This window comes from Triticum urartu, chromosome 6 (genome assembly GCF_003073215.2).
Source record: "Triticum urartu cultivar G1812 chromosome 6, Tu2.1, whole genome shotgun sequence".
NCBI lineage: Eukaryota > Viridiplantae > Streptophyta > Magnoliopsida > Poales > Poaceae > Triticum > Triticum urartu.
Genome location: NC_053027.1, coordinates 575340177 through 575412265, shown reverse-complemented (window position 1 = coordinate 575412265; position 72089 = coordinate 575340177). Strand labels below are relative to the sequence as shown.

Sequence of the window (72089 nt, the reverse complement as noted above, 5' to 3'; positions counted from 1 at the left end):
GACACGGACGTCCGTTTGGGTCGTCCCGTTGGGCCAAGTTTTATGTCCGAATGACCCAAACGGACAAAATGGGTCGGCCCCTTGGAGTTGCTCTTAAATCGAGACCCAAGCGGTTTTTTTCCGGTTTTTTCGACGTTTTGGTTTTCCCCCGGTCTTCCTTAGTTTTTTGATAAAAAAACAAATTCGTAAAAAAATTACGTGAAAAAATGTGTGTTCTTTTTTTTTCTTTCGTGAGAGTCATGGTTTTTCTTCCGTGAGAGGCGCGGTTGTGGTCTAGCGAGAGTCACGGCCGTGCCTTTTGGAAACGGAAAAAAACGCATTTTCTGTCTTTTTTTTCTTTCGTGAGAGTCACGGTTATGCTTCCGCGAGAGGAACATTTGTGTTTTCCCGAGAGTCACAGCCGTGCCTCTCAGAAAAGGAAAAACAAAATGCGTTTTCTGTTTTTTTTCTTTCTCGAGAGTCACGGTTTTGCTTCCGCGAGAGGCATGGTTATCCTTCCGTGAGAGTGACGGCCGTGCCTCTCCGAAAGGAAAAAAATATGTGTTTTCTGTTTTTTTCTTTTGCGAGAGTCACGGTTTTGCTTCCACCAGAGGCACGGTTGTGCTTTCGCGAGAGTCACGGCTGTGCCTCCCGGAAACGGAAAAAACGCGTTTTCTGTTTTTTTCCTTCCATGAGAGTCACGGGGTTGCTTCCACGAAAGGCACGATTGTGATTTCGTGAGAGGCATGGGCGTGCCTCTTTCGAAAAGGAAAAAACCCCGTGCTCCTGGTTCGGTTTTTCTCGTTTGGTTTTTTTCGTGAAAAAGAGTTTGTCAGAACCTATCAACATGGGATCTAGTTTTGAAAATCTTGAAGCGAGGAATCCAACGGTGAAAACGGTTCAAGATTTGGACGCACGGTTTAAGAGATAAAACGTTTTCAATAAACGGATCTACGAAAAAAGAGAAAACTCCCAGGTTGCGACAAGTGGCGCGCTGCATGTGCGCCACTTGCCGCAACTTGGGAAGGTGGTGTGTTCTTTGCAACGAGTCCTCCTTAATTAGTGATTTCGGCAAGTCAATCGTTTTTCTTTCCTCCCGGTGCTCCTGGGTTTTCTGGCCTGTTATTTTTTTCTTTCGGGTTTGCCGTTTTTCTTTCTATTCATTTTTCTTTTTGTTTCTTTTTCTTTCTTGTTTTTCTTTTTCTTTTTTCTTCTCCTTATTCAATTTTTTCTTTTTTCATGAATGTTTTCAAATTCATAAACTTTTTAAAAACCCATGAACAATTTTCATTTTTATGAAGTTTATTTCTCATATTTTCCAAATTTGTGAACTCTTTTCTCAAATTCATGATTTTTTTTCATTTCTTAAAATTTTGACTCTAAAAATACATGAACCATTTTATATTTTTCAACATATTTTCTCAAACTCATGAGATTTAAAAAAAACATGGAATCTATGAACTTCATTCAAAATCGTGAACTATTTTCGAGATACATGATTTTTATTCATGACTTTTTTGACTCACATTAACTTTTTCGTACGCATGAACTTTTTTGAAAAGGTCAACAGTCAAAGGTGAAAGTGAATAGTCAACATTCCTAGCGACTGGTCAACCTGTCATGTAAGTAGATACAATCTTCCCGAAAGAAAACATAAAACTATTTTTTACGATCGTCAACTAATCAGGGGCGAGCACCAGTTCACGTTAGTGGGCCAGCCCACATAAGACAATGCGTGAGCGCCAATGGCGATAATTTGGTGCCAAAGGCACTCAAGAAGCGTTCCATGGAACAAAGAACTGGAAAATTAATTCTGACTAATACTTATATCTTTTGCTAAAAAATATTGAGAGTTATCTAAATAAAACTCTGATTAAGACTGCTTAATTTTACAGCATCCGTATTGGCTACAAATCTATACCAAATTTATACTGTAATCGTTTTTCGGGGAAACAATCCTTTCCTCCCAACTCTCGTCAGCCGCCTCTTTCATACCGAAAAAAACCCGCCTCTTTCATCGTTGGGTCTGGTGCGATCGTGCGGCGCTGAACCAACCATGCAATGCACATCGTCCTCTGCTCCCTTCCATGTCACAACCTTATCTCAACCTACTCGTCTTCGATCTCACTGCAATGGATTCCAGTGATCAATTAACGGTGGGTCCCGAAAGGGAACCTGACAGTCCGCAATGAAATCGTGGGGTTTAGGGTTTAGCCCAACATGGAGAATCATTCACAGTGCTATTGACTTGACAAATTTTATATGCAACTTATACATTTTTGGACTATATTGCCACATTAATTCCTTATTCTCCAAGTTCCACCACCATTTACACGGAAGACTGGCATTGCATTTTTCCAGAATGTGAGTACCTAATACACCTTTTTTTTCTCCGGCGGCCTACACATTGCATGTCTTCTCACCAAATGGTACTTTCTCTTGTTGCCTTTCTCTTACATAGTTTTTTCCATTCCAACCACATTAGTCTTAGGTAATCTATACATGAAGATAGATTGGGATGTTAGTTAAACAAACTTTTATTTTAGTTACTCTACCACCAAGAAAAAGATTACCATCTTCCCAGCGACCCATCCTCTTATAGATCTTTTCTTTCACACTCAAATCTGCTCCAACAGGCAGGTACACGCAAATATTTAATAGGCCAAGCACCCAGCTGGCAGTAAAAGAGACCAGCATACCTCCGGCCGGGAGCAACTAGTATAGAATCTGAGCTTCATGTGAAAGAATAGAAAAATAAAATCTGGGCCATTGGATGGGAGATGAATGGCACAGATTATGGTGGAGGGGACTGCTCCCACTTAAGTGTACATTTCACGAATCACCCCTAGAAATGGATAGATATAAAACATCACTTTTATAGTAACAACCTCATGCCTCTCATTTATTTCCAAATCGGCAGAATGTTGATGAGAACTCTTTCAAGCATGTCAATATTTGATTATATGTGAAAATTAAGTCATCCCCTTGACGCACAACTAAATGTATATGTCAAACTGGATTATCCAAAACAGAACTAATATTTTATATGAATTATGCAACATAAAATTGAAGTTAACATTAAGCTTATCTCGCAATACACACCCACATCTGAATAGGCTGGTGAAAATGTTTGTGAGCAAGGTATTCCATTTCTGGGTCGACTTTGATCCACATACATGCATGTGAAGTGATCCATAACATGAGATGATTATTTTTATTACATGACCAGCAAAACTGAATATTAAGTACTAAAATGATCAACCGCTCAGCGAGCATTTGCTATCTTGATTGTACATGACATAATATTGTTCAGTTGACGTTTGCCTCCGGTTCGAATGCTTGTCGCTCGTCAAGCTTCATTTGCAGGGAGAGATAACACCAAACGAATATGATTCAGTTCAGCACAAGTCTGTGTTGGTGTACATTCAACAAAGGAACTAAAATTATCTCACACACAAATGAGTTTCGCCCTTGCAGTTGTACACTTCTTCTGTCCATATGTACTCGAGATGCTTCTGGTGTCAGAGCATCACCCATCTACAAATACATGGACAATTTTATAGTTTACATCACAAGGCGAGAAACTGGAAATAATTGTGTTCTTTCATGGACTAAAAGTCTGTAAGGTACACTCAGAGCTTACATATAAAAAAGACTGGTGGGCACACTCAGAGTGTACACAAGCATAAAAAATACAAATTTATAACACAACTTAGCCTGCAAATAGTCGTAGAAAAGAACTGAGATGAAAAATTATTTCCGGTGACAGAGAAACCTACCTTTGAGGCTTTGACCATGATTCAGCTTCAAAGTGTAGCATTGATGCTGCTCTTTGCTCCCTTAATTCACCATGCTTTTCATTCGACTTGGATTCCAGTATGCAAGGCGAAAGACTTCAACGAGCACCACTACTAGAGAGAAGAATGTAAAAGAACAATGCTGCACTCATTTAGTATTCATGTGTCCTGTGTATAGAATGGCATTTACAGCAGAATACTAGCAATGAGCAATTAAAACAGAATACTACAAAAATACAAACATTTCAGGACTGGATTGGGGCCAAAATTTGGCATGAGACCAAAACTTGGGACTTGATTGGTTGAACACCAAGCGTGAGCCCCTCTCTACAATTTTCCAAATATTGGCAACTTTTGATAGTGCCGAAATTGGCATAGATCTTAGTCTCAAACATTCATGCCATTTTAAGACTAGGGCCACAACTTGATTCAGCATGTAAAGAAAGCAGCTATGCAAAGCAGAAATGAAGCAAAAAATTTCTAAATCAACTTTGGAAATATGTTGCGATGCATATTATTTGCTATTTTCAGGAATGCGCAAGAATCCCAGGACCAAGTGAAATAACTTCCCAGGCCATACCTGTCGTGCTCCCCCCTTATATGTATTCAACCAAATTTCTGAATATTTGGTTCAAAATTAGCTGAATCTCCTGTTTGTGGACAAGAAGCTTTATAGCCATCAACTGAAACAAAAAAAAATTAGGAGATCTCCCCTTATCACATTACACTAACTAATCATGCGTCTTGTATGCACTAAATAAGTGAAGGGTTCACTCTCCCCACTAAACCAGTGAAACACCTTGCGATGCACTACTTTATAACAGAAATAACACACCCTTAGCATGTCTGAGAATCGATGTAACCAAAGCATCAACAGATTAACGATCTACAAGCTAAAACATGGCATCAATTTGACTTCAGGTTCAGATTTAATTGGTTCTCTTATTAATCTAGGAACTTTGTACATAGCACGAGTCATCCAAAGCACTCACATGCCCATATATAACCATAATATTGCATGTAATGGCCGTCATTGCGTAATCCCATTGTTATTTCAGTGATTTCGGATGGTACACATTGGTGCCCTGTGTACAATTGCTCTGATTTAATGTCTTCATCAGCCGCCTCATTAAGGCCCAACCTTCCTGAAGATCCCTCATCTACCCTAGCAGATCTTTGACGAATGTACACACAAAAATCTAGGTGAGAGAGGAGGAAGTGGGAGCATCGGAGTATACCTTGATCATGGGCGTGAGAAGCGAAGGAGGAGCCCACCACCGGCTTGCCGCCGGCGGTCTAGGATCTTGAGAGGGGGCAGAGGCACGGATCACGCCGACAAGCCGCTCCAAGGGCCTGAGAGGGGAAGGGGGTGAGTAGCCCACCATCTGCTTGCCTTAGGCGAGCTACTGTAGTTGCCGGAGATGGGGAGGATGCGGATCTCGGCCGCCGCTACTGTCCACAAGCGGGAGGGAGATGGGCGAGGGGGAGGGTGACTCGTGGTCGCGTTTGGAGGAGGATGTCGGGAGAAAATTAACAAGAATAGAGGGTCCTTTTTGCTAACTGTGCGCAAAGATCCCACCACCAAAATCTGTACCATCCATCTGAAGCTCATCTTCTATTCTAGTCATTCCCCCTCCGGCCTTTCTCATCATCCTGTAACACCACCAACACCTCATTATTGTCTCAGCATTGTCTCAAAGAGATATACAACAATATCTTAAGATTTCTAGAACTATCCACACACAAATTGTATAGTACTTCCATGTATAAACTCTCTCTCTCTCTCTCTCTCTCTCTCACACACACACACGCACACACACACCATCCAAAAATACACATACATAAAAATAAAAATAAACTAAAAATAGAGGGAAACACGAAAAAATAGGAATAATTTTACTGAACAATTATTTTGAGGCACCTATCAAATAGAAAAACCATAAACAAAATAATTTCAATCTAGAAATGAACAGAGAACAAAGAAGAAGAATGAATTTAAATCCAAGGTAGAAAAAAATTCGGGGACCCAAAAGAACAATATATATGAAGAACCGAAGAAAAGATAGTTTAGGGAAGAGTGAATTCTACAAGTCTGTTACGGCAAATAATATTTAAAGAATAAAAATCTACTGAAAAAGAAAGAATCATGTAAATGGTGTTACTCAAAATAAGAACATAAATAGAAATAAAAGGATAAAAAATCTAATAATAAATGAATTAGGGGCATAGGTATTACCTAAGGTAAGAAAGAAAATGAAAAATTTTATAACAAATAAGAAACTTGCACTACTCTGCAATATGCAAGAACACTCATGTAGTAGTGTAACTCACATATATACATTCATGTTATACTCAATGTTCAAATAATAAAATAATAATGTTGACGATTTAATCCTCTTTTAATACATAAAAATGGAAATACATCTCTTATCAATGTCGTCACTTCCCACGTCTCTCACCTGCACACAGGCACGCATGCACAATGATTGAAGATACGGGCGTTATGTTCTTTCCAAAGCATCCACCACACACTAACCAACGATTAATCTCTAGTTCTTCGCTACCTCCTTTGTTTGATAGGCAGAAGAGCGTATTATCCAAATCATCAAGGACCTGTTGGAAGCCAACTGCGACATGTTGTCCGGCAAAACCAACTTGCCAAGAACACACAACCAAAGCCCTGTGAAAATGGGCAAGAAGCTAGGATGTGCATTGACGTCTTCGAGTCTTGCTGACACAGCGGGCAAGTAGGGCTATGGGGCCGTCCATGCTTGCAAAGTTAACGTCCGCTAGACATCAGTCTTCGACCGCAAGCTAGATGAAGAACTGATAGTTTCGGGATCCTTTGAATTAAAGCCAGCTTGGCGGAATCCTGTTTGATGTTTCCGCTGAATAGGAGCCTGATCATTGAGGTAGTATTGTATGCACCATTTGTTTTCCATCTCGAGGCTATGGTGTCTTGATGATCCGAGCATATGTGCACATTCTGAAGATTATTCCATGGGTCAGTAAACTGCAGAATAGCAGCAATAGAAAGGTTGTCACTAAGGCGTCACATCCATTTGTTGCCTTCCATCGCTGCAACCATGGTGATTTGACGCAACTTGTAACAGCGCCATTGCAAATTGTGAAATTTACTAACATCTAAAACAATTCTTGCACAATGCGATCAACTGGCTTATAGTGGAATATGGGCCACAATGACTCGCAATCCATGGTCGGTATTGATCCATCCAAGTTAGCCACAACCACTTGCAACAATGGGTCATGATCTTGGACCCTAGGCGCCGAGGCCACCCATGGCGCATGGTAGGCAAACATGCTTCCAATTGACGAGACATTTCCCATCGATGGAATCATCCTTGTTTTCCTAGAAAAAACCTTGACAGAGCTTGTCAATCTTCTTCCCAACCGAGGAAGGGGGTGAATTGCTTAATTTATTGATTCTTATTTATTGTATACAATCATGATGATCCAATGGCTACAGACGCGTGAGATCGAGAGGAGCGTGAAAGAGTGGCACACCTTAGCCAACTGGGCGTGTGGAACTGGATGAGAGGGCAAACTAGACAGGCGGGTGGCTAGGCGCGTGGAGGAAACCGGCTACTGAGAAATCCCTGTCGACGCGGCTCATCAGGTGTTCTCTGACAGCTAGGACATGCTTGATAGAACGTGTAAAGATTTAACAAGGGTAAAATGTGGCAGAATTATCATGAATGGATCAAACCTATTAATAAGTAGGGTAACTTTCGTTGAAAGTATCAAAATAGGGGGCAAATAATGGAATTTACTCAAAAGTTAATATACACCCACCACGTGGGGGAAATGCCCTTTGATTCCTAGGTGTATATACATCTCATACGAGGGGAAAAATGGACAATTAAAAAAAAGTCAAAACAGTTTGGAAGTTTTGTACAATAAACTTGACTTTCTTTTGCACTACTAGTATATATTTTTTTCATGAATAGAAAACCAGCGTTGACTTTAGGGCAGAAAAAAAACTATTTGCTATTATACGTCACTATTCACATTATTTTGACCGATTTTTTTCCTTTTTGAAAAGAAGTCAACGAGAATTTTTCTTTCTATGACTTTTTTACGAGTACAATGGTAGGTCAAGTTTATTTCAAAAATATATTCAGAATTTATTGAATTTTTATTTAATTAGTAATGTTTTTCCCATATAGGATGTATATAAGCTCCACTAGACCAAAATTTCCCCTCCACGTGGATGTGGTGGGGTGTGTCGTGTGTGACCGTCGACTATATAAGCTCCACTAGTAGACACTAGAGAGATCAAGAGCAGCTCGTGGCACTTCACTCACTGCTTCGTCACTGACCGCCATGCGAACTCCAGCGAGCCTTGCCCACTCTAGCTCTAGCACCGCCGCCGCCGCCCCCAGCCCAGCTGCCTCCTCATCTTCACCGTCGGCACCGGCGGCCATGATCTCCATCGACCCCAACATGGTGGTCATCCTGGCCTCCCTCCTCTGCGCGCTCGTGTGCCTCGCCGGCCTCGCCCTCGTCGCGCGCTGCACCTGCCGCCGCGCCCGCCGCTCTTCACCGTTCGCCGGCAATAGCATCACCATGACCTTGCCTCTTCCTCCCCGAGGCCTGAAGAAGAAGGCCATCGACGCGCTCCCCGTCACCGCAGTGAAAGAAGGGCACCAGCTGGAGGAGCAGTGCGCCATCTGCCTGGCCGACCTGGCCGCCGGGGAGGAGCTCCGGGTGCTGCCGCGGTGCGGCCACTCCTTCCACGTGGCCTGCGTCGACGCCTGGCTCCGAACATGCGCCACCTGCCCCTCCTGCCGCGCCACCATCCACGACTCGTCAACCTCCTCGTCCTCACCGCCGCTCCCGGCGTCGGGCCGGTGCCGGAGGTGCGGAGCGGCCTGTGACGGCGACGGCGTGGCCGCTTCTGCTTCTGCTGATACGGACGGGAGCAGCTTCTTGCCGTAGCTTAACATCGATCCCAGTTGCAAACCTGCAATGGTTGTTAGTGCAATTCAGTTTAGCTTTGAATTGCCTATATATATATATATATATAGTGAAAGAAAGAAAATTAGTGTGCTTCAGTGGTAGAGCTATGAATTGTACGTATGTATTCGACAAAATATTTAAAATAGTATATTCTCCAGTTCGATCAGCTACTTACACATGCATGGTGCATTAAGATTGAATGGTACACTTTGTATCGAGTTACCACGCAGACCAGTGTTACATTGATTGATGATGTACCGTTGTACAACTACGAGCAACTGAGCTACTCACCTAGTAATAGGTCACGTAGTACAGCTACTACTACCTTCTTCCGGGTTTACCGGTCCCTCTTGCATTTTGGTTCGAAGTTTAATTATAGATTCTAGAAAAAAATATAATTTATATGTACACAATTAATATAATGAAAAACTTCTTTCAAATACAAATCTATCAATATAGTTTTTATTGCATACAACTTATATTTTGCGAACCAATTCTAAGGTCAAAATTTAGCATAAATTACTAAGGGAACTAATAAGCCAGGACGGAGATAGTAGTAATTATGCTGGTAGCTCTGCACGTTCTCTGGTCAAAAAAAAATGAAATCTTCAGCTTTAATTTTTGAATGGAGAGATGAGACGCATATATAATTGGATGGAATGTATGATTCGCGCTAGCTAAGCTAGTGGCTAGTTCACCGGGACCAGGAGGAGGAGGAGATTCTCTTTTGCTGCTGGCCGGTCCTTTACATTTGCTGAATCTTTTGCTGCTGGCTATTGGGTTTCAGTTGACCTCTGAAAGCAACAAAGAAAAAGAGACGGAGGCGACAGCAGTTCAGTTTTGAGCCGTTGCAAGTGCGACACCATCAATCCCATTACAGCACAGCACAGTGCCACAACATCTCCCAGCCCCTGGTTTCATCCACCACTTGAGAATATTAATCATACACCGCATCAAATTGACAAAGGTGTAACTTTTGTTTTACAGCACAGCCCAATACATATGTATATTTATTAATTGGAGAACATAACCCCTCAAAAAACATTTTGAGAGTTTATATACATAGCTCAAAGTTTATATTTTACAAGAAGTAATTCACATGCTTCCTCCGCGGCGGCTCCCCCGACTGCTAGCGCATATAGTGGGCAATAACTCGTTAATTGTTCATGTTTGCCATCCATGGTCTAGGGCCATTTTGTAAGATTGTATGTACAATTTTCTTCTTTTATTTGTTGTCCAATTTAATATTCTATTCTTACTTTTCTTTTTAATCCTTTTTGCTTTATTTTTCCTTTTTTCATCGATCCTTTTCCATCTTTTTGTTTTTCTGTTTTTCCTCTTTATGAATATAAATATTTTGGCAAAGAGATGAACATTTTGTAGTATGTGAACTCTTTTGAAAATTACACGAACATTTTCCTTAAAATGTGCAAATAATTTTCATAAAATTACATGAAAATTTCGTAATAATCCAAACATTTTAAAAAATTAACACTTATTTTATATGAAACTTCTCTAAAATTACACAAACATTCAGCTCCAAACAAATACAAAATATTTTTGAAGGTTGAATATTTTTTAAGTACCATGAACATTTCAGAAAATTCAATGATTTTTTAAACGCTAATCACATAAAAAATTAAAATATGCGTCGACACTTAAAAGAACTTTCACATTTTTCTGTCTTATTAGCTGATTATATAAGTACAAACAATAATTAATTTGGATATAAAATAATAAGTGAAAAAACATAAATATTTATGGGCCGCAACAAGTCCGCCCATTAACATCAGCTGTACACAGTTCTTTCGCTCGCCTGGTATGGTATCAGTTTGGAGGGCTCCTATCAGACGCATTACGCATCAAATTACCGGCCAATTTCTCAGGATAATGCATGACTGGGCTTGCCCATTGTGGTCCTATAGTAGAGCGGCTATTGTAGCATTTGATTATTTAAAATTTTCCAATTTAGTTTACCGAAGAACATCTACAAAAGAATCAATACTGTTTTTGAATTAGCATTTCTTTAAACAAGTACACTTTTCTTGAAAGCACGAACATTTTTAAAAATAAATAATTTTTAAATAATTGATTTTTTTAAATGTAATCATTTCTTCCAATTTGTACAATATATTAAAACATTCAATACTCCCTCTGATACATATTAATTGTCACACAGGGATATTCTTTCAAATTTGTGAACATTTTCGGAAACATGATTGTTTTTTGAAATATGTGAGAATATATTGATGATGGTTACAATTTTTGAAAATATGATTTATTTTTGTAATACATAAAGCTTTTATGAAATACGAACAACTTTGAAGTTGTGAATAAGTTTTGAAATGGGAATATTTTTTGAAATTTCGAAAAATATTTTAAACACAAAACATTTTTGAATTTTTTTTGAAATTCTAAAATTAATAATATTTAGGAACATTTTCTAGAATGGGAAGTTGTTTAAAAGAAAAAAATGAAACGGAAGAAAACCGGTAAAAGAAACAACAGGAAACAAAAAAACAGGACTTGAACCGGTCAAGAATATAGAAGGTTCCCAAAACCGGAATGATGGTCCAATTCTCCTAGCATTAAATGGTCGGCCCAGCTCGATAGCTTCTACACGACGCGCCGACTATTTTGTGCAATATGAGTCATATACTATTTGCCATCAGCTTGTTTGTTCGTTTGTTTCTGGGTTGAGTAGTGTTCTCTTGTCTGGCCTTGTTGTGGCGGTTGATTGAAATATGAATTGGGACACATGTGACCACGCAATGCAAACCAGATGGTCAACCACTGACAACCGAGGACAACTCTCTGAGCAGCTCATTTGTACCGAGCTTAGAAAGAACAAAGACCAAAAGACCGTGAGAGCACTGACCAAAGGACCCCCCCCCCCGGCCCTGCATGGATGAACCAGTCAAAATCATGAGTAGAATCAGAATAGACACCTCCATTAATTGTGAGAGCTCTAAAATTAGGAAGCATATTAAATGTAAAGATTACACATCTCTTTTGTTAGAAACCAGGTGGGCTCAAACTCCATTTTGTACTATCAATTTTGGGATGTTTACCGTTGGCCGGGTCACTCCCACTCAGGGTTCAAATGTTCCGAAATTTCAGTAATATAGGTGGTATCGAAATTTTTGTAACCTTGAAAGTACGTGCAACACTAAAACTTAGTTCAAGCCAACTTGAAGTTATGCTAAATTTCCTTTAAAATCCAAAAGAAAATTTGGAATTTTGATATTTTGAGAAGGTCCTAGATCTTCATGTTACCAAAATTGTCAACCTTGCCCCCACATGTAAATTGACCCGTACTCGGGCCATCTTAATTACGTTCAACATTCAATTTAAAGTCTAGTTTCTCCACAAACCGATCTTCTGGAGATCCATGACAGATATATATACATTTTACATCTTAAAATAAATAAACACATTTTTGGGGTTTCAGTTTTGATTATCCACATACTCCCGTATAGTGGTTAGTTCATGCAATCTACGTACAAACTGATATTACAAGAAGGTGAATAAATTACCTAAGTATGTGTTGTCTGAACGGTACTGTCCATTGGATCAACTTCGTAGTGCACCATTTTCTGCTACACCGTGTGCCTAGATGGTTTCTCTTCATATTAAAAAGTAAATCATGTTGTGCCCCCGAAAAAGGGACAAAACTATATATTGGGCCGCACCCAATGCACCATCATCTTAAAACAATCTCCAAGCATCATGAATGAATGAATTTCAATGCTATTTCAGCATATAGAGCGTGCAATTTTTTTGTAGACGTCAAACTTACACAAAATAGTACTCTTTCAAAAAAGAATGAAACATTATGTCATTTGTGTCTTGAGCAAACTTACAGAAAAAATCATGTACAAAACAATATACACATAGCAATCTTTTGTTTTGGTCGATTAAATTTTTGTTCAAACTTACAAAAAACATAGAACTCATTTTTTATACATATCAATTTTTTGTCTTCCAAACTTGAAAAATGTTTTCAAAGTTTCATTTGCAAACTTATACGAAACAATTTCATAGCAAGTGCATTTACTTTGTGACCATATATTGAGAAATGTTTTCAGAAGTTCCACTTGACAATTTTTTAGCACACATTTGTTTCATTCGATTAATATTTTGTTCAAAGTTACACACAAGATATCCATAGAGAGTGCATAATAAAGTATAAATAAGTACAATTAATCATCCATAAACAACTAATGTTTGACAATATTTACTGAACATGTTCAATCCCCTGTGGGTTTTGCTATTTTCCGATGAACAAACAATATGACAACTTTTGTAATACCAATCACACTTGATTGTTCTTGTCTAATCTCATTTTGTAAAAACCAATTTAATTGATCAGGCATCTTATTTTCAGTAACCCTCATGTAAAGGCGACATGTGTTTGAGCCATTTACCAAATGCATACGTTGAGTAGATTTTGTTTTACAACCGAATTGTTGGTTTTTGTTCAACTCAATACTATAGCATGCGTTGGCACACAAGTCTAAAAAAACCTAGAAAGTAACTTCGGTGCAAGCTTGCTAGGGACGCGGGGATTTGTGGCCTGGACTCCAAGATGCTCAGGTGCGCAATCAAAAACAAATCTGAAACTTTTTGGCATCCAAGATGCTCGGATGCGCAATGTGCGTGCAAATTTTGAGGGGGTCATGGAAACATAACCAAATTTGGGCCTTGCATGGCAGTCCTAATCCTACCATTGATTGCAAAAGGTGGGCCTCACCTATCTTCCACGTTGTTCACACGTGCGTGTGACTTGCAAAAAAGGGCGACCACGTTAGCTTGGATCTAGTTCCATGCGATGATCACAGGCTTTGTGTGGTGGTAGTCCCTCTTGATCACCCAAAACATCTTTAGTGAGCAAAAGCGTGATAGAAACCCGGACTGGAAACCCATCTTTATTATGGTGCTCAACATGGTAAACATTAACGACATGAGAGAGTGAGCCCTTCTTGTACAAGCTTAGCAGTTGCCGAAGCATGATCGCGCAGACCGACTGCGCCATCAAGCGTGAGGTGATGATGGGGTACTTGGCGGTCTTCAATCCACACTCATGCACCATCGAGAGGGGTTTGAAAGGGGAATTGACTGGTGAACAGGCGGAACATTAGGTAGTTGCACTCCTTTTAGCCGACGGAATTAATGCCATTAATTGCAAAAGGTGGCCTCGCATATCTTTGACTATGATCATGACGACCCTTGGAAGGATGCATGTCACAAGCAACAAAAAGAAGGGGGCGTAGGTCGTGTGAGATTGGATCCATTCCATTCCAGATCGCATCTCAACACAAAAAGAAGGAAGGACATTGAAACACAGACACGTGAGTCTTGCCGGAGTGGGCGGTGGAGGCGCTGAACTAGGCCGTGAGGCCATGGATGATGTTTCGGTGTGGGATGACGTTGTTGAGGTGACGCAGGTGCTCCTCTGTCTCCGCCACCTCCTCGGACGTGACGCAGAACGTGGTCCTCTTGTTGCTCCGGCGTTGCTGTTGTGCATACCACACGCGATGATATAAGAATATTTGACTGACAGAACGCCAGAGGATGACACTCACTGGAGATGGAGAGGTATGGGAGAGACGTACGTTACCAGTTCAGAGTCTCTATCGTTCTCCACATGATATGTTCACTCTATCTGTCTCTCTCGTGTTGTATTCCTTTTGTTGCTGTCACACGCTTCCAGACCAGCATGGAACACAGTAGGACAGTAGGCCCACCTTTTGAAATTAATGGTAGGAGGCAAGATCGCTTTAATTTAAGATTTCCAAATTTATGTGCTAGGAATACATACTCATTACCAGCATATGTACTACTTTAGTACAACCATTAAAGTAGTATCTATGGTGGTAATGAATATGTATTCCTAGCACATAAATTTGGAAATTTTTAATTAAAGTGATCCAGCCACCTACCATTAATTTCACAAAAAGTGGGCCTACTATCATACTGTGTTCTACGCTGGTGCGGAACTGAGTGAGACCGATAGAGTGGATAGATCACGTGGAGGCCGATCGAGAGCCTGAACAGGTAACATACGTCTCTTCCATCCCTCCCCACCTCTACTCAGTGTCATCCTTTGGTGGTCTATCGGTTAAATCTTCTATCTTACCACGCGTGGTAGGCACAACAGCAGCGCCGGAGGATGGAGTGGCTGCCGAGCAGCAGGAGGCCCACGTTCTGGTTAACACCCACAGAGGTGGAGGTGATGGAGGAGCACCTGCGTCACCTCACCAATGTCATCACACACTGCAACATTGTCCAGGACATCGCGGCCAAGTTTAGAGCCTCCATTGCTCGCTCCGGCAAGAACCCCGTCGAGTACAAACCCGAACGAAGGTATTATGTATTATTCGTCACGGGCATTGGCAAGTTCTCCTTTCAAACGTTTTATATGTTCCTTCTCCATTTACTCATGCCAGGCAGCTCCTCGCGGGCCGGGCAAGACCATCCTTTTGATCTGTTCTACATTTTTAGATGTTTAATATTCACACTTCCTTTTGGGTTCCAATGGCGTTATTGAGTTTTGGGATCAACTTATATTTAGTTGCAATCCATTCACAATAAAATGGTTGGGAATCGTTTTTACCTTTTCTTTGCACTCATTTTGGGCGTGATCAACACTCATTGTTGATCCGACAGCTCGAAAGTTCAAATCAAGAATTTTGAAATTTTCATCTCACTTCATATTAGGAATCAATTCATCCATACTATTATCTCACGCAATCTATGGAGGGACCTCGCACCGATATTTGGGCAGTGGTGGTGGTTCTACCTTAGGACCTTGACATGGTGTGTTCTCTAGCACTGTTGCGATAAGAGGTGGAGGACCTCATGTTGGGGAATGTAGTACAAAATAAAACTTTATCTCACACCTACATGCATGCAAGGTAAGAGGCTGGGAGATGGGGCTACTGACCTCGGGTCGGAAGCCAGCCGGTTTGTCGAGGCGGTCCACCAGGGCGGATAGGAATGGGATGCGAGCATGGGATCCTGTCAAAATTGACGAAGATGCGAGGCAACAGCCACTGGAGATGCTGCTTGGTGGTGGCGGCTCGCGGATCTAGCGAGCGAGCATAGCAGGCGAGGCGGGGACACGCAGGATCCGAAGGCGCGGTCCTCGGCAAGCGTCGGTGCACCGGATCCAGGGCGGGGATCTAGGGGACGATGATGGCGACCGCAAAATCGAGCAGCAATGGTAGTTAAAAGAAGAGAAGTAAAATCATGGAAGGAAAGGGAGGGGAAGAGGAGGACGGGGCATGGAGGCTCACCGGCAAGGTGCATGGCAAAGGTGGGGCAGCGGTCTTCGATGGAATCCGTGACTCGATGGTGAGGAAGGCATGGGAGGAGCTCCGCGAGGAACGGGGGAATTTCAAGGTCCCTCGGGTCCAGATCTAGGCTCGGTGGCCATCTAGAAGATGGACCACATGGGGCCTCGCATTCATTCGATTAGACACAGACCGTGCATATCTGGCGTGCGGTGGCTGCTGTTGGCTGCGTGGGGCAGCAGCGTAGGCGGAATCATGTGGCAGCCACTTGGTGGCTTGGTGGAGGACAAGGGGCGGCGGTGGGATGGTTGGTTGTGGAAAAATAGGGTAGATGCTAGGGTTTCACCATTTTAGTAAGGGTTGCCCTTCCTTATATAGCAGAGGTTGGGGTGGTATTTGGGTAGGTGTCGGAGTGCTTGGGCAGGCTAGATGGGCTTCTTAGAAGAGAGGAGAGATGGGCTGGCCCAAAGAAATCTTTGTTTTGCGAACTTATTATTTATTTAACCCCAGCTATTAGTTCCTCCATATTCAAACATTCTGGTATCAAACCAATTCCGATTTGGACAATTTTTTTTGTTTAGCCTTTATATACTATAACAAGACCACAAACATACGACTGTTTGAGAACATTTATTTCAAATTTACAAAAATAATTTTTAAATGGTATAACACGGTCATGTGCAAAGTATCGGCTGAGTCTCAAGTAGAAGGTCAAAGCAATAGGGGGACTTATAGACCTTTCGAGAGAAGCATCAATAGAAAATAGGGCTAAAGGTTTAACAAAATATCTGGATAATCTGGTACAAAGTCAACGTGCTTCCCATGCAATGTTGAAGATGTCATCATGATGGTAAACTAAGATAATAATCAATTTGATAATTTTAAGAAAACTCAGGCCTTTACAATCGTTCCCTCTCAACAAGGATCACGTCCCGAGATCCAACTGAGACATGGGTCAAGGGGGAAATGCAAGCGGAGAAGACCTCTCATGTTGGTTGGTGACTTCAATCTTATCAGGTTGCCTTCAGACAAGAGCTCTATGGATGTGGATCGCACGCGCATGTGGTTATTTAACGACTGCGTTATGGACTTGGCGTTGTGTGAAATAGCACGTCTAGGGGTTAGGTTCACGTGGACGAACTAACAAGCAGACCCCATCCAGAGTGTGCTGGATCGAGTCCTTGTCTTGGCCCAATGGGAGCTCATGTTACCATTGTGCTCGCTCAAGGCGGTCACTACGATTGGTTCTGACCATGCCCCTTTGATGTTATCCTCAGGGGAGGAGGCCCCTTCACGGCCTCATCGGTTCCATTTTGAACCATCCTGGCTGCTGCTTCCGGGCTTCGTGGACATGGTCAAGTGTCGTTGGCTCGACGTTGCGGCCTCCCCAGCACGTATTTTCTGTGTTGTGGATGTTTGGTACCACTGTGCCAAAATGGCAAGACAGTTCATGCGGGCTGGGGAGCCAACTTGGGCGCAGAGATTAGGGCCTAGAAAGGGGTGTTGCTGGAGCATATTCAGGCCCTGGATGAGCGCGCTGATGGCGTTGGTCTGGTGCCCGATGAGTGGATCCTCGGGTACTCCCGGGAGGCCTCGTTTATGAAGATCTACAAGGGGGAGGAGCTTTTCTAGCAACACGGAGGTGGCCAAAATTGGCTTCTCAAGGGCGATGGTAACACCGCTTACTTCCAGGCGATCGCCAATGGTCGTCGGTGTAAGTGCACCATCCCGTGCCTCTGTAAGGGAGATACCCTTCTGGAAGAGCGGGAGGACATTCGAGTACACATCTACTCCTTCTATAAGGGGCTCTTCATGGCAGAAACCCATGGGGGGTGTCCCTTGCTGAGGACTTCTGGCCTCCTGAGGACAGGGTCTCTGATAGCGCGAGAATGGAGAATTGATTCTCCCATTTTCGCCCAACGAGGTGGGGAGGGGCATTGCCTCCATGAATGTGGGGTCAGCCTCGGGCCCGAATGGCCCCCCAGTAGCTTTCTTCCAGAAGTTTTGAGATGTCCTACAGCCGGTCATCATGCCTATGTTCCACGAATTTTATATTGGAACATTTGACATGTCCCGGATAAATTATGGGGTCGTATCCCTTATCCCCAAAGTAGTTGGGGAGACGGTTATCCGACACTTTAGGCCGATCACAGTGATTAACGTGCTTGAATGGATCTTTGCAAAAGTGTGTGCCACTCGCCTGGCTCCCAAGGCGGAACGTATTGCCCACCGTCTCCAGACCGCGTTCTTGATGGGCGGCAGATCTATGATGGGATCCTGGCCCTCCAGGCAATATTCCATGAAGTGACATCACGGGACCATAAGGGTGTCTTCCTCAAGTTGGCCTTCCAAAGGCATATGATCGTTTGGATTGGTCCTTCTTGTGGTTGGTGCTGCAGCGAAGAGGGTTTGACGAGAGATGGTGCTCGTGGATCATGCTCTTGGTTAGGACTGGGGACACTGCCATTAACATCAATGGTGAGGTTGGACCTTACTTTAGGGCCTCTAGGGGAGTGATGCAAGGCGATCCCATCTCCTCTCTTCTTTTCAACCTAGTTGTTGATGCCCTGCCTGGCATCCTAGACAAGGCCAAGATGGCTGGCCATCTAAACAAGGTGGTTAGTCACTTGATCCCAGGGGCGGTGTCACCATTTACAGTTCGCGGATGACATCATGGTTATGGTGGAGGGATCTGACCTAGACATCGTTAATCTTAAGTTCCTTCTACTGTGCTTTGAGGCCATGTCGGGACTTAAGATTAATTTCCACAAGAGGGAGGTCATGGTTATGGGATGTTTGGCAACTGAGCAACAATGGATTGTGGATAATCTCAATTGCAAACTGACGACCTTCCCCGTTACCTACCTGGGAATGCCACTGTCGTACTCTAGAATTTTGGTGAGTGAATATGACCCCCTAATAGGACGAGTCGCGTCCCGCGTGAAACCTTGGTGTGGACGGTTCACTTCCAAAGGGAGCAAAACCATCCTTATTGGCTCGAACCTTGCTAGCCTTCCCATGTACATGATGGGGATGTACATCCTTCTGGAGGGTGTTCATGGGTCCTTCGATAAGGATTTGGCGAGGTTCTTCTGGCAGGCAGCGGATGGCCATCCTAAATACCACATGGTCAAGTGGGCGCATATTTTCTTGCCCAAGGACAGATGTGGGCTCGGCATCACGGCCTCCTGCTGCATGAATGTCGCGCTCATGTTACGATGGGCATGGCAGATAGTTTCGCGTGAGGGTGGTTTGTGGTTGCGGCTTATTCAGGAAAAATACCTTCGGGGTGAGCCTCTCTTGGCTTGCTTACGCCTAGATGGGTCCCAATTTTGAAAGTCTATCCAGAAAATTAAGGAGGAGATTCGTCTTGGTGTCACCTTCTCAGTTGGAAATGGGAATGGCACCCAGTTTTGGCTTGACCCATGGTTGGGCGCGGAACCATTGCGCTTGGGCTTCCCTAGGCTATTCGCGATTTGTGAGAACCGATCTATTCTGGTGTCTGCGACCTGTCTGGATGGACAATGGAACATCCGGTTCCGCCGTTCATTCGGTCAGGATGAGGTACTAGAATGGGATAGGATGAGGGAGGTCGTCCCGCTGGTGTTATCTCAATCGTCTGACACTATTTCATGGAGCCTCACTCCTTCGGGAGAATTCTCCGTTAGTTCTGCATACCAGGCGCTTTGCTGTTCGCCGGCCATACAGTGGCTTGCACCACTATGGAATGCGCCAGCTCCCTTAAAAATCAAGATCTTCGTATGGCAGTTGCTCCATGACCGCTTACCCTCTGGGACAGAGGTTCTTAAGCGACACTGACCTGGCAATGGCTTGTGCCCTCTTTGTAATATCCCGGAAACGGGAACTCACATCTTGTTCTCATGCAAGGCGGCCCGGGCTCTTTGGAGCCTCGTTTGCGAGGCACGAGGGCCCGATTGGGAGGTCGGGGACCTTGCAGAGTTCCAGCAGGCGAAAGCGACCTAGGGTGGCCGCAAACGCTGTTTATTTTGGCTTATCTTCAGGGCCATGATCTGGACCCATTGGACGACTTGCAATAAAATGTCGATTGAACGGTTCTTCCGACGGCAGGCTTCTGACTCATTCTTCAAATTTCTTGCATTTTTGCAGCTATGGCACCCGCTTGCTAGGCAGGGGGATCGCGACCGCCTTGAACGTATGCTGGATGCGCTCCTGGCTTCCGTGCGTCGTCTGTCCACCTCCTAGGGATGCTTCGTAATTCGCCACTCGGTGGCTTTTTATGTTTCTTTTCTCTTTTCCTTAGGCATGTTTGTGTTGTGGCCCCAACCATCTTATTTGCTATCAAGACTGTTGTATGGATGTTGCTTTATCTATACAGCGAGGCAAAAGCCTGGTTCGAGGAGGTTTTGCAGTGTGTTGTTTATTCTTAGTCGGAGCTGCTCCGGTGTTCACCACTTTGGTCACTTTATAGTTCAAGTTCGCTTTCCCTCACTTGATTTTGTTCACATTTTTCTTTCTTTTTCTACCCTGAATTTGGCATAGCATACAAACAAAGCGGCATGCAAGCCAACCCACAGCATATATTTTCTTTCTTTTACCCTGAATTATGCATGAATGAAGCACGCTGTGCTTATACATATACTGCTCTTCCTCCTAGAGATGTCGTTCTCATCCGATGTGCTCACGCTGTGCTTATACATATACTGCTCCAGCGATGACGAAGGTGTTCCGCGGCCAGACCTGCATGCAGCCAAGGAGAACAATACATACATATGTCTCACCCTCCACTGGGTTGTGGGTATCACATCGCCGTCATCTTCGTAGTTACCGGTGCCACTCGGCTGCCGTCCCCTCGCCGTTGATGCGGCGCGGCGGCGGCCGAGGTGGAACCGGAAACCACGGAGGAGACGGCGGTTGTATCCTCCCTCCGTTAGTGCGACGCCCGGCTGTGGGCTGGCTCTCGTGCTGCGGATGACAAGTTTTTTGGAGAGAGAGCAAGGTGAGAAGCGATGGAGCGAGGTAGAGGAGGAAGAAATGATATGCATGTTTTATATAGGGGTAGAGATCAGAAGAAGAAGAGTAGTGGTAGTAGCTGAGGGAGGGAGGGAGATATATGGCTCATCAATAACTCAACCAATCAACCCAACGCAAGGAAGATGGCTGCTGTGGGCGCGAAGAAGGTCATGCAGGTGACTTCACACTCTCTGTTTGCTGTCTCACTCTATGTGTAACTGTATAGAGACGACTACACACGTCATGTGAGACTACTAATCTACTGCTACGTAGTACGTGTGGTTCAATGCTAGTACTCTCTCTCCGTTTCTTTTCACTCCGCATATAAAATTTGGTCAAAGTCAAACTACACAAAATTTGATCAAATTGATATCAAAAAATATGAATGTTTACAATACTAAAACTATATAGTATTACAATACATTTCATGGTTCATCAGATAATACTGATTTTATAGTGTGAATGTTGATATTTTTTAATATAAAGTTAGTCAAACTTTACAAAGCTTGACTAAAAAGAAACAGAGAGAGTACCTACCACATCCCCTACACGACGTGTGCTTGTGGCAGATTGGAACTAGTAGGTAGAATTAAACTCGCTGATTTGTCAATCTAAATTGCACGTCTAGTAGCTCACTTCATCTTTTACTTTATTTTTTTGCGAATAGGTCACTCCATCTTCGTCAGAAGGCAACGTGTGTAATATGTCGTGATAACACACACGATTGAACTGCTCCAAAATCGTGTACCACAACTGGCTAGTAGCTAAGTTGCCGAGAAGTAAATTGAGGAACTTGTAGCTAGTACTCCCTCTGCTCGAAAATACTTGTCATCAAAATGGATTAAAAGGGATTGTATCTAAATGTATTTTAGTTCTATATACATCTCTTTCTATCTATTTTGATGACAAGTATTTTCGGACGAAGGAAGTACCCAGCTAAGTTAATGGCAAAAACGGTGGTCTCGCATTGGTGGGATGAGAGGAAGAGGTTGCGGCTGGACGCCGGCGTACATGCATGCATGCATGTCCATCGGTGACCACTTGTACGTACAGTACATTACGTAGCAAATAACTGATCTGCAGTTAGTGCATGCGATGGATGATCAATCTAGTACTGTCTCCGTTTCTAAATATTTATTTTTCTAGAGATTTTAACAAGTAATTATATACGAAGTAAAATGAATGAATCTACACTCTAAATTATGTCTATATACATTCATATATGGTAGCCCATTTGAATCTCTAAAAAAAACAATTATTTAGAAACGGAGGGAGTAATAAATAAGCTGTTGGTGTGGCTATGCACATGGGCCGACCTGACAATTCTCGATACTACTACGTGGTACATCATCATAACTGTAGGCCTGGCCACCATGTCTATGTGCAGTGCAAACACGTACGAGTATTAATTTTAGTACTACGTCGGAGAGGTAGAGGCAGGCGCATTCAAAGGAGCATGCATGCATGTAGTAGCAGTACTAGTAATTGGAAGTGCATGAGATGATGGCCAGTTGGTATGCTGAGCGTGAATAATTGCGCATGGTTGAGTGGTGGAAACCATGCATCCATGTCTACCCCGTACAAGCTAGAGTGAAGTCTGATTTAAACTTTAAAGTTATCCAAATGATAAGTGCCACACATGTGGCACGAAGTAACACCATCCTGATGTTTTCTACAACTAAAATTGCCATCCGAAAAAGAAAAAAACTGAAACTTGCCATCCTCGGATAACTAAATTTGCCATCAAAAAACATCATGATGGAATTACTTCATCCCACACGTGTGGCACTTATCAGGATACTAAAGTTATAGAGCTGGTCGAAGATAAAGCCTCACTTTCAAGTCCCTTAAGTATGTACCATGTGCTTTGCAATGAAAACCGTATCCAAACGAGGATTTCCTACGTGGCAATGAAAAAGGCCGAAATGGGCGGACCATGCAGCAAATGTGTTTGGAGCCCACTTGTTAGTTGGAGAAAGAAATAGTAACAATGTTGGATAAGAATGCACAAAGCGGCAACCTCCAAGTTCGACAGCGGCACTTTTACTCGCCCCAACTAACCACCCTCTTGTCAGATGCAAAGCTATAAGAATATACGCACCATAAGAAAACGGGAACACTAAAAATCTGATGTCGTATTTTTTGGCGTGGAAAATCTAATGTTTTTCATGACAATTTGTATTGGCGCGACGATAGTAATTTAGTGGTGCCGTCGAGAAGGAAATAAATGTGTTACCATTTTGTTGGTGAGTGCAGGAGCGATTCTCACAGTTGGGGTCAGAGCTTTGTGAGGGATGGACGACGACGCGCAGAGCTCATCCGGCGATAAGCAGCAGGCAGGCGCCGCCCGTGATGTACGAGAGCGAGTACGCCCTTTGGGCGATGAAGATGGTGTGTTCCCTAGCTAGAAGCCCATGAAACTTGCAATCATACTGAGCTCTGAAGAAGATGAAAGCTACTCAACGTCCAAAATTTGATACTCTCTCTGTTCATTTTTATAAGACCTTGAAGCATTTCAGACAATGTGTAAAACAGTCTATTTGGAGTTGTTTGAAACGACTTACAAAAATGAACGGAGAGAGCAGGAAGAAACTATTGTGGTATATTTTGGGGCCGAAAAGAAAGAATTGAGACATGCATGCATGAGAGAGCCGAGGGAGGGATATTAATTACAACCTCCATTAATACTCCAAGACTAGAATAGTAACTGGTTTCCAATAGGCGCCCTATGCTATGCACCTAGCCGAGGGAGGGATACATAATCAGAAAAGATGCAAGAAATACTTCACAAATGGCAATAGGGACATACATCATCCTTCCTTCTTGACTCCTGTTTCGTGACAGACTCTTGGCAACGTTATCATCGTGTCGAAATCAGCAGCTAGAAATCATATATTCCTTTCAAAGCATCGTCGTCGTCACTCGCAGTAAAGCCTGATCATCGAGTCGGCGCCAGCAGTGAACAACCACGGTTGTCTCAGGTGGAATTTGCAATCCAAAACCCCTGCACGGGAAGAAAAAAGAGCAAAAACATATTGTACTTCAGATACTGCCTTGAATATTTGCATAAACTTGGGAATATAACTTTTGGCAACATGAAAAGGTAATATAAATACATATTTCATTCTATGCGTACAAATTTTATCCTGCCTAAATCTTGAATCTGTGACAAGCGGGCCCAAGCACTTAGACTGCTCGGTTCAATGGACTGAATCTAGCTTTCTTCCTTGTGAACAATTTCAATTTAACGACACACATGCATCTACAACATTACAGACTCAACACATACTATTCTGTGCCTCGTTCTAATTTTTGTTCCAAGCACCAAATAAGCAATCAAGAGCAGGTACACTATTGTATTAGCAATCTACTTTATTTGGCAAGAACATAAAGAAGTACAGTACTCCATAACATATCGACAGCACACATATGCTTCAGTTCAAACTGGCATTATATGGTACAAGGACTGCAGAATGCATGTTTCAAAATCATATATGACTTGCATTTTTCCGGTGAAAAAACATAATAATGTAACCTAGTTTAACCAGTGACATATAACTACTTTGATGGAAGCTAAATGTCTATGAGTGCAAACAATAATCTACAAAAGAAAGATGCAACATAATTTGAATTACAGAAACTAAATGATGCATGGCAATGTACCTCTGCTATCTAAACTCGAATGGCCACGAAGAATCTCCAACGGCACGATAAGTGGGTTCTGGTTAAGATCAGCGTAGACCATTCCATGGAACACATAGGCTGTACAATCCTCCGACGATGAGGCGAAAAGAGGGTATCTCCGGTGGAATGTAACACTGGTTATGTCCTTCGAGTGGTTCCTGAAATAAAGAGAATGAATTACTACCAAGATATATAAATTCAGACAGAACAGTATAACTAGTGGGTACCATCCACAAAAGGACTGTATCTATTGGGATTTCAGAAAATGAGGCAATAACAAAAACAGGTAAAACTTTTTTTACAGGACAAGTCAATCACAAAATCAGACTAAGCAGTGAAAATCAATAATAACATTTAATAGAGAACACTTTTGCGCATAGTAAAGAAATAAATATTCAGCATGACTTTCAAGGCAGAGCATGACTTTCAGTATGTCTCTGCTGCAGTTTGAGATGACAGTTTTGTTTGGAGCAATCGGTAGCCACATCAGGTGGCAAAGCATGTGGATCCTAATGTCGATTGAGTAGTCAGTGGCCGCATGAGATAGCAATTGTTGATTGTTATTCAAGTATTTGGTAACTGTACATAGAAACACTTTATTGACCAAACTAAATTTGAAGAAAAAAAAAGCTAAAATAATAGTAGCAATCAACTTTCTAAAACACTAACCTTGGCAATAAAACCATACAAAAATTGAAAAAGATATACAAAAACAAAGACACGAATGACCACGAAGAATGCAACATAATTTGAATTACAGAAACTACAAGATGTATGGCAATGTACCTCTGCTATCTGAACTCGAATGGCCACGAAGAATCTCCAACGGCACGATAAGTGGGTTCTGGTTAAGATCAGCGTAGACCATTCCGTGGAACACATAGGCTGTACAATCCTCCGACGATGAGGCGAAAAGAGGGTATCTCCGGTGGAATATAACACTGGTTATGTCCTTCGAGTGGTTCCTGAAATAAAGAGAATGAATTAATACAAGATATATAAATTCAGACAGAACCGTATAACTAAGCACAAGTCGTTCACAAAATTAGACTAAGCAGTGAAAATCAATAATAACATTTAATAGAGAACACTTATGTGTATAGTAAAGAAATAAATGTTCAGCATGACTTTTAGTATGTCTCTGTTGCCGTTTGTGATGGCAGTTTTGTTTGGAATAATCGGTAGCCACATCAGGTGGCAAAGCATCTGGATCGTAATGTCGATTGAGTAGTCAGTGGCCGCATGAGATAGCAATTGTTGATTGTTATTCAAGTTTTTGGTAACTGATACATAAAAACACTTTATAATAAGGTCCATAACAAATTTTATTGACCGAACTAAATTTGAACAAAGAAAAGCTAAAATAATAGCAATCAACTTCCTAAAACACTAACCTTGGCAATATATCCATACAGAAATTGGAAACGATATATGAAAACAAAGGGATTTCAAGGTACGGGAAGTCGTACTTTAACATCTTGTATGGCTTCGTAGATAGATCAGTATCAAACCAGCACAATTTACCATCTTTACTTCCCACAATAACATTATCACCTACATGAAAGAATTGCAGAGCCATTATTAGTAAGAAAATCCGACAGTGTTGCACTACTGTTAATAATTCTAACAATTGGTTTTACAGCTTATAGAATAACAAAGCCGATATGAACCAACTGGTAAATTAGCATGCAGTTGATTTTATACGTAACAAAGCTGATATGAACCAACTGGTGAATTAGAATGCATTTGGTTTTATGCGTACCTCCAGGATGGATGGAGATAGATGAAATTTCACGAAGACCTGACTCCAGCTTCTTGACTACCTCTGCCTTTTGGAGATCATAAACCTGAACAAATTTCTTGGTGGCAACAAAGAACATCTTTTGAGTTGGATGAAACACTGCTGCAACAGGGAGTCCTGGCAGTTTACGGAAAGGGTGGTGAGTGTGCTTCTTGGAGAGCTGATGCAACAGTACAGCTCTTGATTCACGTAGCTGCATCCTTCGTTGAAAAGAACGTTGTTCTAATCACTTTCAAAGAGCGAAATGACCATTCTGTGTCCATCATCATTTAGCGCATTATGTAGATTCCATCGGAATCAGCACCTAAAATGGAAGCAAACAATGTATCTCCTAGAATGTTCAATGCTCGTTTCATCATGATGCCTCCAGGAGCAAAACACTAATTACTATAAGTTTGCTAGATAGGATGGTAGAGTAATTTAACTATTATGGACCATGTGCTTGCTTGAACTATCGGAACAATCTTTTGCAACTTATGAAGCTCTTACAGATACTCAACTTGCTGTTTCAACCATCGGAATGATCCTTTAAAACAAATGTTGTTTGAACCATCGAAATGATTCATTCGAAAAAATGTAGTTCTTATCCTTTGAAAAGTTCACAATTCAAAAAAACAAAAAACAAAAAGATTCATTTTCAAAAATGAAACGAAATAAGAATCAGTTTGTGATTCAAAACCTCTAGCAATACGATGTTATCAAACTTATTCAAACCATCTAGTGAAACATATCACAATTAAAAACCAAACAGGACTCCGTTTTCAAGTCCAAACTATATCTAGTTCAACTTTTGCTAAACACACACTTGTGCACCGAATAACATAAAAACCGTGCCTCCCTGACCAAGGAAGATTATTAATTGAAAAAAATGTTTCACAACAAAGGAACGACCATGCATCTGCTGAATGTTCTAACGTTTACACGACTACTTTCACAGTCAAAGATGCATCACGCAGGCAGCACGCAACGAATAAAAAAATTCAATGAACAAGACAAGTGAAAATCTTTAAAAAACAGATAAAACAAACCCCTGTTTCCGAAATTCTACGCCTGGAACCGCCGCGTGACTAGCAACTGCTCTTTGGCGGTTTCCTTTTTTGCACGAGAAAATAACCCTTTCATTTTTCCGACTCCATTTCATCCTCTTCCTCGAAAGTTTCTCGCCGGCTGCAGTTCACCACCGCACACCTCCAGCCATGGACGACGGGAAACTAACAACATTCACCGAACACATCACTACCCACGGTACAACCGTGCTCGAGGTGGTGTACACCAACGACCCAAGGACCATGGAGCGGATCATCAACAAGTACGAAGAATGACTAAAGGAGGAGAAGAACAAGTTCGTCGGCCTCGACCTCGAGTACACACGTAAGAGCAGTTACATACGACAAGGGATCGCCGTCGTCCAACTTTCCATGCACGAGCATGTCCTTGTATACCACTACTGCAGGTCCGAGCGCTCCCGGGCATTAGTTGACTTCCTGCAACGGAAAGTGGTAACTTTCACTAGCGTCGACACCAGGAACGACAAGACCATGTTTGCCCGTGCATGCATCAGAATTCCAGACGAGCACCACGTCGACATCCAAAGGCTATTCTGCATAAGGGTGGTGGAGAAAGGGGCTCCATGGGTGACCTTGCAGCGGCCATCATCGACCCCTCATACAAGAACATGAAGAAATCATTCCCAAAGGAGAAGCACCAGTTCTGGGTGTGGAAGCCACTTTCCCCGATACACCTTGAGTACGTGGCAAAGGACGGGTATGTTAGCTACGAGTTGTACCGTAGAATCCTAATCATCAAGAACGGGCTACGTCACCTCCACCAACAACCAATGAAAGAAAGACTCCGCCCACGTAAGAGCAATGACGAGGGATCTTCCAGCGGCTGGAAGCGCCAGAAGGGAAACAGTGGTTGGTAAATTGCGAGAAAATGGATGTCTACATTAAACTAGTAGGAACTACTATTATCATAATTTGGATTGTATGAACCTATGTTGTAAATATGTTTGTTGTTGCTCAAAGATGATGTGTGTATTGTATTACTATTTTACGTTTGAACTTTGAATACAGTGGTGTGCTCATGAACTAATTTGGATTGTATGAACCTATGTTGTAAATATGTTTGTTGTTGCTTAAAGATGATGTGTGTATTGTATTACTATTTTACGTTTGAACTTTGAACACAGTGGTGTGCTCATGTACAAATGCATACTACGTTTTGCATGTCTAAATGCAATTAGTAAGTTATGTCTAAATGCAATTAGTAAGTTATGTCACAGTACTGAGCAAACATATATTGTATCCATGGTTATAGAACGAGAGATATCTCTCACGATATTGTATTATAATTTTCATACTCAACCTTTACAAGATGCATCGTGCATTTACAAGAATATGTGATGATATCGTTGTAAACTTTCAGTACAATGCTTATTAAACATTGGCGTGAGCAATTCATAAATATTGCAGAAGATCATTCGGTACACAGTCACAAGCGATGAGAACTTTGTTACCTTAACCACATTGAAAAAAAAATCCTTGCCTCCATTTCACATCAAACACCGCTCCGTCCACTCAGAACATCCTTGCCATTGTACACAGGTTCCTCTCCGTACACCAGTTCTGCACGATGCCATAAAACTACACTACCGTGTGCAACTGACCTATTTACAAGCGTGACTCACTAAGTGTCTACTCAATCCATGCCTGTGGTGCCACGCACCCGTGACCCTAGAGACTACACACCTGTGCATCATTAACCGAGCCCCTCTAACCAGATATTCGAACCGATGCCTCTACTGTCGTACATCCGTGCCTCTAGAATCTTGACACCAGCAAGTGGGTTCAAAACCGTGCCTCCAGACAACCGTGCTTGTACTGACTACCCTTCCGTGCCTCTGTTTGCTTAATCAACGTGCCTCACTTGAAACCCATAGTAACTCTACGTGCTCCGCATGCGTGATCGCCAATGCAACTTTGGTGTTGCACAGACGCGTCTCTCAGTATACCCGTACCTCCACAACCGTGCTTGTACTGACTATAATTCCATGCCTTCGTTTTGCTCAATCCACATGCCTCACATAAAACCAACACTAACTCTACGTCCTACACACACACACACGTGCCTCTCGCATGAAACCCATAGTATCTCGCCCGTACAACTTTGGCGCTGCACACACGTAGCTCTCAGTATACCCGTGCCTCCTCACGACCATGCCTGCACTGACTTTAATTCTGTGCCTTCATTTGCTTAATCCATGTGCCTCACATAAAACAGATACACAGCCGTGCCTCAGAGTAAACAACACACGTGCCTCTACTGTATTGATAACTATGACCCCAATTAAATAACATTCGTCCAAAAGAACATCTTTAAAAGAGATGCACAACCATACCTCTTCTACAAACATACAACAGCAATGAACACTTAGGTTCTTAGGTTCATATCGTTTCATATATCAAGACAACATTAACCTGTAGCATAGATTTTTAAACAAAATCCATTTATGTTCAAAGGCTATAACTAACATCGCTGCGGCAGAAGATTGAAGATAACAACAAGCCTCCCGTCACGCTCTTTGAAAGTTATCAGCACCAAGCTGTTTACTTCAATAGACGATGCCTGGAGAAAATCACTGAAACCTTCCTGTTTGAAGACCATTCTACTACCCAAGCCAATGAAGTAGGAGCAAGGAGTGCTCACATATATATCATCATCACCAAATTCCAAAGTAACTTCAAGGGTTAAAACGCCAGTCCTAGAAAAAGTCACAAACTCCTTTAGACTCCTCACAACAATACCAGGAATAACCTGACAAAAAACATCAAGCTATCAGAAATAAAACAAAAATTAAAAACTATAAATAGAAGAGATAATAAAAATAAATAAATAAACAGAAACAAAGAAAAAACAGTGGAAAAAAATCTGACCATATGATGACCATTAACATTCATGGAATCAATCCTGTGAACAAAAGGACAACACGGTATGTAGACATCTTCAAAGAGTTGACACCTCATGAAATACATCTGCTGATAATTAAGAAAAACACCACGGGTGTAATAACAACTCCCAACAAGTTCCATCTCGGATTCGCTCAGACCATCAAGAGCTACAAAATATAATTACACAGGCTCAAGGGAATAAAAAAATCATCATGTGCAATAAAACAAGCTAAACACTTCCTTAAAAATAAACCTTACCAACAGAAGGTAAAGGAGACAACGCATCTCCACGACCAACACGATAAAAATCAATACCAATCCATGTTCCATAGTGTTCAAGCCTAATGGTCATTATATCACGAGGACGAACACCATAATCTGACCAATCGTTCCCAGGAAGGACCATGGAATTTACTCCTAGACCATGACTAAACAGAACACCATACAAATAACCCTCATTGCACTGAAAAGCAAGATTAGTATCTTCGTCACCCCTCCTTATGGCTAAAGCCCTACACTCCTCGATGTAACGAGCAAGATGAGCTCTAACACTGCACGGAACATACTGCACAACAAATCAAAACAAGGATCATAATCAAAACCTAAACAGCATGAGAAGCACCAAAAGAAATAAACGTGTGTGCCAAAAAATGAACAATTACAAAATGATATTCTTACAACATGCCTCCAACAACGCCGATCCAGGACCACGCTGAACCCATCTACAGAAGAATCAACAGATGAACACGGGCCACCAGGCATACGGCAACAAGGACAAGCCATAACTGCAAGGAACACAATGATTATCAAGAACTAATCACACAAAACCCAGTTGAAACTTGACATCTGATAGTGTTGGTAGTCCCCACCCGTAACTACCCCATAAATCTCCATATCCCAGAAATATAATGAGAACAAAAAGAGAAACGTGAAAGGGAAACAGGGAACCCACAACCGGTAGGGAACGGCGATCACGCGAACGGGGAAGCGCGGTCGACGCTAAAGAAGGACCGCCGTAAAAGCAGGCAACAAGCGCGGCGGCCGGGACATGGGCCGCCGTAACCATGAGACAAGAGCGGCGGCCGCGACGGACGGAGACGACGGCAAAGAAAGAACAGTGCTCCACAACGGTTCACCCACACCAGAAAGAAAACAGATCTCAAAACATATCAAAAGATTTTACAAAACATTAAAAGTATAAGGACTAAAGTGAAAAAAAGAAAAACCAGAAAGAAAAACCAGAAACCGGAAAACATGGGAGACGTCGTGCGCGCGACAAGTGTCACGCGCGGAGCGCCTCGGAAAAGCCTCCCGACCGCTCCGCGTGTGACACTTGGCGCGCGGGGAGCGCTCCCCGACTAATCGTTGCAAGGAGCGCTCCTCAATTAGTGATTTCGGCAGGTCGCTCGCGGATTCCCCGGCGGCTGCTGCCAGAGGGGAAGGGAGTGCGTTCTTTTTTCAGATGAAGAGAGAGCTTGCCCATTAAACTGCATGGGCCAGGCCGGGACAGGATTCACGGGGGAAACCCAACTCTCGTACTGCGCTTGCAGCGGCCCAGTCCACCAAACTATAGTTTTTTTTGTTTTGATTCAGCACCGACCTCCCTCTCACTTTAAAAATGTACTTTCTCTGTAAAGAAATATAAGAGCATTTAGAACACTAAAGTAGTGATCTACACGCTCTTATATTTCTTGACGGAGGGAATACAAGATAATTACCCTATTTAAAAAAATAACTACCCTCTTCATCTCAAAATAAGTGACTCGACTTTGTATTAACTTTTTACTAAGGTTAGTACAAGATTGAGTCACTTATTTTGGGATCAAGGGAGTAGATAATTACATGTGCATTGCTATCGAGTATAAATATCGTAGTAGTTATTCCATGATTTATGTATCCATATTAATTGGATCGCGTAAAATAAATGTTACCAAATCCTGTCCGTGGTATACGTATCTAAATAATTTAGGATTGTCGATAGCAATGCACATGTAATTAGATAATCACCGGTATTTGCTGGAATGGGCCGGCCCAGTAGTGCAGTCGCTCATGCGCGCGCACTAATTTGTTTTTTCTTAGTTTCTTCTTTTTATGTTTTCTTTTCTTTTTTGAATACATGGTAATATTTTTCCAAATACATGTTTTATATTTTATTATTGACAATAAACATTTTATAAAACTAAACGAACACTCTTTTACTTGGTTCAACATTTTTAAATTTGCATACACTTTTTTCAAACACATGTCACGTATATTCTGTTAAGGTTATGACACATTTTTCTACAACATGCAAACATTTTTTTACATTGTACAAAAAGTGTTTGCACTTTAAAATTTTGTTCAGGTTTCAGAAAAATTTTGTGTTTCAAAAAGTGTTTGCACTTTATTTTTTATTTCAGGTTTAAGAAAATGTTTATGTCGCCCGCAAAAAAAATAAAAGAAAATATTTATGTTTCAAAAGGTTTTATCTTTATGAAAGTTATTGGTTTTTTAAAGTATTCGAAATTTTCAAAACTGCATGTTATAAAATGTTCAAAGATTTAAGAAATAAATACGCTTTCAATACTTGTTTGCCCCTACAAAAAGTTTTCAAAGTTCGACGCTTTGGTTTCTGATTAAATTTTTCGGCCTCTTATTCTGTAAGTCTGGTCCAAAGTTTGACTCCACGGCATGTTTTTCTTTTTTGGATTTATTACGTGCGCGTTAAGATAAAGAAAGAAATACTTTTATGGCGCGTGACAAAAAACAACTTCCTTTATGTCTGGTGGGCCGGCCCAGTAAAGTCCGCAGCCAACAATCCGAAACATTTTTTAAAAACATTATTTGCGAAATAATTTATGAAATTCCAAAAAAAATATTCAACAAATGCGACACAATTCTGATAATCCGAAAAAAAAATCACAGCATGTGAAAAATGTTGTAATTCTGACATTTTTTGACAAATGTGATTTTTTTTAAATCACGAACAACTTTTTTTAAATGCGAACAGAGTTTCAGCATTTCAAATATTTTTTGAAGAACACAAAATGAATTGAATTCCTGCCAAAAATATAAAGCAGGAATATTTTTGTACTTCTAAACATATTTAGAGATGTGCGAGCATTTTTTAAACTTCACGAATTCTTGTTGTGTTATAGTGGGCCGGCCCAAATTCTTGTCCGTGAGAGTAGCTGCTTATCCCACCCAGGATTGTTGTATTCGTGTTGTGCCAAACAGACCTAGGGTCTAAAATAGACCGGGATTAGAAGTTCAAAGTGCCAATTTTTGGGATTCAATGTTCAGGGTTTGATTTAGTTTTCTTCTACAACTTCAAGGTTTATTTTAGACTTTTTCCGTTTATAGCCGAAGCGGTTAGCCACACCTTGTTCAAGTGAGGGGCCGCCGCCACGTACAGCCACACGTTATTCGTGTCCATGCTTCGTTCCAGTTGAGGGGTCGCCACGTACAGCCATCGTGTTCACGTTCTATTTTCCCGGGTTGTCTTCTTCCCGGATGTTTTAAGTCATCTTGAAAACTTTTGAAATCATGCACACGATATTTGTGCCTTAGAAAGTCACATGATTCAAATCCAAGCACAAACTACATTTCGAGGAGAAGAAGAAAGGAAGAAACAAAACATAATTTGAACTAATGTAGTTATATCAATAATATAATTTGTAGTTTTTCTTTGGTCCAATTTGGAATCAAATTTTGTTGAGATTTTGGTTTTACATCGCATCTATATATGTACCCCATTGTGCTCACGCTGTCCATGGTTTTGTTCATCCAAAATTTGAAATGACGCTCACACAAAATACATTTGGCACACAAACAACAATTCAAGCAAAATATCATTATCCTTCCGCGCGGCGAGATTCATTCGTCGTGGTCGAGCTTTGGCATGCCCTTGGAGGCGACGTTGAAGAACTCGGCGATGACCTCGAGCGGCAGGCCCTTGGTCTCGGGCACCCGAAGTGCGACGAAGACGAGCGCGACACAGCACACGGCGGCGTAGATGGAGAAGACCCCGGTGAGCCCCAAGTAGTCGAGCATCACCGGCATGCTGTAGGTGACAGCGATGTTGCTGAGCCAGAAGGCGAGGGAGCAGATGGCGATGCACATTCCGCGCACCCTCGTCGGGAATATCTCGGAGCACAAGATGCCGGGGATGGGCCCGAACCCCATGACGAACGTGCAGATGTAGACGATGATGCTCGTGGTCGACACGGCGGCGTGCATGGTGGTCGCCAAGGGGAGCACGTCCGCCGTCACGAGGGACACCAGGGAGACGATCAGCACCGGAATCGTCCAGAGAAGGAGGCTCCGGCGTCCGGCCACGTCCATGAGCCGCATGGCAACGGCAATGGCGGGGAGCATGAGGAGCGTGGTCAGGCCGGAGATGAGGATGGCGGCTGAGTCGGAGCTCAGGCCAAGGCTGGCGAGGAGGACGCTGACGCCGGCCTGGTCGAGAATCTGCGGTGTGTAGTAGAGGATGCCGCTGATGCCGGAGAATTGTTGCAGGATCTGGATTGTCACGCCGCACACCAGCGCGTGCCGGACCCCCGGCTCCAGCAGATCCCGCCACCGCGGCTTCTCCACCACCGAAGACGACGCCGGGTGCACCATCGCTGGGCCCATCGGGGTGATCGGATCGTCCGGCTGCAGGTGGTCGTTGGTGGTGCTGTAGAGCGCCGACTGGTTGACCAGCGCCGCCGCATGCACGTGTTGGCCGTCGCCGCCCGGCTCCTCGTGCAGATACATCCTCTGGACGGCGCTCTGCGGCGTGCCGTCCGCCGCGACACCCTCCGTCCACTTCCACGCGAGCTGCCACCCGCCGCCGATGCCCATGGTGCTCGTCGTCTGGCCCATGCCGATCCCGCTACTGGTGATGCTGCTCTGCGCCCGCATATCCAGCAGCGGCGCGCGGAGGCCCTCGTCATCTATGTTGTCTTCGCGGGAGCCGGCAGCAATCTTGTCGTCATCATCGCTGGGCGCGGCGTTCTCCTCGTCCCAGTCCATGCCGCCGTGGGCACTGAGCATGCTGCCGAAGTTAGTGAAGAGCGTGTTGCCGTTGCCGTCGACGGCGGCAGGCTTCATGTCATGGAGGCCGCCGAGGAGCGCGACTACGGGGTCCTGCAGGTGGTCAAGCATGCTGCCCATTCGCGACAGCCCGGCGATGCTGCCAAGCAAGCTGCCCTGCCGCGACATGCCCATGGAGAGCATGCTACCCTGGCCGCCCAGCGGCACCGGCTGCGCCACCCATGACATCCCGCGCTCCGGACCGTACAACCTGACGGCGGCACCAGCTTGATCACCGTCGTCTTCTTCAGGCGCTGGGCCGACAATGTACTCCTCGATGGTGGTGTCGCCGCCGGCGCCGAGGCCCTCGGCAAGGAGCGCCATCTCACCGTCGACGTCCTCGCGGCCCCTGAGCATCCGCAGCACGGTCCGGGCCTCCTTCATCCTTCCCTTGCTTACCAGCCAGCGCGGCGACTCCGGCAGGAAAAGCATGGCGACGGCGACATACACCAGCGATGGCAAGACGAGCACGCCCATCATGACCCGCCAGTTGGGGCTGGGCGCCAGTGTCATGGCGAACACCATGCAGTAGGCGAGGAACATACCAGTCGATCCAGTGAGCTGCGGGAGCGTGCTGAGGAGCCCCCTAACCTCGGGCGGCGCGGTCTCCGAGATGTAGACGGGGATGAGCGTGACGGCGAGGCCGACTGCGAAGCCACCGACAAGGCGGGCGAGGAGGAGCACACCGACCGTGGGTGACCAGAGCATGAGCATCCCCGCGAGCGTGTAGAGGAGGGAGGAGGCGACGAGCATGGGGCGGCGGCCGACGCGGTCCGAGAGCGAGCCGGAGAAGGTGGTGATGAGCGTGGCGCCGATGAGGGAGGTGGCGACGACGAGGCCCTGGAGCGCGGGCTGGCCGTGCAGGCCGAAGTCGCGCTTGATGTAGAGCAGCGAGCCGGCGATGGTGGCGTTGTCCCACCCCTGCAGCATGTTGCCCAGCGCCGCCGCGAGGGCCACCAGCGCCGCCCCCCTCATCTTGCCGGCTTGCTCGATCGTCCGGCAATGCTGCGATCCAAGAAGAACGGCTGCTCGATCGGAGACAGGATCGAGGATCGATGGATGCAGAGCGCGATGTGCTATCAGCTATATAATAACTTGGAAGTCGTGTGGTGAGAAGAGATGGGAGGTAGGTGGAGGAGTAAGGAGGGAGGCGGGAAGTCGTCGTCGCCATGTTGTCTTGGATCATCACGGCCGTGCGAACAACTACTTTCTTCACTTGGCTGGTCTCATCTGTCACCAGCCTAGCCTAGCTAGCTACTCCTACTAGTACAATTAAGCATAAGTGCACATCTTGGAAAATTTTTTGGACAAATGATAATATGTCAAATTTTTCGCTATAAATTTCATCTTTTCTTAATGTGTTGATGTACACTTATCACCTTTTTTTGCATGTAGGAGAAAGCGAGCATGGGACATTCGAAACGCGGCTCCCCGCGGATGGAAAAATAAAATATTTTTGTTTAATGTTACAAAAATCGGGGAAAAAATAGACCATTATGTTTGTGCTCCAAAAATAGACATGTAGTACATTTTCATGGAGCAAACACATGTTTTTTTAAGGAAGTAGACCCAAGTATTAATCGCAACATGTGAAGAAAAAACAAGTTTGGTGCCTTTTTAGAGCACACACTTTGTTTTTTTTACCCAAATCATAAAATTATTTCCTTTCTCTATGAGCCTTTGCATGCAGGTAGAGCATAAGTAACATGTATGTGTTCAAACAAAATAGATTTATTTGAATTTGGAAATATTCACTAGCATTATAGCTAAACTGTCTTTCTTGCGTTGGAGATGGAAGTTTTCCGTGGCTTCCAGTGGTGGGAGTATTAGCTTTGCTATCATTTTCAGATCTAATTTTGTTTCTTCCCACGTCATCATTTTCTAAGTCTACATATCCGAATGGTTCATTTGACCTTTGAAAAAAAATCAACATTGCAAGAAATGAAACCATAACCAAGAATACGTGGATCATTCCTATACTTAGAACAACTATATACTTAGAGCAACTATAACCAATGAAACCATAACCAATAAACCATATAATGTTCGACATATCGTCTGATTCAATGATTTATCAGCCGATTTATCGCTGCTAAGATTATATCTTATCTATGCTATTTTTATCATTTGAGCCTATTTATTGCTCTGGCAAGCGATTAATCAGGAATCTAGCGATTAGTCGGGTTGGGCACCTATTGTCATAAACCCCAAAACAGTGCCTCCCCTTGAACAGCCTCACACACAACACATTTCATCCCCCCTTCAATAGGACAAGTGCTAGTGTTGTCCTATTTTATTTGTCATTGACTCATTGTTTAACATGAAATATGTAGTTATGTAGTGTTGAGTAGGGCGTTTTGGAGCTCGGCCTCCATGGAGGCCAGATTTTTTGAAAAAAAAAAATCAAAATTCACACTTTTCAATTTCAGAAAAATCTGAAAAAAATCATACAAGTAAACAAGGATGTTATGTGTATGTATGTAAAATTTGAGGATGAAATACCCTAAAATGTGATCTGTGCAAAAAAGACAAATTCATGGACTTTGAGGATGAATAGTGCATCTACTAAAAAGTCTCAGATTTGTTCTTTTTGTGTAGCATTCATTTTAAGGTGTTTCGTCCTGAAAATTTACACACATATGCTTTATGTCTCTAAGTATGTGTGTTTTTTTTTTCAAAAAAATTTGAAACGTGAAAGTTTGAATTTTGACCAAGTCAAACTCGGGCTCCATGGAGCCCGAGCTCTAAAGAGCATTTTCGTGTAGTGTTGTCCTATTTAAAGGCTACAAGCACACTGTCGATTGTTTTCCTTTTTACCTTGTTAGTGCTTGGAACCTGAGAATTGCAAGAAAAAACAGGCCGATTAATAGCCGACCGATAAAATCATTTAATCTCTCGATTGCCAATTAATCTTTAATCCCCAGCTGGCCAAAACGCTAGAGATAAGCGATATCGTGAACATTATTAAAAGCACATCACAAGATATGCAGTTGACAAAAACTAGCAGAATTATCAAACCTATGTATATATGACGTGGAGGCATGATCATAATCTTACACACTCTGTATTCCGTATCCATATCAGATATGCTTATAGCTAGCTAGGGTGACCACTAACTAATTCAGTGTGCACTGTTTTATAGATTAATTCATTGAAGTGTGGGATATAAGTATACCTGGACGCGAGCCGAGCCGAGCCGGGCTCGCCCCGAGCCTGCCTTAGCTCGCCTCTTCTCGAGCCGAGCCGAACCGAACCCAGTGGTCAGACGAGCTAGAGATTGGGGCTCGGCCCGAGCTTGCCTCTTGCTCGGTGCAGCTCGGGAGGCTCGGCAAGCCTAACAACAACTGGTCGCTGCCACATAGGGCCACCATCTGGAGCGCCCGGGAACGGCAGTGGAGGATGGCACCCAGCAGCATGCGGGCGTCGGGATGGTGCTGCAGGGGCGTGAGGAACTTGCCAGCAGGACGGCCACGGGAGTTTGAGGTGGTCATCTCCGTTTCCGGCGGCCGCGGGGCGTGAGGAACTTGCCAGCAGGACGAGGGGAGCGAGCAAGTCGTCAACTACAACGGCCGCGGCGGCGAGCAGGAAGAGAACGCCGGCGAGCGTGGCCTCAGCCTGGTGGTTCGTCTGCGTGTACGCAGCCGCGCTGGAGGCCGGGATGCAAAGCTCGCGCCGACGCAAGGGCTTGGGGAGGAAGGAGAGGAGGGAAGGGAGGAGCAGAGGGGAGCGGTGGTGTGCTGTCAACGACGCCCAGGCAGGCGGAGTGCGGCGGCGACGAGCAAGTGAGCAACCCTAGCGATTGATTCCCCCGTCTGTCTCTCTGTAGTCATTTCGCTGGGCTAGATGGGCTCAATTGGGGTGCGTGTTGTTCATCTGGGCTTTGCTGGGCTGCGAGCGTTTAGCTCGCGAGTTGGACCGAGCCGAGTCAGGCTCGGCTTGAGGTAGAAACAAGCCCAAAAGCACAGCTTGGCTCGGCCTCTTTACTTGTCGGGCCGAGCCTAGCTCGGGCCAAGTTGCAGCGAGCGCGAGCCGAGCCCAAAAGCTCGAGCTGAACGTCCAGATTTAGATATAAGCTAACAACATGTCTACAACTATACTAACAGCACATTGGCAATTCCCAATACTATTATTGTTATTGGCATCCCAATTGGATCCTCATTCTCTATATTTATGGTCAAAGTTTGGCTGGCCTCCAAATAAATAGTGACAATAATACTGTAGATTGATACTACATCTACATTTCAAACCAAATTAAACCATCTCTTTACTATCTATAATATGTGAGGGATAAACAATGTTTTGATCTGATGCCTATATGTGAATTATCATGGTAAGGAAATTGAATAGACATTTTAACATTTCCATGGTGTGCCAGCAATTAAAGTTGCCAAGATAAAAATTAAGCAGTTGTTTGGTGTTGAAAACATGCAATCGATAAGAACTAGAAAAATTGTTATCAGGCCTATGGATATCTTACATCGAGGCAGGATCAAAATCTTTTTCTTAATATAGTACAATCATAGATGCTCACCCATACATTCATTGGCTTAAATCTAATTAACACTTTGAACTACTTTGTAAATTAAGAAGCACACCCAATTAGTTAATTTAATGGCCACCCTAAGCTATAATATATGTCAGACATGGGTATGGAGTGTGCAAGATTCCTACCTTTGTGTTGGCTCAGTATCTCAAATGTGCTCATAGGGTAGGGTGTGTGTGCGCGCGCTCATATGAGTGAATGTGGGTCATACATACGCCCATCCTTCAGTAGCTACCACACGCTCAATTCACCGACAAATTCACATGCGTTATATATATGTTATATGTGCCCTTTTTTAAACCCAGTATATATCCATGTTCGTATATTTTGAATTTGCAATAACACGACTACACATGTGTACTCACAGAAGTTGTGTGGGACTCACATTATCGTTTTGGACTCATCCCTCATGGACCCTCCTCATGTTGTACCGGAGTACATTTGAAATATATGCATGCTCGTTTATGGCACTCTGAAGCAGCGGCACGTCTACAACTATACTCACATCACAATGCCAATTCTCACATTAATTATTGTTCTTTGCCTCATTGAGAAAACAATAATATGGTGGTCACTAAATCATCATCATGCATGCGTTGGAATTTTTCCTATAAGCTGCCGTTGACCTCCCACGATCAATTCTGCACTCAGTCCACCTATATTTATAGAGATGCACTCAATTTTCTATGCTAATTCATACCCTCGTATTTCTTTCCACGTCTGGTGATCACCCATCCCCATATATTATTTCTGGTTAATCCATCATTATCCAGGCGTGTATTTGATATGCATCGTTTGCATATGGTTACTTTATAAGCTTATAGTCCAAGGATATGATCCATAGTGATGTGTCCTTTAAAAATATCTAAAGCGTGAAAATGAATTAAAATCTGGATCGGGGAACATATGACTCGACGATGACTCATGCATACTTAGATACGGACTAGAAATACTATGATAATTATATGTTTAATGATCTATTCATTCCTTGTTGTTCGCAAAAGTATTTGATTTCCTTTTCGTGACCAAAAATGTCCCAATGACCAAAATGCCATGATGACGTCGATGGATGGAGAGAGAGAGAGAGAGAAAGAGCAACAAAAGGGAGAGGAGGCAGTTGCGGCCATCGTCTATGAAGGGGTGAGTGCCGAGAGGAAGAAGGTCGAGTACAGGGGTGGATTAACGAGCTGCTCGGCTCATTAAGTTTGTGCTCGTTAAGCTCGTGCTCGTTAAGCTCGGTAAGATTAACAAGCAAAAAACCCTGCTCGGCTCGGTTCGTTTGAAACTCGTTAAGCTCGTGAGCGCTCGTTAACAGATTTTGATGTGTTACAGTCTACATGATGAGTGTGTAGATATGGTTTTTAAGAAGGAAGATAGTGACTACAAAAGAAAATGCACTAGTTTGTTGCCTCCTATGTAGATTAGATTGAATAGATAGGCTGAGGTGCTACAACAATTTTGTCACGTAAAATGAAATATGTATTGTGTTGTTACTAACGAGCTAGCGAGCTACTCGTGAAACTCGTTAGCTTGTTCGTTAAGCTTATTAAGCTTAACGAGTTGAAATTGATGATAGGCTTTATTTATTAAGAAGCGAGCCACGAGTATAACGAGCCAAACTATCGAGCGCTCATTAGGCTTGCGAGCTACGAGCTTTTGGTCTTGCCCTAGTCGAGTATGATGCGGTCATGAACAAAGACCAAACACAACTAAAGATCATTGCTCAAAGAACTACCTTTACAATCCTTATACCATCTGTGGCATCAATCTCACCGAGCCACCGTCAGTCCCCCGCTCCGCCCACGATGGTGGGGCGTCAGGTCCGGCCAAGCAAACCTCGGAGACGCCCCGCTGCAGTTGCATGCCACCATCTGAAGGAAATATGCCCTAGAGGCAATAATAAAGTTATTATTTATTTCCTTATTTCATGATAAATGTTTATTATTCATGCTAGAATTGTATTAACCGGAAACATAATACATGTGTGAATACATAGACAAACAGATGTCACTAGTATGCCTCTACTTGACTAGCTCGTTGATCAAAGATGGTTATGTTTCCTAACCATAGACATGAGTTGTCATTTGATTAACGGGGTCACATCATTAGGAGAATGATGTGATTGACTTGACCCATTCCGTTAGCTTAGCACTTGATCGTTTAGTTTTTTGCTATTGCTTTCTTCATAACTTATACATGTTCCTATGACTATGAGATTATGCAACTCCCGTTTACCGGAGGAACACTTTGTGTGCCACCAAACGTCACAAGGTAACTGGGTGATTATAAAGGTGCTCTACAGGTGTCTCCAAAGGTACTTGTTGGGTTGGCGTATTTCAAGATTAGGATTTGTCACTCCGATTGTCGGAGAGGTATCTCTGGGCCCACTCGGTAATGCACATCACTATAAGCCTTGCAAGCATTGCAACTAATGAGTTAGTTGCGGGATGATGTATTACGGAGCGAGTAAAGAGACTTGCCGGTAACGAGATTGAACTAGGTATTGAGATACCGACGATCGAATCTCGGGCAAGTAACATACCGATGATAAAGGGAACAACGTATGTTGTTATGCGGTCTGACCGATAAAGATCTTCGTAGAGTATGTAGGAGCCAATATGGGCATCCAGGTCCCGCTATTGGTTATTGACAAGAGAGGTGTCTCGGTCATGTCTACATAGTTCTCGAACCCGTAGGGTCCGCACGCTTAACGTTCGTTGACGATATAGTATTATGAGTTATGTATGTTGGTGACCGAATGTTGTTCGGAGTTTTGGATGAGATCACAGATATGACGAGGAACTCCGGAATGGTCCGGAAGTAAAGATTGATATGTGGATGGTAGTGTTTGATCTCCGGAAGGGTTCCGGAATTCACCGGAAGGGGTTCCGGATGTTTCCCGAAATGTTTGGGCACGAGAACACTTTATCTGGGCCAAAGGGGAAAGCCCACGAGGCTTTTGGAAAGTGCAAAAGGAAGTTTTGCGGAGACCAGAGGCTAGACGTCAGGAACCCTGGCGTCTAGGGGGGTAGATGCCAGGAACCCTGGTGTCTAGCCCTGGAGTCCGAAAAGGACTCTTGCCTTTCGGGTGAAACCGACTTTGAGGAGGCTTTTACTCCAAGTTTCGACCCCAGGGCTCAACATATAAATAAAGGGGTAGGGCTAGCACCAAAGACACATCAAGAAACACCAAGCCGTGTGCCGGCAACCCCGTCCCCTCTAATTTATCCTCCGTCATAGTTTTCATAGTGCTTAGGCGAAGCCCTGCGGAGATTGTTCTTCACCAACACCGTCACCACGCCGTCGTGCTGCCGGAACTCATCTACTACTTCGCCCCTCTTACTGGATCGAGAAGGCGAGGACGTCACCGAGCCGAACGTGTGCAGAACTCGGAGGTGCCGTGCTTTCAGTACTTGGATCGGTCGGATGTGAAGACGTACGACTACATGAACCGCGTTGATACAACGCTTCCGTGAGCGGTCTACGAGGGTACGTAGACAACACTCTCCCCTCTCGTTGCTATGCATCACCATGATCTTGCGTGTGCGTAGGAATTTTTTTGAAATTACTACGTTCCCCAACACCATCGTCACGTAGGTCCCTGACACAGCCATCGCAGCTCTACCCCTCGCCCACACCAACAGTGCAGCCAAGCACCTTGTAGTCGTGATGCCTCGCGCGGGCACTACATCCTCGCCTACTCACCACCACCTACGCCATGACGCGCCAGCCGAGGAGGAAAGGAGGCGCCCCACCGCTGCTGAACAGGCTTCGCCCGACGCACCCTCCGGCTGTGGCAAGGTAGAAGAGATGAGCAAAAGGCACATGGCCGAGGGAGTGGGTGTGGGCTAGGGTTCAAGGTATGAGATTGCCAATCGTGTCTACCACACCGTGAATGTCAACCTGATGTGGGCGACAAACCGTATTTGGGCTTGCAGCCATACATTTAGACGGCAACCCCTATTTGACGCGCGCGAGTTTCAAAATGACCTGGCTTCGTTGAAGTGAGGGTCCCCTGCGCCCTAGTTTGCGCCAACCCATGTCGCTCTGCTGTTTCTTTTTGTTTCAGTTTTCTGTTTCTATTTCTTTTCTTTTTTTTCCATTTCCTTTTTTATCTTTCGTCTCTTTTTTCATGTATTATACAAAGTTCATTGCATGTTTAGATAAAAAAACTCTTCATTGTATATTTAAGTAGAAGTTCACCCTATATTGAGAAAATGTTCGACATATCTAAAAAATCATTGTGTTTTCAAAATTGTTCAGCATATACCGCAAAAATGTTCAATGTGCATTTTAAATATTGTTCAGTGTATATCACAAAAATGTTCAACATGTATTTATGTTTGTTCAGCATAATCACAAAATGTTCAGTGTGCATTTTAAATTATTTTCAGTGTTAAAATTGTTAAATATATTTTTTTTTCATCATATATAATTTTTTCTAACAAATGTTCAGAATTTCAAAAGTTTGTTCATGTTTTTCAAATTTGTTCACTTTCTTGTAAAAATGTTCATATTTTAAAAGTTAGTTTGAATTCGAAATTTGTTCAAATTTTCAAACATTATTCTCATTTTTCAAGAAAAAAATTTCACAACTTTTTCAAGAAATATCGACACAATTGAAATAAAACCAAACTGCCGATGTACTTAGTACTTTAGGTTTAGTGCTTCCATTTAGCAACAATCAGTCGCTATCTCTACTGACTAGCAAGGCAGGTATGTATCTATTGAGAGGTCGGGAGTTTGACTCCTACCGTTCTATTTTCTCTTTTCGTCCCATTCATACATTCGTCGTCCCGTTTGTGCGCCCGCTTCAGTAAAAGCTTGCCTATTGGATGCACACGCGCGTCCAATAGGAGCTCTCCATTCAAACGGGTTGTGTTTTCATTTCTTTTTTTTTCGGTTGTGCTTTCGTTTTTGTGGGTCATTCAAAATTATCCAATGTGTCGGGCCAGTGGCTTACAAGCTCAAGTTACCAGACGGGAGCCAAGTCCATCCGATGAAGTAAGCATTACCAGCGTCTTTTATACTACACTAATGTTAAAAATGTTCTTATATTATGAGACGGAGGGAGTAACTAATTTCGAGCTTTATTTGTGACTCATCAAGCAAGGAAAGAAGATGGTGGCGCAATTGCAAAACTTACACATCTTTTGGAAAGAGAGAAGAAACATCGAGACAAACTGAAAACCAAAAGGAAGACGCGTGCTCTGGAAGCCACGGCCGGCCCATGAATAGCGACTGCAGCTGCGTGTGCGTGCGAGGGGTATCAAATGTAATCTCAGCTGCAAGATTTGGTGCTCTTTGAGTAAAATTGGTTGGGGGTTTCTTTTCTTTAAAAGTAAAAATTGGTCTGGGCAACCTACCTCGTCTGTTTACCCCCAGCTAGTTTATTCCCGCAGAGACGATGTTGTTGGTGGTGCTAATATTTGATTTTCTGATGATAATTGGTGGATGAGATTTTATAATTGAACTTGTATTAGACTAACAAACATGCCCGTGCGTTGCAACGGGAGAGAAAAATATCATGAATATATCCCAATAAGCGTGGCTCAAGACTCCTAACAGATCCACGTCCTCTAATTTGACACGACGACGCCTGACCGTGTCACCGCTTATCCTTCTTCCCACCTTCACGGACAATGACCGTACGTGATGCCCACCTGATAACAATGCGTCAAATGTAGTCTATCCTAAAGCGATGGGTTCACCACGGCATGTCACAATCATTGTGTCCATGCAAGAAAATGTTTAAAACTTCAACAACTAATCTCGGCGAGCTAGACATGCAGGCTGCCCTTCTCGAGCTACTCCTTGCACCTAGTCCATACACCTCCCCTCATACTTCTACTCCCCTCTGCATGAACAAGCAATGGTTGCCATGAATCAGGGTTAGCCCGGTTGAGGAGGTGGATCGTGACACATCACCGAAGGTGAAAGGCTCATCGATGACGAAGTGGAGGGAAGGGTGTAGAGGCAGGACATCACATGACGAGATATGACTTGGGTTTTCCTACTCCCCTTTGTAAGAGAGGATGTGTAGTGCCTCATTGACAACGGCATAGTGAGCGGCAACCATGGTTTATGTGTGTATAATCCATAGCAGTGTATGTACGTGCATCGTCTATGTATAATCTAGCTTCTATCAGCTAGTGACACATATCAAGTGTAGCATCATAGCGCTCATTGAAGTTCTCAACGAATTGCACTGTGAACATCAAGCATGCGCCAACGCGTCTTATTGTCACGTGCATCTTCACGGGAAAACGATTCAACTCGCTCTCGTTAAATGGAGGAGTATAGGAATGTTTCCCTCTACATATTCATGGGGTTCAATCGATTGGAAATCCTGAACGAGCAGGTTCTTTGTCAGTTTGCGGCCATACGTGGTTGACTCTTAGCCGGGGCTCGGATGTATAGTTGTGAGCCTGAGATTTATCTTCACCTCAGCTTCTGCAAGAGTTAGGCTAAACCCCATTTCTTACCTACTTGTGTGAGTTTGAATCGACATAAATATAAAAGTGTCTTACTCATGCCTGTGCCAGTTCAACCAACAACCCATAAGAAATGTATCTAAAAAATGAACATGAGTGAGCTGTCTCGGTTCCTTAATAAGGTGAGAATAACGGTGGACATGTAGGTCTCGCTGTTTTTTCTCATTCTTTTTGTTTTCTATTTCCTTTTATGTTTATTTTTTTCCTTTTTATGTTCCTTATTTTTTTGCTCAAATAGTTGTTTTGAAATTTAAAATATTGTTTGCAATGCCAAAAAACGTACTCATTTAAAAAAAATCACAAATTCCAAATTGTTCACATTTTAAAAATGCATACATTTTCGAGAAAACTGTTCTTTCTTTCAGAAATTGGACACTTCTTAAAAAGTGTTCCTTTATATGTTTACAATTCAAAATTTGTTCAGCGTATATCACAAAATTTTCAATGTAAATTTAAATATTGTTCAACATATATATGTTCAATGTGTATTTAAAAATTGGTCAGTGTATATTACAAAAAAATTCTACATATATTTAAAAATTGTATAAAGTGTATTTAAATATTGTTCACCATATATCACAAAAATGTTCAATGCATATTTAAAAATTGCTCAGAGTATGTCACAAAAATGTTCAGTGTATATTTAAAATTGTTCATCGTATATAAGAAATTCAATACATATTTGTAATTCCAACATTTGTTCTTTTTTCAATAATTGTTCACGTTTTTCAAGATTGTTTGTATTTCGAAATTTATTCATGATTCTCAAACATTATGTCAATATTTTAAGGAAAATTGTTCACATTTTTTCAAGAATTATTTGAAATAAAAAAAGATTTGCGGCTGTAAATAATACTTTCAATTTAACGCTGCTAAATAGCTGCAGTAAGTGGCTAGCTCGTGTGGCTGGCAGAGCTGCTACACAGTGTGAGATTGGCGGTTCAATTCCATCGGCGCACTTTTATTTTAAGTGACATATTATTTTTCAACCCAAAGGACCTGCAAGCCCACACACGTCGCTTGGCCCATAACTAAGGCAACGGGTTTAGAATGAATACGCGAGGAGAGAAGCAACCTAGAAAGAGATCGGAGAGACGCGTCAAGCCAGCGTTCGCTTCGGTCCTTTGATATTAGGTATAGATATAGATATCGCTATCTTCTGACACGTAGCCAATACATGTATATAGGAAGCATCACTAGTAGAAAAAAGACCTAGTGTGAAACACATTAGTCCTGGTTCAATTTTGGCCCGATACTAATGATACCATTAGTCCCGGTTCGAACGGCTATGCATTAATGCCGATTCGTGTTAAATCTTTATTACTGGTTCGTGCCACGAACCAGTACTAAAGGGATGGTGGCAGGCTGGCGTCAGGCCGGAGCCCCCTTTAGTACCGGTTTGTGCCACGAACCGGGACTAAAGGGGTCTGACCTATAGTCCCGGTTGGAGACACAAACCGGGACTATAGGGCAATTTTCAAACTCTACCCCCCCTCCGTGTATCGCCATTTTAGTTTTGAAAAAAAAAAACAAATGATAATGATAAAAAAATTCAAAAAATAAAATTCTTCGAGATGTAGTATAACTACATCTACTTGTTAGGAAAATTAAAAAACTTAAATTTGGACATGTTTTGCAAAAAAGTGTTATGAAAAAGTAAAAAGGCTATAACTTTTGCATACGATGTCGTAAAAAACGTATAATACATCAAAATGTTCAGCACGAAAATCCGCATCCGATTTTGACAGCCTACGGCCTGTTTGCAATTTTTTAGAATCCTCAAATTCTAAAAGAAAAAAACTTATGCTCAAATATCAGTTTTTTTGAATTTTGGTCAAACTATGGTCAAACTACTTATTCAAGAAATATTAGTGTTACTAAATAATTATTCAAGAATATTAGTGTTACTAAATAATTATTTTAGTTTTTTGAATTTTGGTCAAATCTGGTCAAACTATGGTCAAACTGTGGTCAAACTACTTATTCAAGAAATATTAGTGTTACTAAATAATTATTGTTTTCTAGAATAATAGTTTCAAACTCAAACGGTGAAACGTGTGACCTAATGCTCAAGCTGAAATACTGAGGGTTAATAGGATTGATAGCTTATATTTGTTAGGAAAACAACAAGTGCAGACTTAGAAAGTAGGGGGAATAGAACTCTGAAGTTAAGCATGCTTAGGCTGGGGTAGTGAGAGGATGGGTGATCGGCCTGGAAGTTAGACGATTTGGAATGAGTGAACCACACATGAGCAGTTAAGAGGGGTGATTAGAGACTAAATCATCAAATAATTCAGAAAATTGAAAATCGAAAAAAATAAATTTTTTTCCAAAATTTTCAAAAAAATAAAAACCTTCAGAGTTCCCCCATACCACGGCGCGAGCTCACGCCACGTGGTGGTCCTTTAGTCTCCACCCTTTAGTGCCGGTTGTAGAACCGGCAGTAAAGGCCCTTACAAACCGGTAATAAAGCTCTGTTACTCTCAAAAAGACAAATCTATAAGTACATTGCAATCTACATAATAGACAAATTAGTGGTTGTTTTTTTCTAATTATTTTCATCCCGAGAGAGAGAGAGGAGAGAGAGAGAGAGAGAGAGAGAGAGAGAGAGAGATATGGTATTGCCAAGTTGTGGAACTATGCCTTTTTTATTCAATCATATGACAACTTTGTTTACAAGAAAGGTTTCGGAACATGGTGAAGCCTTTGTACTCAAAGTGAGAGACTCGGAACATGGTGAAACTCAACCGCCTGGATCATACGCATATTGGAAAGCAGCAAACGTCTAAGTTTGTCGAGTGATTGTGGAATATTGAGATGATCAGTCACACCGCGGCACGCAATCATCTCAAAGTCCTCCAGACTGCAACAGCTTGATAGAACATAGCAGGCCCGGAAGATGTCCAATTACTTCTTTTTGCGGGTGATGTCCAATTACTTGGACGCAGTGCAAATGAAGGCTCCTGAGTTTCATAAACCCACCACATACATCCACATCTGCAGGTTTTATGGAAACATTAGTGATAAACAAGGACTCAATAAAAGGGCCATATTGATGAAAAGCCTCCAGAGGAAAGTGATATACTTGTTCAGTTGGTCCAGCATTGTTTCTTTCTGGCAACAGGTTCATATCAATAATCTTAGCCTTTGATGCGGTGGCAAAGCGGACATCCGATGAGTCCCTCTGAAGCCTGCACCTGATGCTGAATTTATTGAGCCCTATTCCACTATGCTGCTGAATAACAGAACTTACTGTCTCGATGAATTTTGCTATTTCCATTTCATGCTCTCGGTATCTTCAGTGGGCCTGTCAAAGAGTCCTACGTACGTCGTTCCAAGGCTGCATTCAAAGCATAGGTTAGGATGCTGTGTCCACAGCTTTCTCCAGTTTTGGGACACAATGCTTGTACTGGAAGCCTCTTTCAGTGACAGCAGTGACAGTATAAGAAGTTGAATTTCCTACACAAAGAAATTAAGGATGGGTTTTAATTTAATTAACAGGACGAAAATTATTGGCAGTTTTGATAAAATGATGAAGGGAAAGAGAGAAAGAAAGAAAGAAGAACCGGACCTTGAAAGGTCCTCCTATTGAATGAGGTGGGACCACAAGACATATCCCAACAAACTATGGATCCAAAAATTGTTGCAAACATGAGTATGATGTTTAATTTGGAACAGAGGACCAATTTGAAGATGGTACGTAGCATTTAACAATGTTGGACCAATTTGTCATGATTAATCCCTAACCCAAACAAATGAAGCGGCTACGATAGGAAAGGAAGGGAAAAAAATAGTTTGGGTTTCTGTTTATTTACCTCAGGGAGGTCCTCCATGTGGAAGGAAGAGCCGTCGCGGTGTTGTTCCGCTTTGCCGGCGCGTCCTCCATAATCTATCACTGCCGGTTGGGTGCTCCTCCATAATCAGGAAGATATGTATTTATAATTTTCTTGAGTTGAGACCAACACCGACGTACTTGGCTGTTTTCAATTTGGAATCCTTTCAGTTTGTCATAGAGACGGATAGTATTTCCCTTCTTTCTATTAGTTCTACTCCTAATAAAAAAAATAGGGGTGGGAGGGGGGGGGGGGGGGTGATTTTTACCTCCGTCCGTTTGGAAGGGGTGAGCCCCAACTCCGTCATCAATGTTGGAAAACGTTCACTGAATTCAAAAAAAGTTTATTAATTTCGGAAAAAGTTTATCGCATTTAAAAAACCCACGAATTAGAAAAAGTTTATCTAATTTTTGAAAATATTCATCGAATTGAAAAAAAGTTTATCTAATTTGAAAAAAGTTCATCAATTTTGAAAAATGTCATCAGATTTTAAGAAAGTTTGCCGAACGAGGAAGAAGGTAAAAGAAGACAGAAAACAGAAGAAAGAAAAGGAAAAACAGAAAAGAGAAAGCAAAGAAGATACGAAAGAAAAACGGTGAAAGTAAGCACATCAAGTTTGCGTGGTGGGGTTGTTACTGCAGCGTGGAATTAACCAGGAAGTCCCGGGTTTGATTCTCACCAATAGCAGATTTTTTACAGTCTGAAAAATAGAAAAAAAGTTAGATGGGCCGGCCCAATGGGGAGGGGGTGTGCGCCCGTTTGCAAATTGTACTGTAACAATGCTGACGGCGCCGAATAGCATTCGCCAACTGACGCTTAATGTGCCAAATAGGAAACACCACTTGCTAAACGACCATGATGGATGAGGAGGAACCACCTTATCTGGGCCCAATAGCAAGCCGGCTAATTCAGTACATGCAGAATGAGACATCAGGGAGGGATTCCAACCGGAGCTATACGGGCCAGCCCAATATGGGCTCCTGCCAACAGTTTTTAGTACTACCCTGTAAAACCTGTTTTATGCGTGTTTCTGTGTCAGCTTTCCTAGTTTGGGTTTGGGCTTTTTGTGTTTCTTTACTAGTTTGTTCACTTTTTGTGTGAGCATTTTTGATACACCAACAACATATTTTTGATACACATTGAACATTTTTCAAATATATGATGAATTTTTTTCATGTACATGATTTGGATTTTTTTGAATATGTGTTAAAAAAGTCAAATACACGTCGACATTTTTTAAATGTATGAAACAGTTTCTAAACTACACAATTTTTTTCAATATAACGAGCATAATTTTGAGTCAAAAATGCCACTTACATTTTTTGTATGGTCAGAATTTTGTTTTTAATTATGACATCCAATTTCACATTTTATAAATTTTTTTAAATGCATGAATATTTTTAAATTTGTAAACATTTTTATAATGTCACGATTTTTTTAATGCTATAAAAATTTAAAACTTGTGGGAACATATTTTTTTTAAACTGCATGAACATTTATGGAATGGGCGATGTACTTTTTAAAATTTAAATATAATATTTTGCATTTTCAGATATGTGAATGAAATTAATAAAACCAAAAGAACAAAAGAGAAGCCAGCGCTCCTGCGCACTGGGTCGCCCCATTATGGAAACACTTGATGTGAGGGAGGTCTTCCTTTCTTGCATGAAACGAGACTTGGGAGATTTCGCCCCACCAGGGATATATGTCAAAGGGATCCTTTGTCACCCTATCTTTTCTTAATTACTGTTGATGGCCTTTTCTGCCTATTAAAAATTCGTTGAGAGGTGCACTATATGCATCTTAGTTAACCACTTGGTCTTCGCAGGCAACATCATGCTATTTTTTAAGATAGATGATGACATTCCACAATAGGTGCTGGAAGCATCCTGTGGCGCGTCATGCCAACACATTAATGGACATATGTCTTCTTTTTATTATAGTTGAAGATGTTCAGATTCTCAGAAGAACCATGCTATGCGGACGACAATTTTTGAACGATTCATGCATGACGATTAAATCCAGCCGGGGAATCTCGTCCTGAGCGGAGCAACAGCCATTGGATTCTTGGTTGTCCATAGATCGTCTACGCTTTGTCGTTTGTGAAGCATTTTCATTCGCAGAAAGATGAGATCACGGCTATCATAAATGTTCACAATGAATATGTAAGTGAAAAGTATCTTGGCATGCCATCGGATACCAGGAGGTCATATAATGGAGTATTCAAGTATTTGTGAGAGAGGATCTGCGAAAATGTACAAAGATGGATGGGTAAGTTGATGTCATGGTCTGCTATGGAGGTACTTACCCAATCTGTAGCTGAAGCAGTTCCATCCTATCTCATGTAATGTTTGAGACTACCTCGGGCACTCTTCCCTCACATTAACTTAGGGCCCGTTCGGTACGTCTCCACCAGCCAACTTCAACGTCTCAGCGTGTGGAGACGACCCGAACGCTTTTGCTCCTGGAAGCCAGATCCGCAGAGACGCTCGCGATGCAGTGCAATTTGGTGAAGCAGCAGATTCCCAGCTCCCAGAAAAACAGAAGGAGATGAGAGAAATTACAGGTGCTTTGCCATTCCGAAGTGAATCTAGATCGAACCGGTACGCACGACTGACTCCTCCCTCCCGATCGAGCGGCTGCTCTGCCCCCATCCCCACTTGCGCGTGATGGGTTGGGCCCATGAACAGGAGCTGGAGCGCCAGAGCTCAGCCGAACGCTCCTGGCTAGCGCTGGCTCCAAGGAGAAGCTGGCTGCGCTGGCTCCCAAGAGAAGCTGGCTAGCGCGGGAGCCAGGAGAACTTCCGAACAGGACCTTAGTATACAAAAGTTTTGGTGGAAGGACATTTGCAAGCCAAAATCAGCACGTGGGTTGGGTTTTAGAGCCATATAGTGTTTGATCTCTCTTTGTTGGCAAGATAGGGATGGATGGAGAATGCTAAAAAATAATCCTAACTCACTAAGTGTGAAAATTCTTAAGGAACGATATTACCCAAATGAGATTAACTACTAGTAGCGTGGGGTCATAAACAAACGCTACTGGTAAAATTCTATCTATAAGCATTTTCCTAATAGTGCTAGGAACACCTAGATGAGATTAGAAACCACATATACTCCTTCCTTAAGGGGCCCCGTGGTGGGGTTTCTTTAGCAGAGAACTTATAGCTGCTGGAGGACAGAATCTCTGGCCCAGAGAATGCGGAATTAACACTTCCATTCTCGCCGGAAGAGGTGGGGAGGGCCATCGCCTCTATGAAGACGGGGTCGGCACCGGGGTCCGACGGGCTCCCGGTGTCTTTCTTCCAGAAATTCTGGAATGTACTAAAGCCAGTTAAAATGCCAATGTTCCATGAATTTTATGTTGGGACTTTTGACATGTCTCGAATAAATTACGGTATCATTACCCTGATCCCCAAAGTTTTTGGGGCGGCGGACATTAGGCAATTCAGGCCCATCACGGTGATCAACGTGTTGGAACGAATCTTCTCCAAAGTCGGTGCGACCAGACTAGCTAATGTAGTTGATCGTCTAGATCATCCTCTACAAACCGCTATATTGAAGGGTCAACAGATTCATGATGGGATCTTGGCCCTTCATGAAATTGTTCACGAGATGAGGTCGCACGAACATAAGGGAGTGTTCCTTAAGTTGGACTTTCAGAAGTCCTATGACCAGCTAGACTGGTCCTTCTTGCGGCTAGTCCTTCAACGTCGGGGCTTTGATGAGAGATGGTGTTCTTGGGTCATGCAGTTGGTCCGGCTGGGTAATACGGTGATTAACATTAATGGTGAGGTAGGGACATTCTTCATAGCTTTTGCGGGAGTGAAGCAAGGGGATCTGATTTCCCCGCTTCTCTTCAACCTCGCGGTTGATGCCCTGGCAGACATCCTGGATAAGGCTAGGAGGGCCGGCCACCTATTGGGGTTACCCACTTGCAGTACGCCGATGACGCCATGATCATGGTGGAGGGGTCTGACCTGGACATGATCAATCTCAAGTTTCCCCTACTCTGTTTTGAGGCCATGTCGGGTATAAAGATTAACTTTGATAAGAGTGAGGTCGTCATCCTAGGATTCTTGGTGGAGGAACAACAAAGGATTGCGGATAACCTCAATTGTAAGATGGCATCATTTCCCATTACTTATCTGGGAATGCCATGGCCGACTCGACAATCCTGATGAGTGCCTTCGACCCATTGGTGGGCCGTGTGGCATCTCGGTCTGAGCCCTGACACAGACGATTCACCTCCAAGGGGTGCAAATCGGTCTTGATTAGCGTTAACCTGCCAAGCCTTCCCTTGTATATGATGGGATTGTATATTCTATCAGAGGGCGTCCATAGCTCCTTTGACAAAAAGCTTGCTAGGTTTTTCCGGCAAGCCGCTAATGGGAGCCAGAAATACCACATGGTCAAGTGGGCGGACATGTGTATGCCCAAGGACCAGGGTGGGCTCGGCATTATGGCCTCCCGGCGTATGAACGTCGTGCTCATGTTGCGATGGGTGTGGCGGATAATACGTGGTGCAGGTGGCTTATGGCTTCGGCTCATTCATGCTAAATACCTTCAAGGTGAGCCTCTCCTAGCATGTTCCTGCCCTAGAGGTTCGTAGTTTTGGCGATCCATGCAAAAGATCAAGGAGGAAATCTGTATAGGATTTCCTTCTCCTTAGGGAATGGGGGCGGGATCCAATTCTGGCTAGACCCTTGGTTAGGCCATGAGCCGCTGAGGAAAACAACACGTGCAGACTTGGAAACGAGGCGGAATAGAACCCGGAAGTTAAGCATGCTCAGGCTGGAGTAGTGAGAGAATATGTGACCGGCCGGGAAGTTAGATGATTTGGAATGCTGATGGATGATTAGAGATTAAAGGTTAAATTGAGAAGTGATGCGGGTGATTAAAGACTAAATTGTAAAATAATTCAGAAATTTGAAAAATAAAAAAAAATCCGTAAAATTTTCTTTAGGGAGGTTGGTAACCGGGACTAAAGATGGAGCTCCAGACAGCGGCCACTTGGATGGCCTTTAGTCCCGGTTCTGGAACCGGGACTAAAGATAAATAGGCCTTTTTCTACTAGTTGTGTGTGTGTGCGCGCGCGCGTGCGCTTTGTCTGATGGGCGACGGTCGGCAGGCCCACAGTGGGGTGGTGGTGGCTACAGGCGGTTGCAACTATGTGGTAACAGGGAGGGCAGTAGTCGGTCATGTGGATATCTAGTACATCGGCTACTACTGACAGCGAGGAAGGGGAGGCGCGATTTTCGTTGAAAACTGAGCCGACTTCGACATGGCGCACGATGACAACGTCTACTGTAATGACCTACCTTTTCAAGTTGCAGTTCAAACCACTTGAATGAAACCCAAATCTTTAGGCTTGCACCGGCCAAGGGCATGAACCTTTAAGTTTTTTTATTCAGCACCAACCCTCACTCTCTTTTTGAAACAAAAAAAGACAACTCTATATCCAAAAAAGAGAGAAAAAATCAGCACCAATCAAACATGTTGCCGCTATCCTCGAACAACAGCGAGCCCTGCAGCAGCCCGAACAACCCATCAATGCTAATCTGAAGAAAAATAAGCGTTATAGTGGATTAGAATCAAAGTGGGAAGTGGAAGACGCGAGGAGAAGTGGGGCGAGGCAGCACATCGTCCTCCTCCTCGGACTAGGCGTTGTCGCTCCAGGGCGAGTCATCGGGGGATCGGTCTGTGTTGTCTTCTCCATCGTAGGGGAGTTCGGGCTTGTCTTCTCCGTTGAGGAGCCCCATCCCAGACGAGGAGCCAAGGGGTTTGGGTGGTGCCACGGGGGTGGTGGAGCCATGGGGGTGGTGGAGCCATGGAGGTGGCCGCGGGTGCCCCTTTTTGGTGACCTGGTCGCCGGAAGTCGCGGAAGAGCACACCCCCAGCCCCCTCCACCCCTCCCGACGACTTGTTTGGCCAGCCCATGCGCGGGGCGGGACACTCCTTGTTTTTTTCCAACCATTTAGGCAACATGATGAGTGGCCAAGTAGGGAAATATAAAAATTCTAAGTACCATTTGTTATTACGATACAAATTATAAAAAATGCCAATCCTTAATAATAAAAATGCCATATTTTTTAAAAGTCCATCTCTTGATAAATGAAAATGATGTCTCTTAAATAAATAAATAAATGTCATCTCTTGATTTCCAAAATGCCATGTGATGTAGTTCAAAAAAGTAAGCTACCACATAAAAATTTCCAACAGACAAATCACCATCTACTTAAAAATGGGGGAGCCTGGGACTCAATCCCAGTTCTCCTGGGTGCGAGGGTGAGTGGCCAGCCATTGCGCTATGAGGTAGTTTTTTTATTATACGATATGCTTGCTAGCATTTATCAGAGAGAACGGACTTCTTATATAATCCGATGTGGCTCTGATTGTTGCGCCAAGATTCGCGCAAACTAAACCGACGGAAGATTGGGGGTCGCGACGAAATCGTCCACATCTCACCGTCGTTTTCGGGAAATAAAAAAACAGCTATGCGTTCGCCTGGGCACGCGATTGCTGCCGAGGTGTTTGGTTTTGATCCAACCCCATGCCTCCTTGTGCTCCCCGTTCCGCCCGAGCATGTTGTGCATCTCCTGTGGTGGGGGCGGAGTGATGCGGCTCAGCGACACCAATACCTAGTTGTTGTCTCTCTGCAAGACCGTCTCGTCCTTAATGGAGTCCTACAGGCACGCCGACTGAAGGTTCAGCTCGATCGCCAACACCCAGTTACTATCGTTGGTGCAGTTGAGCACCGGGAGGGAGAGGCTAATGCCGCTATAACCACTGGTCTCGCACACGACCTCCCTTATCATGATCTCATCATCAGTCCCGCGACATGCCATAATGCAGCCACGACTCTACAAGTGATGCCGTTTTTGCCGCGGTGGCGCCTTGGAGCCGCCAGAGGCTAACTGTTGCTATGGTGGCGTCTTATAGCAGCCGGAGACTGACCACTGCCGTGCTCCTCTACTCAACATGGTCGCCTGAACAACGCTCTGATGTCAATTGTTTGTAGGAACTACTATTCTCGGGCCCCAAACTATGAGTGCCCGGGAGCACTCTTAGTAGCTGGCTCATTGTGTGTTACTACTTGAAACTCAGCTGATTGAAGCAGGATGTTTTTTTCTCCTGATTTTCCTTTCTTAAGAAGAAGAAATACATGCCTTTTAGAGCATCTACATCCGGGTACCCCAAATTAACCGTCACAAAACGCCCAAGTGGACGACCCGATCATTAGCCAGCCTCAAATGCCTGGGCTGTCTGGCGCACCTCATATCCATCCCAAATGTAGGGCAGATATGGGGCGGCCCGGGCGCGTCCGCCACGTTGGCTTGGCGCAGCCTGGACCACCGGTGCCCCACAAATATCCTCATCTAGAAAACCCTAGACAACAGTCAATACACAGTCCACTTCACTCCCCTCTTCGTCCACTACACATCTAATCCCCACCGATCTGAATCTAGCTATGGCCGACGATGGAAACAACATTGCCTCCGCTGTAGAATCCGGCGACCCCGACGACTGGGCGAGCCGGCTACGTGAAGCGGAGCCCGATGGTGTGGAGGAGGTCACCCACCGCATCATATTGAGGCGGTCGCACATCGACCAAGGTGACACCGGCAGCGGCGGCTCATCTTCCTCAACACGCTTTGCTGACGACGTAGCACCGTCAATGTCGTCGACCCATCCCGCCCATCGTTCAGCTCCTGCCCCTCCGCTCCCTACATCATTTAGGTATGCCACCCACCACCACCAAAGCAAGTTCCCTTTGCTCTAGAACTGGTACCAAGGCACCGCTGGGTCCTTGTGCCCACACTGGCGCCTGCGTGCATGGGGACGCCAGAGTATGAGGCACGTGCAGCCCGCCGCGAGCAGCAACAGGCGAGGGAGAGGGCATCAGTGGGGTAGGCACTGACGCACGATGGTCAAGCGCGAGCACACTGGTCGATCCTGAGGACGTGCTCTTCATGTCAGCCCTCTTCCGCTCTCTCACGATGGCGGAGATAGATGGTCGGCGCCTCCGTCGCAAGAATGCCAAGGCACACCGACTCAGCATTGAGTTGTCGGAGCGCCAGGCAAACAAGGATGCATCGGCCAAGGCGAAGGTGGTCTGCCATGCGAAGGAGCAGGACAGTCTGATATGAAGGTTCTCGGGGCAAGCGTGCTCGAAGGACTCCGACCTGATGGACGGCTCCACCTCCAGCTCGAACGACGAACCACCGATGCACGCCGACGTCTACATGGAGCAGGGGCACAACCACACTGATAAACAGAAGAGGAAGGTGGCGGCGAGGAAATGGTGATTTCCTCCACCCTTCCCCTGTTTTATTTATGTTTAATCTATGTTTTAAGTAGTTTCTAATATGGATTTGCACTGTCCGTCGAGGAACTTCTGATGAACTATGGTCCTTTTGTCCCGCGATGAAATGGTGATCTGTTGAACTGCTTGTTGATCGTGTTAATACTAGCGCTGCATGGGTTTGGGGTTCCGGATATGAGGGACGCGGTTGTGGAAGCTAACATATGAGGCGTGACCAGTCAATGCCCACGGACGAGCCCGGGCGTGTCCCGGGCATTTGAGTTCCCGAATTTGCTATTCATGGCTTTAGATTTTTTTAGAACACAAATAAACTAACTCCATGAGGGTGATGACCGCAGTGCTTATGTCAATGTCCTAGATGACATCACCGCTGATCTCATGCCCTAGGATGACATCCTGGCTGACCTCACTAGTTCAGACATTGTTTAATCCTGCACTAATTATGCATCTAGAAATGGCGAAGGGATGGGACGTCTACCAGCGAGGTTCACGGAGGAGGGGCGGATCGATTTGTGTCCGCGTATGGCTCATGGTTTGGCGCAACGACGGCATGTCGCTGGGGCTGGGAAGTTGCGACCGCCCACTACCTATCTGAATATAGCTATGGCCGACGATGGAAACAACAGTGGCTCCGGTCTAGAATCCGGCGGTCCCGGCGGCTGGGCAAGCCTGCTGCGCGAAGCGGTACCTGACGATGTGGACGAGGTCACCGTCTGCATCGTGTTGAGGTGGTCATGCGTAGACCAAGGTGACACCGGCACTGGCGGCTCATCTTCCTCAGCACGCACAGCCCATCGACGCAGCGCCGCCGATGTCGCTGACCCATCCTGCGCGCCGCGCAGCTCCGTACACTCCTCTCCCTACATCCTTTAAGTATGCCTCCACCACCACTAATGTGGGTTCCCTCTGCTCCGGAACTGGTACCCGTGCATCGCTCGGTCCTCGTGCCCGCACCGCCACCTGAGTCTGAGGCACGTGCAGCTCGCCGCAAGCAGCAATGGGCGAGGGAGAGGGCGGCGGCGGGGTAGGCATTGACTGCATGCCGGTCACACACGAGCACGCCGGTCGATCCCGAGGACGTGCTCCTTGTGTAGGCCCTTCGCCACTCTCTCATGATGGTGGAGACGGATGCGCAGCGCCTCCCCCGCAAGAATGCCAAGGCGCACCGACTCGGCATCGAGTTGTCGGAGCGCGAGGCAAACAAGGAGGTGGTGGCCAAGGCGAAGGCGGTCCGCCATGCAAAGGAGCAGGAGAACCTAATACGAAGGTTCTCGGGGCAAGCGTTCTCCAAGGACTCTGACCTGACGGAGGGCTCCATCTCCAGCTCCAACGACGACGCACTGCCGCATGCCGACGCCTACATGGAAGAGGGGCACAGCCACGCCGACAACCGGAATAGGAAGTGGCCAGCGAGGGAAATGGTGATTTCCTCCACACTTCCCAAGTTTTATTTATGTTTAATCGATGTTTTAAGTAGTTTGTAGTATGGATTTGCACTATCGGCCGCGGAACTCTTGATGAACTATGGTCCTTTTGTCCCGCGATCAAATGGTGATCCGATGAACTGCGTGTTGACCGTGTTAATACTAGCATTGCATGGGTTTGGGATTTCGGATATGAGGGACGGGGGCTGTGGAAGCTAACATATGAGGCATGACTGGTCAGTGCCCGCGGACGAGCCTGGGCGCGTCCGCGGGCACATTTGAGCCTGGGCGCGTCCATGGCTTTAGATGCTCTTATAAGTTATAACACAAAAAAACTAATTCCATGAGGGTGATGACCTCAGTGCTTATGTCAATGTCCTAGATGACATCACTGCGGACTCATGTTCTAGGATGACATCCTGGCTGACCTCATTATTTTAGACATGGTTTAACCGTGCACTAACTGTGCATCTAGAAATGGCGAAGGGATGGGATGTCTATCAGAGGTTCACGGAGGAGGGGCGGGTCGATTTGTGTCCGCGTATGGCTCATGGTTTGGCGCAACGACGGCATGTCGCTGGGGCTGGGAAGTTGCGACCGCCCGGGGGCTAGGTGCGGTCACGAGCGACCACGATTTGACCCTTTTCGGTAAATCGTAAATCTTAATATGGTGAATGGCTAGCTAGGGACGGGGTGAATCGATGCAAATAAGCTCAGCGCCATAGTATACGCCGCAGCAACCTGGTGACTCGGCTCTACACCACCTGGCGCTCAATGTGCACAATGAACCTACGCGTACCACATTCTACATCAAATTCCAAAACACCTGGCAGGAACGGGACTTGCACAAATTCTGACCGGAATTGGCACCCACAGTATTTGTTTTATCCGGGGGGAATTAGTGGAATTAATTTAATGGGATTAATTGCAAAAGTTGGTGGCGTGCTGTGAGGAGGAGTGCCAAAAGGGGCTGCATCGGCCGCGTGATCGAGCCTGGACTGACCGCGGCTGAACACACAACCTGCTGAACTGGTAACGTACGCTTCTCCCTCCATCTCCATCTCCATCTCCATCTCCGACGAATCTGCTCGTGTTCCAGTTAAGGACGACTTCAACACCTCCCCGGACCACTCCGGCGACGGCAACGTCCCCGTCCAGTACAATCAGGTACTAGGTTTTCCCTCCCTCTTGCCCAAGATCGGCTCCGCCCTATCTCCTATTCGGATCTATACAGGTTGGTTTGTGTTGGGTGGTCGCAGGTGAGGAATTGGTTCCAGAACCAGAGGTCCCGCACAGTCGCATCAGTCCACGAAGATGATGATGCCCCCGGTGGCCGAGGAACACCACCCAGTGGCCGTATCCTACCCAGGTGCTGGAGGAATCCCCATCTTAAGTTGATAAGCTGTTTTTTCCCCATATTTAGATGTAATAATTTTCCCCATCTTAAGTTCAGTTGCTAGGATGATACATGATGGTGTGTTTCTGAAGATCTGGTGGTCGAGAATTTCTGCATATCAGTGTTATGCTCCTTCAATATGTTGTTTGCAGGGGTACCTCTCTCGGTGTCTAGGGCTCCTTAAAGGTTTTGCATGCCATGAAGCTTGTCGTCGTGCTGTATCGATTAGTCGTTGACGCCATTTAGTAAATTGCACGGCACGTGGTTCGTGCGCCTGTTACATTTATGCACAACTGCAGGAAGATAATGGCAATCCAATTAATATTGGCTGGTATGAAATCAAAACAAGCCGACCCATTGCCTCGGTCATTGAAGATCCTTTGGGATATTCCAGGACACATGATTGTTTGGTGGGCCGTTAGCTTTATTCAGAACAGTAGACAAAATTTTCAACTCAATTTCATGTTTGCGGCTTCTGACGCTTCATAGCCTTAGCATGTAGTTCTTTTCATTTGTGGGCCCTTCAAAGCATGTCGTCGCACTGACTCGGCTATATAGGCTTATTTCGGCTATTGCAGGACACATGGTTTGTGCCCCCTTTATTTTTATTCATAACTCTTGGCCACATGCATGGCACAATTTTCGTGATTGTCGTAAAGAAGATTTTAGTTTTGTAACCGACCAAACACATACAATGTATCATGTTGATTATTGATTATTGATACTGTCGTTACCAATCAGGGAATATTTCTTCGGATGGTGACAAGGTCATGTTTGAAGCAAAATCTGGTAGAAATGGCGCATGGTATGATCATATATACATCTTTTGTGTCCTTTGATGTCACATGTGGTCTGTTTTTGGGCCTGTGATTTAATTTTCTGCGTTAGTGCGCATGTGGTCTGTTACTTGCATAAACCTTTCAGTGTTACATGCTTGACCATAGACTTTGTTTCAGTGTTACATGCTTGACCATAAACCTTTCTTGTTGTTACAGGTACGATGTTGCTGCCTTTCTGTCCCACGGGTTCACTGAAACAAAGCACCCGGTAATGACCATAGAACTTTTTGTTAAATATGACTGATGTTACTAAATTCTTTTCTGACATTCTTTATTCAAGAACTTTGCTAGATCTAATGCAGTATTGATGTCACAACATTTTGATCACCTGTCTTATCTAACTTTATGTTATACGAGTCCTGTGTGTTGGGGAAGTATCACTACAAGATAGTGCAAATAAAATACTGAACAGTTAAGAAGACATAAAAAACATTGAGTATTTGCTACTTTAGGCTCATATGGAAAGCCCATACTTGGTGGTATAATTTTACTTGCACATTGTCTGTGTTTTTTCATGTAAAACAAAATGTAAATTGGATGTTTCTTTCAAAGATTATATAGCTGTGTAGACGTCTCAGAGTTTTAAAAAGGAAAATGTTAGTTCACACCCTTCAGTTATCATGAGAAGCAATTTTAAACCTTTAACCACAGCGCTACTACACCCTTGAGTTGTGGAAACTGAAGCGTAGCAAACTACAATGGTGGTTTTCAGCTGCATTGCCACCATGGAACCCCACTGACCCATTCTGCCCATGATCTATTGTCAGCATAGGGAAAATATTAGATTATGTATATGGTGCAAACGTGCAACATAACATCCTAACGCGCGACACAATCTACACCACCTGATTGTGCATTCCTTGTCGTGATCATGATGTCATGATTGGATCATCAATGACGGCATGACGTGGCCCTGATGACAGCCATCACACAGTAGTCTCCTCCAAAATGGATTATTCAGTTAAATTCTGGTCTGCTCCACAGGACATTGTCGTCGTCCCTGCATGGTCGATTCATAATCAAGTCCTGGATGCTCCTCTTCCGCATAGCCAGCAACAAGGAGGGGCATCTCTGAGCCAAAGTGCCCTCCTTCTAGGTGAAAAACGAGCCAGACGCCAATCACTAGAACAAACAAACCTGTCAAGCTAGGTTCTTGTATTGTACATTTCCTTAAGGAAAGAGGCAACAGAAATAGTACTGCTAATTTGCTAGATTACTGTTTTATTTGTCTTCTGATATTTCATCCTAGATGAAGAAGGGTGCTAATTGTTAGAGATATTGCCACATTACTAGTTTGTTAATATTATGGGTATATGGTCATTCTCAAAAAGATATTAACACTGATGAGGGTTCCTTGTACTTACTCTTCTATGGAGAAAATGAAACCCAAAGAAGTGAATGGGGATTTTGTTTTGTCTACAATAAGGGAAGAAAGGGTTGAAAAAATGTGCAGCAAAGCCAGCAACAACATATATAATAAAAAAAAAGTGCAGCAAGCTGGCAACAACACTCGGTGCCAATATCATTGCATAAGACTTTTTTTCAATGAATAACTTGGCGCAATTTTTCAATGAATAACCAGGCGCAAATTCCAGACCCAGACTCGTATGCATTTAAACTGTAAAGCATATGCATCCTTGCTGTGTTAATTTCCAAATTAACTAACTGATCCATGGACCTCTGCGCTTACTACCTGTCATCCACACCATGGCGTTACTAGCTGCCAACACTTTGTTTCCGTACACTATGGCTGCCCAAGTTGGATGATTTTCAATAATTCTACTATTTCTTTCTTCCAGTGTTCTTTGGAGAATCACAACAGCAGTAGTAGTATTGTTATAGACTCTAGTTACCTCCACACACACCAAAGGAAGAAGTCACAGCCATAGTGTACGGAAAGAAGTTTGCATCATGTAGGTGTAGTGTATGTAGTAAGCGTGGAAGGCAAACATGCTTGACAGACACCAATGGGCTAGTGGGGGAGTTGCACAAACCGTCGAGTCCTAAGCGATATATGTGGTTAGGAGTGATTTCCTCTTCTTCTCACAGTCATCGGTGAAAACTAGACTCGATCATTTCGAGAATTACGCAATACCCATGTTCCTCTAGTGTTTAATCACTCTCGACAGCGGGTTCAATACATGTGCATTACGCCAACTGTGCTTGCATTTATTTGGTTTTTGTGTTTCAGGAAGTACTAGTTCGATTTACTTGGTTTGGACCTGAGGAGGATGAATGGGTTGATGTTTGTAAATGTGTGAGACAACGTTCTCTTCAATGTGTTACTGTGATGCCTGGGGATCTCATTCTTTGCTTTAAGGTAGCCATCATAAACGACTTCTGTTCACCTGACTTGGCAAGTTAGCATCTCACAACATGATAATTCATATCTTCATGAAACTTTAAGGCCCTGTTTATTTGGGCTTTTCCTTCTGCTCTAGCAGCTTTTCCACTTTGGAAAAAAAGCCAGAAAAGATCCTAATACAGGCTATTTGCTTCGTCTTTTGGCTATTGAATAAATATTATTATATGATGGTATAAGCTAAAAGCCGAAGGAAAACGCACATATTTTGGATCTTTTGTCGCATTTTGTCGAAGCGGAAAAGCTGCAAAAGTATAAGCAAAAGCCCAAACAAACAGGGCCTAAATTACCCATCAGAATACTAAGCCAGTTTATTTTAGCCACGGAATATGTATCCACTCCCGCACAGCTGCTCCATTTTGCTTTTGTTATGCACTTGAAAATTCTGCTTGTTAACTAATTATTCCATTTTGCTTTTTTACGCACTAAAAGTTGTTATTACAGTTTGTGAGTTTTCAAATAATTGTGGTTGATAACACCTATTAAACGGCTTTACTATAATAATCTTTAAGAATTGTAAGTTTCAGTGCTGCATGTATTTAACTACAACATGTGTTTCCTGTGTATTTCCATATTCTTGGTAATCATATTACATAGTAACTCACTGTGATGCCACTTGGTCCAACCGGCACATGACCGTAAAATCAATGCATTTTATTATGTCATAATTTTTAGTACTAAAACTGATTTTAATATAAATCGGGTGTGAATTTATCCAATAAATATTATTATTACTTTATTATTAAATTGAGCACTGAAAGCTTCTTTTTTATTTTATAAAATAAAGGATCTAACCAATATCTGGTCATTTATAAAGTGGATAAACCAACCTTCATTAATTAAGGTTGTCTACTAATCCTCATGTTGGTAGTTGCACACAAACACTGGTATACCGATAAATTAGAGCATTGAGAGGAAGTGTGCATGACCTTACTGCTCTTTCGAGACAGTATTATACACTTCGAGGGAAAGTTGATTAAAGAGACAATCAAACATTCATGTGATGTAGCCGTCTCGTAATGTAGGGTTATCATTTACTCGAGATGATTTCTCACTAGAATAAATTTTTCTGTGCTGAATTGAACAGGAAGGCAAAGAGCAGGCCCTCTATTTTGATGCACACGTTCTTCAAGTTCAAAGGCGCATGCATGACATAAGGGGGTGCCGCTGTAGGTTTCTTGTTTGTTATGATCATGATCACTCTGAGGTAATTCTCCTTTTGTCTACACTGTTGAGGGTTCATGCATTTACTCTAATTCCATTGCTACACCATGGTTGGATGTCAGAATTTATTGAGGCTTGGGTCCTGGAGATGCATTTCAGTTATAGGGCTGTTTATTATGACAACTAAAACCCAAGTTGCCTGGTTTATCAGACCTCAAGCATATATGATTTATAAGTAGTTGGCTATGGTTTTCTTCTTCATAACATGCCTGGACATCAATAAATGAGTAGCTCGTCACGGTCCTTTCTCTACCCATTACCCATCCTAGTTTCTGTAGGCAACCAAACTTACTTCAAAATTTCCATGTGATTTCATTTCCAGTCTGCAATTTTTTTCACGACCAAACAAAAGAAATCTAAATGTTCTAGTAAGATTGATGGGAAAGAATAATGTAATATATTATGTTTTTATTCTAGGCTAGTTATCTTACTATATTGTCAAACAAAACGGGAAGAAGAGTAACGAGTTTAGTTTGTTTTATGATGTTTATACCAAATAATTTAGTTTTGCATTTCTGTTCATGTGACAGGAGTTGGTTCCACTGAGCAAGGTACGCCGTCGATCAGAAACTGATCACATGCACCAGAAAGCCCAAAAGCCACACAAGATGATGGATGTGAACACTGACAAGGTTACCGGGTGCCGGGGTACTGATCCACGGGCACCTATGGGACCGGCGGGCCGGGTCCCTTTCGGTTCGGCGGGGGCGGAGATCGTGCAAAGAGCAAATCGAGGCGAAGCACGCGAGCGATTTACCCAGGTTCGGGCCGCACGGATGCGTAAAACCCTACTCTTGCTTTGTGATTTTGTATTGATTTTTAGCTTGGGAGCGCGGAGTGCTACAGTATACACCAGCGGCTAGCAAGACCGAGCATGAGTGTTCGAACTGGCTAACCCCCCTCTACGTTGCATACGGGCCTCCTTTTATATGCTCAAGGGGCTACCGACAGGTGGCAACGGAGGTAAAGGGCAAAAATGGAAAGGTGCTGAGGTAGGCACAGCTACCTGCTACAGTGTATCATACCTAACCCTGACGGCAGGGGACAAGGGTCTTAAATGCCCGTCTGTGTCGCCTAAACAGTACCGCCAGGGATGCCACCGTTCTCCACAATGGCGATCTTGTCAGCGCCGCTTGCCACCGCACGTCCCTAGCTGCACAGCCTTCCGCCACGTACGCCTGGAAGGGCCCCAGAGCGACACGTTGGTGGATGTGCTGGAGCGCGGGCGCGGAGAGGTGGCTTGCCGCGGCAAGCGCCTTGCCGCGGTCGTTGTCTTGTCGCTTCCGGGAGCTTGTCGCTCATCGGGTCTTGCCGGAACGCGTGGTGCGCCGCAGCAAGTTCCTTGAAATGCCTTGAGTGGCCTTCCCGGCAAGCTCCTCTTGCCGGGGTCTTGTCTTCTTGACTTGGACACTTTGTTCTTGAATGGCTCCAAAGGAACCACGGAGGATCTTGGCGGTCACCCGGCAAGCCTTGCCGCGGGATGCTGCGACTGCCCTTGCACAAGTTCGGGATACTAGGGTACCCCTACTCTAGTACACCGACAGGAGCCCCCGGCCTGGGCCATACACGGTGCCGAGCGCTGTTGGGCCAGGCCCAAAACAGGGCACGGGCACGCGCGGCCTAGGTTACGCCGTATCTCACTCCGTATCCACCGCGCCCTCCCTGAACGGCACGCGTTGAATGCGGCGTCGTGGGAGAGGTCGTGGGGGTTTCTTTATTCAGAAATGCGGAACGTCCGCCCCCTCCCCCTTTATAAGCAGGGGAAACAGGGGCAGTTGGCCCACTCGCCCGTTGCCGTTTCCAATCTCAGAAATCTCCGCCGCTCCCTTGCCTCCCCAAAGCTGAGAGAGAGAGCAGCGCTCCGCCCCCATCGCCACTAGCACCACCAACGCCGTCGACCTCCTCCACTACTTCCTTTATGGCTCCAAAAGCCGACAAGGGGAAGACCGTGAAGACGACCAAGGCGCAGCGGCTCGCGGCGCTGCGGAAGGAGCGGTCCGTTTCCCCCCCCCCCAAGCTCGGCGCGAAGGAGCTGAGGGAGAACTACTATCTGTTCTGGTCGGCGGAGACGCGCGCGCATCCGCGCACAAAGGTTCTCCCCGCCGCCGCTTGGAAGAAGGCTCCGAATGGGTACCCCTTCTTCGCATTGTTCTTCTATTGTGGGCTCTGCCCGCCCTTCTCTGATTTCTTCTGCGACATCATGAACACCTATGGATTCCATCTCCTTGACTTCACCCCCAACGTCGTCCTGACAATGGCAGTTTTGGCACACCTCTGCGAAAACTTTGTCGGAGTTCTTCCCAACGTAGCCCTCTTCCGCCACTTTTTCATACCCCGAGTAGAGAGAGGAGAGCCTCTATCCGGCGGGATTGCCTGGATCTCAAGGCCCGGCAAGAAAGAGACCTATCTGGAGGGAGAATTCCGCGGCAAGTGGGAGAAGTGGAGAGCTGATTGGTGCTGGATTGACGAGGAGAGCCCGCAGCCATTTACCATCCGATGCCGAACCCCAGTAGCACGCGGCAGCGATTGGAGTGACATGGCTCCGGAGGACGCCAGGCTGAAGATTGCCGTCACCAGGATCCTGCGCCAGAGGCTTGCCGGGCTTACTGTTGGCGCCGTTGGCGCAGACTTCCTTCGCCGCCGCATCGCCCCCCTGCAGGAACGGGGGAGGCCCACTTGGGAGTTCAAGAACGCGGCAGACATCATGTGGCTGCGGCCAGGCCTCAATTACAACTTCACAGTCCTGGAGCTCAACGCGATGCTGCAGGAGCTGTTCAAATATGACCCACAGCATCCCGAGGTGTTCAGGTTGCCGGGGGGCATCGTGCCTTTGTGCAACAATTCCGTGCTCGACCGCATCCGTGCAATGATGCCAGAGTGCGACTCGCACGGGATTGTGCCAACTTGGCAGGAGCCTGCAGACGAGGTCGTGCAGCAATTCTTCGACGACTTGGTGGAAGTGCCAATCCGCCTCGACGAGAAGGACGGCCTCACCCGCGACACCATGGATGCGGAGATGGCGCTCATCGCCACTAGGCTGGAGGAGGCAGCGGCAGCCGCAGCCGCGGGCGAGTTCGGGTTCACTGTGGAGGAGGCTGATGCAGCAGAAGCGGCAAGCCGTGCCGAGCGAGGGGAGCCTGCCGGCAAGAAGGGGCTTGCCGGGCAAGACACCGAGCCGAGCGAGCCCGCCAAGGACACGAGCGGCTCGTTGCAAATCGACTCTTCTTCCACCTCGTCTTCAGACAGCCCACCAGAAGCAGAGCCTCCATCCCCACCAAGAAGGCGTCTCCGCAAGGTTGGTGATGTGGCGGAGCGGCAAGCGGGACAACAGTCGCCACGCCGCGTGACACGCTCGACCACGGCAAACACCGTTGCCGCGGGAGCGCCTCATGCTACAACGGCAACTGGAGCGGAGTCTAGCCGGACCACCGCTTCAGTCCCTGCCGCTACTCACGCCGCGCCGACAGCCGGGGCGGGGTCGTCTCAGACCGCCGCCACTGCTCCCGCCAAGCGGCCAAGGGAAGCTTCTCCTCCGCCTCCTCGCGCCGGGCGCGCGCCAGGCTTCGACTTCTCCGCGTTAAGCTCCGACGAGGAAGAAAAAGAAGAGTAAGCTTCTCTTGTTGTACTTGCATTTCTTCAACTCTTGCTGTTGGTCTTGTTTCTCACTTGCTTTTCCCTGAATCTGTTCCTCTTTAGGACTCTGGCCCAGAGAGCGGCAAAGAGAGCTAAGGCCCCGGTGATCATCATTGAGGACGAGCCCACTGCGACAATAGGTGGCGCGCCCGAGACAACCTTGCCGGAGCCGGCGACTTTCCTTCATGGCAGCCCCCAGCGTAAGTGTGTGAATTATTTTCCGCGGCGAGGCGCACATGGGTACTTGTCTTTGCTGATATCTGCTTGTTGACTTGTGTAGGAGCCGAGCAGCCCCACCAGGAGCCAAGGGAGAATCCCCCGACAAGGGAGAATTCTCCGGCAAGGGAAGGCTTCCCGGTGAGGGAGAAGTCTCCGGCAAGGGAGGGTTCTCCGGCGAGGGACAGCGCCAGTGGCCCCCCGACGACGGAGACCACGACCGCAGAGCCTGGTGCAGGTACTCCCCTTGCTTCAAAACTTCTCTTGGATCCTTCTTTTCTTGATCTTTATGGGTTTCTGCTGGATTCTGTTTGACTCTTCTCCCCTTTTCCGGCCATCAGATCCATCCGCTGCGGAGCAGATGGAGACAGAGGTCGCCGCCGACGAAGCAGCCGGTGCTGGAGACGCCACCGGCGCAGAGGCCGCCAAGGCTGACGCCGCAGCAACTGGCGAGGAATCTGGCGATCGTACTGACGGCCCAGAGGCCGCAGGAGCGTCAGGCGCTACGCCGACCGCCGACCCATCCGCCGAAGCCGCAGCGCCAAGTTCCAAGGAGCCCCAGCCGGGCGTTTATTTGAAGGCCGGCGACGACGTCTTCATCAATCTTCCCAGGGCATCAAGCTCCATAGCGCCGGTCGAGGGGGAGGTCTTCGACGGAGAAGTGCTCGCCTCCGCGGGGCTGAAGCTGGTCGACGCGCCAAGCAGCAGCAGCAACGAGCCCGAAGAAGAGCGGCTGCTGCACAGGTTGATGTCGCTCTACCGCGCGCGACAAGCCAAGCTGGAGTCCCGCGAGGTGCTTGTCGCGAAGGCGGGAGCAGACATTGAAAAGCGCGCGGAAGAGCTCGGGGGTTTCCACCGGGAAGCCCTCTGATCCCTGGCGGAGGAGCGGGAGTAGCTCGCTGAAGCGCGGAAGGTCTTTCTCCTCGAGAAGGCTGAAGCCGAAGAGCGCCAGCGACTTGCCGCTGTGAAGCTAGCCGCGGAAGAGGGTGAGCTGGCACAGCGGAAGGTCAATCTCGACGCCCACGAGGAGGAGCTTGCCTCACGCGAGGAGAAGCTTGGCGGAGCCCTCAAGCAAGCGGAGGACGCAGCCGCCGCTACCGAGGCCGCCAAGGAGGAGTTGAAGACGAAGGTGGCGCGGCTGGAGGCCGATCTCTCCGAGAAGGGCAAGGAGCTCAGCGTCGCCAAGGCCTCCAACGTGGATCTTGAGTTGAAGCTAACCACTTTGACCAAGACTCTGGACAGCGCCAAGAAGCGGGAGGCGGCCTTGAAGGAGGAAATCAAGGCCGACAAGGCGCTGCTGGAGAGTGCTGCCACCGCCCAGAACACCTTCAGGGAGACTGTGACGCACTGGACGGAGAGTCTGGTGAACGCCGCCACAGATATCGACAAGGAGCTGGCGCAGCTGGGGATGGAAGATCTTGGGTATCCCTCCGACGACAACCTCCAGCCCAGCGCCAAGCTCGTCCTATTCTTCAAGGGCGTGGCGACGGCCCTTCAGCGACTCCGAGAGAGGATCCCCAAGCAACTAGCTGACGAGTCGCGCGAGATCTGCGCAGGAGCCCTCGAGAAAGTGTTGATGAAGGTGGCCTTCCGCAATCCGGGCCTCCGCCTCACCAACATCCTCAGGTCCTTGCCGCTAGAAGCTGATCTGGAGGAGTTCAAGGCCCTTGCCGCACCCATTATGGACAAGGTGAGCGGGATCAAGCGGGTCGAAGGCGATCGCGTAGATTAGGCCGCTCATTTCTTCTTTTCTTGTCACTGCCCATCATGTCATGAAAACAATCTGTTAGAGCTGCGACAACCTATCTTTGTAATGTAACTTGATTGTGGGCAATGATTGCAATGTTACTCCCTTTACTTGATTCCTCCCTTTGTATGTTTTTGCCCTACGCTTTTAGGGAACTTGCCGGTGCAGGCACCTGAGCCGCGAGCGCTGAGTGCGAAACGTCTGCAGCCTGCTGGCGGTGCCGCTACCGGCAAGAAACCTTGTCGCAACTAGTTGCAGCTCACTTAAGTTGCTGAGTGAACTCGAAACAAAGTAAGGGCGCTAGCGGCTCACTTAAGTTGCTGAGCGGACTCGAAGCAAAGTAAGGGCGCTAGCAGCTCACTTAAGTTGTTGAGCGGACTCGAAACAAAGTAGGGGCGCAACTAGCTATGAGTTGGTTCCTCCGCGCACAGGTTTCCCATACAAAGTGTGGTCGTTCAAGGGAGATAACTTAAAATTTAAAAAATTTGATTGCTCAAACTTTGGCAACTTAGCTTTTCTG

General features: G+C 44.8%; 2 protein-coding genes, 1 long non-coding RNA gene and 2 pseudogenes across 3 annotated transcripts; 2 read left to right on the top strand and 3 right to left on the bottom strand.

The window, feature by feature from the left end:
* The first annotated feature begins 8120 nt into the window (after positions 1-8120).
* Positions 8121-8760, top strand: LOC125517106 (probable E3 ubiquitin-protein ligase ATL44). Its single transcript, XM_048682297.1, has one exon. It carries the CDS (start codon positions 8121-8123, stop codon positions 8733-8735), a length of 615 nt encoding a protein of 204 aa, XP_048538254.1. The 3' UTR covers positions 8736-8760.
* A 592-nt stretch (positions 8761-9352) lies between these two features.
* LOC125515674 lies at positions 9353-16378 on the bottom strand. Its single transcript, XR_007287092.1, has 3 exons — positions 16055-16378; positions 15703-15940; positions 9353-11656 (listed from the first exon to the last, which is right to left on the bottom strand). It is a non-coding gene; the product is annotated as an uncharacterized LOC125515674 (long non-coding RNA).
* A 17766-nt stretch (positions 16379-34144) lies between these two features.
* Positions 34145-36624, bottom strand: LOC125515672 (monosaccharide-sensing protein 2-like). Its single transcript, XM_048681188.1, has one exon. The coding sequence runs from the start codon at positions 36509-36511 to the stop codon at positions 34334-34336; it is 2178 nt and encodes a 725-aa protein (XP_048537145.1). The 5' UTR covers positions 36512-36624; the 3' UTR covers positions 34145-34333.
* Positions 36625-49221: 12597 nt separating this feature from the next.
* On the bottom strand, positions 49222-57781 carry LOC125517105 (annotated as a pseudogene).
* Positions 57782-59843: 2062 nt separating this feature from the next.
* On the top strand, positions 59844-66898 carry LOC125517104 (annotated as a pseudogene).
* The last annotated feature ends 5191 nt before the right edge of the window (positions 66899-72089 follow it).

What these genes read in the sequence shown, in the direction of transcription:
- LOC125517106 (XM_048682297.1), top strand. Translation starts at nt 8,121, where the DNA reads ATGCGAACTCCAGCGAGCCTTGCCCACTCTAGCTCTAGCACCGCCGCC.
- LOC125515672 (XM_048681188.1), bottom strand. Translation starts at nt 36,511, where the DNA reads ATGAGGGGGGCGGCGCTGGTGGCCCTCGCGGCGGCGCTGGGCAACATG.